Raw genomic sequence first — 72089 nt, 5'->3', positions numbered from 1 at the left:
GTGCCTGGATGGCCAGCTATGAATTTTAAATAGATCCCGTTGATTGCAGTAGAATGAAGCATAAATTGGAAGGCGAGTTGAGATACATGGAGGAGAGACCAGCTAGGAGACTTTCCAAGAGGCCAAGCTGGAATTAATGACAGGGTAGGGGCAGTGGTGAGAGAAGTGAAGGATGGCTCTAAGGATGTTGGGAGGTAAGATCAGCACTATTGATTTGATGTGGAGGATGAGAGAAAGTTCTTTGTTTCAAGCAATGCCTATGCAGTGCTTTTCCTTTTATTCATTCACTCATTCTTTCTTTTATTCATCCATTCATTGAAAAACATTTACTGAGCACTGAATGCATTGATGCTGTCTTCCAAGAACAGTGCAAGAGATCCCAAGAGATGTCTGCCCTCGGGGAAGTCAGTCCAGTGGTAGAACTTGGTCACAGGCTCAATCATGGGATAACGGTCACTATCTATGATGTGTTCACCCTTCTCAGCTGTGCCAGACACTTTACATATTCAGTATATGTAAAGTGTGTATTTGGCCTTTGCATGTGTGATTACTATATGTGGATTATTCCACAGCATGGAGCCATTTGTAACTCTCATGGAGGCACTGGGAGCTTGGTGTGTGGGAAAGAGTCCAACCCTGCACGCAGCATCTGCATCTCTACATGATTTGGGGCTTCTCTACCCATCACTGCCCACAGGAAAGCTCTAATTAAGGATCTACAAGTGCCCAAGAAATTTCCCAGTGATACTTCTTTTTGTGGGGGAACTATGTGTTAGAGTCCTCTCTGAACCTTAGGTCTCTGGTTGCAAGTATTCTGGGAGGCATAGATGTCCATCATCGTATCTCCAACTTTCCATTCTCCCCAAGAAAGAGACCCCAGCCCAGAAGATATGTGGAGTGTGACTGTGATTCACTGGGTGGGAGGAAGTGACTTCTTCCCCACTCTGTATCCCCAGAATACCCTGTAGATATTTCAGTGCTTGGAAAAAGAATGAGGAGGGATCATTCCCTCAAGCTCCTTGTGGATTTGAGACCACTGGTCTAGGTCTTCCAGCAACAATGGACTCCTTCTTTGGGGTCTGGACCCCAGTCAGCCCAGCTGCTAAGAGCTCTGATCATCCCATCTTTCTCCCAGCCTCTTTTCCCCTCTTCTCTCAATGTGCAGAAACTTCAATATTTAGAAAGTAAGTCTTTGTAATGAGGTTTGCTAACAGCCAGACTGAGGTGAAATCAACCCAGTGACCTCAAAGGGAAAGAATTTTTTTCTAAATGACTTTTTTTCTTTTAGGTTTTCAAAGGAACTGGTACTGTACTTTTCATTTCACACATCACAAATTTACATCTTCCAAAGCTGGAAAACGTCAACACCTCAGGAAAATATGGGGTAAAATAATGTGGACATCTGCTCACCTGGGGCAGCAGTAGTCACAGAGAAAATTCCAGTCTCCTGGACAAGGCCACATTAGGCTTTTGCACCCATGACCTGACTTAGGCCCATCTTCAACCTTCATTAGCTTTGTATCACATAAAAGCCCAGCCAGCACGTTCCCCGAATTAGGCCGCTTGTAAAACCACAAACTTGTTTCCCCAGCAAGTCGACAATGAAGCCGTTGTGTTTCACGGGAGGGAGACAGGCTTGGAGGAGCTCAGCTTCCCACTGTGGTGTAACACCTTCACTGGGGCCTTCCTCTCTGGCACAGGCCCGCTGAGATGGGCGTCAGCGCTCTGCAGGTATTTCCTGAGGGCCCCTCAGTTCCTTCTCAACGTGTGCATTCATGGCCAGGTCATTTATCCTGCCTGCCACCTTGGGCTGATGAAAATGTTACTTTGACTTATGGCTTGAGCACTTCCTCAGAAAGTTGGGGACCCCAAGTGAGTTCCACTCCTAACTTTCTTCATGGAAAGGCTTTCATTGTTTATAGTCTGTGAATTTTGGATGGCAGCCAATGTTGAAGCCAAAAGGAAGGCTTTCTCTGTGGGATTTGCCTATATCCACCACCATGATAAATATGCGGTGTTATTATCAGTATATTTGACTTTATATAAATGCTTTCTTTGTCTGAGAGGTATCTCTGTGGTTTGCAAGTTTGTACATTGTCCTCTGCTGTTCATTGGCAATCGTGTTTTCATTTAATTACTATGAGATTAATGTAACCTCTTTTTGAGCCCTAACACATCACGTGGTAAAGAAAAATCCAGACGTTTTTTGGATTGAGAAGAACTAGTCTTCCACCAGACCTCTCTTCTAATTCTTGGAAGATGAGCCAATTATATGAAGACTTAGCAGCACAGAAAAGGCAACCTTATCTGTGGGGTAAGGAATTGGTGGCAAATAATAGAGGAATTATTTTGCTTTGAGGACAGTTTTTTTGGATCCTAACTGAGAGCAGTGGTAAAACCTTCTCTGACAATATTTAGGGATAGAAGAAATAGCACTCCTGCTGTGGTTCAGGCTTTGCGTTGTTGTAATTAGGGAGATGCAATGATGTCCTCTAGGTACCCAGGTGTCATGTAGGGGGGATGGTGAGTGGCAGGCAGGGTTTCTCAAGAGCAACTCCTTAACTGGGTCACCACATTCTAGAGAAGTGTTTTTAAAAAAACTTGTTACTGGTTTATTACAAAGTATACAACTCAGGAGCAGACAGATGGAAAAGCTGCACAGGGCAAAGTTTTATAGGGGTGGGGGCAGCACGGAGCTTCCATGCCCTCTCCAGGCATGCCACCCTCCTGGCACCTTCACATGTTCACCAATGAGTCAGCTAGAAAAGTGGTTTTTAACCTTTGAGTCATGGACCACTTTGGGAATCTGAAAGAATCTATGGGTTACTTCATATCCTCACATGCTTATATGCACATATACACACATGGTGATACATATGGCTCCACGGAGTTCATTGAACTCCTAAACACCTATTCAAAAAGATCATGGACCCCAGGTTAAGAACTCCAGTTCCAGATTCTGCCTCTCAGACTTGAACTGTGTCAGGATATCAGAAATGAGCATATACTCATGCTAACTGAAACACCAGACAGTGATGTATAGAGCAAAAAGTGAAAGAACTTATAACTGGGCTTCCTTCTTCTCAGTAGCTAGAATGCTTTTGGCCTCCTTCTCTATATCTACGGACCTGGGAAGCAGAATCATGTAGCCAAATATTGCTTGGAGAAGTGGGTGGCCTGAGGGTAGGATTTTTTACTCCAGCCCCAAGGGAGCTCAGTAATCTCTGTCCCAGAGCAAAGATCATCTCTTTAATGACCATAGATCAAGGATTACTCTCCCTTAGATAATGCTGACTATATGTGACAACTTGTACTTATTTGAACTTGGTTTCCTATGCTGGTCAGTCCCCTTGATTGACACATTCTTTCTTTAGATTGTACCTGTTCCCTGGAGCCCTGGAACCTTGTCAGTCTCTTCCAATTGTAGAGTTCCCATAGTCTTAGCTTATAGCTCACAGGTATGGAGGGTCCATGAGAGCAGGGGCTGGATCTAATCCCTCATTTTTACTGCCTCCAGCTGTCCTAAGAATTCACAAGAAAACTGGAAGGAACTCGTGGAAATTTGATTTGGCTTGTGGAAGTCATGTTTCTTTTGTATCTACCCCAGCCCTGTGCTATAGCTTCACTTGAGACAGGAGAGGACAACAGTGGTCAAGGCTAAAAAATTCCCAGGTTTAAGCCCCTTGAGGGCCTTGTGTAGTCAAGGAGGCTGTGATTTACCATTTCCCCCAAATGACTGAGTCAGAGGCTATATATACATACATATTTCAATGTTGTGTGTTCATGCTACACACCATATTTCATGCTACCTTGCCAAAAATCCACCCATACAACATGCCCCACTGGCATCCATATTTGAAGATCCACAGTGGCCTGCAGAATGGCATAGTTGAGTACCACCTTTGGGGTTGGGGCCCATGGCGTCTTTGAAACATTGATATTTGGGGATTCTCCGATATCTACAAACATCCTCATTGACTCGTGTAATCTAAGATGGTAGAAGGACAACTTCCTAAGCCAATATGAAGATTCTGTTGGCTTTTCTTGAACCCTAATGGGATAGGGTTGTTTTGCAAAGGCACCTGGGAGAACTTGGGTAGTGATGCCTGGGAAGAGAGCCACCAGACCAGACTTTTATTCACTGGTAGGTGAGCTGGACATCTGGAAAGATGATAAGTATCTTAGAACAGTTATTACCTCCCTGTCAAAAGTTTGACAGTTGAGCTGAGGCCTAATATTTCTAACAATAAGAGCAAAATGTTGCAAACTAATGAATGGTCCTGGAGAGAAAGGAGTGTCCGTGGCACAGAGCATTCGTCCCTGGGGCACTGCCTTGTATTTTCATTCTTTAGACTAGCCTTACACCTCATAAATCTGTCAGTCATTTCAAATAAAATTTCTGTTTGTGTTGGGCAAACCATTTCCAGCATTTTATATGAACTATCTGGCAAGCTAGTGAGACAATGGAGACTGTATTCCACATTGAAATAAGGAGAGAAAATGAGTTTTTATCTTAACTGATCATTTCTTTGCTACCTTTAATGCTGCACACCTATTAAAAAGCTAGTGTCACATTTCCTTCAGTTTGGAGAATTGAAGTTGAATCCTCTCATTTGGGCTGCCATCTGGTGTGCTAGTAACAGTCTCAGAGAGTAAGAGGCCATCTGTTAATACTTTTTCCAGGAAGCTTTTTATAGAGCAGTGAAGTGGCAACTCTCAAAAACACATTGTAATGACTTACAAGAGCTTGGGTATATGTACAAGTTGAGGCTGATATTTTATTTCTACCCACAGTACTTTCTTCCATTGAGCAGAGGCAGAGAGATCAATAAATATGGCATATTTACATGCAAAAAATGCTTATCTCTGTGGGGAGCCACAAGATTAACAAGTTAGTGATCTTATGGCATTTCAAAAGGAAGATTGTAAATACATACTGAGAAGTACAGTAAAACCTTGGTTTGAGAGCGTAATTAGTTCTGGAAAAAGGCTTGTCATCCAAAGCACTTGTAGATCACAGTGGACTCAGGAACCATTGGCTCAGTTGTGATCATGTGGCATCATGAACTACTCATATTGCAAGACATCGCTAGTTTATCAAGTTAAAATTTGTTAGAAATGTTTGCTCATCTTGCGGAACACTCACAATCCCAGGTTTGACTGTAACAATAATGATGATGATGTTGATAGTCATTAAACACTTGCTGTCTTCTGGCCACTGTGCCAAGTGCTTTAAATCCATTTACAATAACCCTGAGAAATAGTCGCTGTTACTATGTGATTTGCAGATTAAAAAGAATTGGTATACAGAGAGGTCAGTGACTGGCCCATGGCACAGAGCTCATAGTAGCCAGAACTTGAACACACTTTTCTTATTTTTTTCCACACCCCAAAGCCTGTACAATAGCTATTTATGAGCTATTCTTTCTCACTGTTCCGTGAAAGTTAGACCGGTGTCCTTTTATTTATTTTTTTTTTTACTGGCTGGATACCAGCAACCAAACTTTCCATTACTAGAAATAAAGGTTTAGATAAATTTGATCCAGGACAGCTGATGGTCTGGATTAATAACAGTATGGGTCAGCATGGGTTAGGTCTTGATATAGTCACAAATAACCCTCAAATCTCAGTGGCTTAGCAGAAAACCATATTTATTGTCCATGCTACATGCTCACAGGAATTCTGCTCATTGTCTTCGTTCACACTGCTAGAACCTCCATCCTGATACAGGGTTCTATGACCACGATGGCACCAGTCCCTCCTTAACTTCTTTGGACATTTCATTGGCTCAGGCAAGAACTTGGTCAACCCAAGTGGGAAGATACAAGTTGAATTCTCCAAATGGGTTGAGGAATTTCAATCCTATCACGTGTGTACCCAGAAAAGAGGAAAACCACAATATTTGGAACTAGCTCTAGTTAACCACTGAAGCAACTTAACAGTAGTTGATTGAAAGCCTCCTGATTTCTGGCCCTTTGCTCACTGACCATTTTTCAATTTGAGATTACCATAAATGGTCCTAAACCTCTGCATTGACTGGACTATAATATATTTCCATTGTTTTGTTGTTGTTGTTGTTTTTCTGATGTCATTAATTGTTCTTTAGGGATCACACCTTGTCTGAACCAGCCTCTTTTCTATTCACTGTCTATCAGATTTCTCTTCTGAATCTACATCCTACAAATGTCAGAGGATACTGCTATCCACAAATCATCCCAGTATCTTTTTCATATAACTGGAGTTTACTCCAAAGATGATTTCGAATCATATACAGTTGACCCTTGAACAAGGCAAGGGTTAGGGATATCGACCCCTCACACTGGCAAAAAATCCACGTATAACTTCTGACTCCTGCAAAAGTTAGCTACTAATAGCCTCCTGTTGACTGGAAGCCTTGCCAGTAACATGAACAGTCAATTGAGACATATTTTGTATGTTGTGTATATTATATACTATATTCTTATAATAAAGTAAGCTAGAAAAAAGAAAATGTTATTAACAAAATCATAGGGAAGGGGCACCTGGGTGGCTCAGTTGGTTGAGTGTCCGACCTCAGCTCAGGTCATGATCTCACCGCTCATGGGTTCGAGCCCCACATCAGGCTCTGTGCTGACAGCTCAAACCTGGGGCCTGCTTCGGATTCTGTGACTCCATCTCTGTCTGCCCCTCCCCTGCTTGCACTCTGTCTCTCTCTCTCAAAAATAAGTGAACATTAAAAAAATTAAAAAAAAGAAAATCATAGGGAAGAGAAAATACATTTTAAGTACTGCACTTAAAAAAATCCACATATAAGCGAACTGCATAGTTCAAGTTTAAACCCGTGTTGTTCAAGGGTCAACTGTAATTGAATTCTTTTTTTTTGTTAATATCACAGCATTTCAATTTGACTCTTAAAGTTTTTGCTCTTAGTGGGTTTCCAGTATAGTCAAAGCAGACTTTCTTTTTGTATTTGCAGTCAGCCAATTACAGGGGTATTTATGTCATGACAAAGCTTAAAAGATGAGTTGAAAAGCAGTTTGGACAAGGCTATGTGTTCATCAGGACACTGCAGTGAGGCATATACAGGATGCCTTTGTTAGACAGTATGACTTTTGGAAGATTGGCAAACTAAGGAGTAATATTTAAACTATTTTATTCTATTTTTGTTATGTTTTTCTTTTACATTTACTGTTTGCTTCTTTAAAAAAAAACACCTTATTGAGGTCTGATTGACATACAAAAGGCTGTATACATTTAATGTAAAAAGCCTGATGAGTTTGGAGACAAGTATACACTGGTAAAACCATCACCATAATCTATGCTATAAACATATCCATTACCTCCAAAAGTTTTCCCACTACCCTCTTTATTTAGTATTTTTTATGATATGAACGCTTAACATGAGATTTACCCTCTTAGCAAATTTTTAAGTATGCAACACAGTGTTGTTAACTATAGGCCCTAGGCTGTACAACAGATCTTCGGGACTTACTCATCTTGCAGATCTGAAACTTTATACTCTTTGACTAATAACTCCCTGTTTCCCCTCACCCCAGCCCCTGGCAACCACCATCTAACCTTTGCTTCTATGAGTTTCACTATTTTAGATTCCTTATTATAAGTGGTATCATATAGTATTTGTCCTTTTGTGTCTGGTTTATTTCACTTAGCATCCTATCTGCCAGGTTCATTCATGTGGCTACAAATGGCAGGATTTTCTTCTTTTTAAGGGCTGAATTATATTTCACTGTATGTATATATCACTGTTGTGAACTGAAGGTCTGTGTCCCCCACCCCCCAAAAATTCATACTTTGAAACCTTAACCCCTAATGTGGTGCTATTAGGGGGTGAAGCCTTTGGGAGCTAATCAGGTCATGAGGGCTCTGAGTTGGGTCTGTGCCCTTATAAACGGGACCCCAAGAGAGTTATTTTGCTCTCTGTCTGACATGTGAGGATAGAAGTTGTTGGTTATCTGAGACCTGGAAGAGGGCCCTCACCAGAATCCAACCATGTTGGCATCCTGATCTCAGACTTCTGGCCTCCAGAAATGTGAGAAAGAAATTATTGTTTAAGCCCCCCCAGTTTATGGTACTTTGTCAGAGTATCCCCAGCTGATGACGACAATCACATTTTCTTTATCCATTCATCTGATGATGGACATTTAGGTTGTTTCCATACCTTGCCTATTGAGAATAATGCTGCAGTGAACATGGGGGCACAGAGATCTCTTTGAGATCCTGATTTCAATCCCTTTGGGTATATACCTAGAGGTGGGATGGATGGATCATATGATAGTTCTATTTAATTTATTGAGGAGCTTCCATACTGTTCTCCATAGTGAACATAGTGGCTGTACCAACTTATGTTCCCACCAACAGTATACAATGATTCCCTTTTCTCCACATCCTTGAAACCACTTTCTGTCTTTGTTTTTTTAATAATAGCCATCCTAACGGGTCTGAAGTGATATATCTCATTGTGTTTTTTTAAAAATGTTATTTATTGGGGCGCCTGGGTGGTTCAGTTGGCTAGGCATCCGACTTCGGTTCAGGTCACGATCTCACGGTTTGTGAGTTCGAGCCCCGCGTTAAGCTCTGTGCTGTCAGTTCAGAGCCTGGAGCTTGCTTCGGGTTCTGTGTCTCTCTGTCTCTCTGCCCCTCCCCCACTCCTGCTCTGTCTCTCTGTCTCTCTCTCAAAAAATGAATAAATGTTAAAAAATATAAATAAAAATGTTTATTTATTTTTTAGAGAGAGGGCGGGGAGGGGCAGAGAGAAGGGGAACAAAGGATCCAACGTGAGCTCCGTGCTGAGAGCAGACTGCCTGATACGGGGCTTGAACTCAAAAACCGCAAGATCACGACTGGAGCTGAAGTCAGAAGCTTAACCAACTGAGCCACCCAGGTGCCTGTTATTGTGATTTTGATTTGCGTTTCTCTGATGATTACTGACATTGAGCACATTTTCATATACCTGTTTATCACGCGTACATATTCTTTGGAGAAATGTCTATTTAAGTCCTTTGCCCAGTTTTTAATTATTTGCTTTTTTTGCTATTAAGTTTCAAGGGTTCCTTATATATTTTGGGTATTAGCTCCTTATCAAATATAGAGGTTACAAATATTTTCTCCCATTCTGTAGGTTGAAAATGTCTTTTAATTTTGAATTTTGTTGGTTATTTCCTTTGTGTGCAGAAGCTTTTTAGTTTGATGCAGTCTCACTTGTTTATTTTTGTTTTTGTTGCCAGTGCTTTTGGTGTCCTATCCAAGAAGTCAGTGCTGAACCCAAGGTCTTGCAAGCTTTTTCCCTATGTTTTCTTCTAGGAGATTTATAGACTCAGGCCTTAGGTTTAAGTGTTTAAACCATTTTGACTTACCTCTGTGTAGGGTGTGAGATAAGGGTCTAATTTCACTGTTTTGCACATGGATATCCAGTTTTCCCAACACCATTGATTGAAGATGGTGTCCTTTCCCCATTGTGTACTCTTGGCACCCCGTGGAAGGTCAGTTGACTGTATATGCGTGGGTTTTTTTCTGGGCTCTCAATTCTGTTCCACTGGTTTCGGTGTCTGTTTTTATGCCAGTATCATATTGTTTTGATTACTGTAGCTTGTAATATATTATGAAATCCAAAAGTGTGATACCTCCAGCTTTGTTCTTGCTCAAAATTGTTTTGGCTATGTGGAGTCTTTTGTAGTTCCATACAAATTTTAAGATTGTTTTTTCTATTTCTGTAAAAAATGCCATTGGGATCTTGATAGGGATTACACTGAATCTGTAGATTGCTTTGGGTAGTATGGCCATTGAAACAATATTAATTCTTCCAGTCAATGAACACGAGATGTCTTTCCATTTATGGGTGTCTGTTTTAGCTTTTGTTATCAGTGTCTTATAGTTTTTAGTGTACAAGCCTTTTACCTCCTTGGTGAAGTGTATTGCGAAGTGTTTTATTCTTTTTTGATTATAAAAGGAATACAAGTTCATTGCTGACATTTGGGAAAATATGGCAAAAGTGGTAACAAGGAAAGATCACTAATCATTGCTAAGGGTCCTATGAAAAGAAGAATCACTTTAGCATTTTAGAAACAACTTTTAGTTCTTTTGCTATGCTGTGCAAACCATGCTCACACGCCTAAAAAATCAGCCCTCTTGATGCACTGTAGTAGTCACTTGTAATATTTCTTCAAGGCACTTACTGAAATCTGTAGATATATATTTATTTGCACATTTATATGTTGGCTAAAACTGCCGCACGAGAATGTAAATGCCGGGAGGACAGGTCTGTGCCCTCGCTCACCATTGTGTCCCCAGAGCCTGCTAGACTTCCTGCCACATAATCGGTGCCTGATAAATATTTATTGAATAAATGGATTATATATATACACATATATGATTCCAAATCATATAATTGAATTTTCTTCGATTAAAACATCACAGCATTTCAATTTCCACTGTGTTTTCAAAGTTCTTGCTTTCAGAAGTTTCCCAGTGTATTCAAGACAGACTTTCTTATTACATTTGAAATAAGCGAAATGGTGGAGATGTTTATATATTGTGAACATATATGTTTAAATTGAGATTATATTTGGGGCGCCTGGGTGGCTCAGTTGGTTAAGTGTCCGATTTCAGCTCAGGCCATGATCTCACGGTTTGTGGGTCCCACCCCACGTCGGGCTCTGTGCTGACAGCTCAGAGCCTGGAGCCTGCTTCGGACTCTGTGTCTCTCTCTCTCTCTGTTTCTCCCCCCACTCACATTCTGTCTGTCTGTCTCTCTCTCTCAAAAATAAATCAAGCTTAAAAAAATGGAAAAAAATAAATTAAGATTATATTTTAATACTATTTTGTACCCTGTTTTTTATTACTTTACCCTGTATCGTATGTTACTTAACAATATGTAATATTTCATAAGTATTTTTCTTACAATCCCCACAGTTTTGTCAGATGATTTTTGATGGCTGCATGGTAGTTTTCCTTATAGATAAACAGGCCAAGGTTTCCTTACTGTGTCTTTGGTGTTGCCTATTTATACTGTTTTCAGCATCTTGCTCCTGTAAGTACCACTGTATGTTACGCATACTTTCTTGGAGACAGTTCCGATATGTCCACTGAATGATTGGAAGTTCTAGGTCAAAGCGAATGAATTTCTTTTAAGGTTCTTGTTATGTCACCACAGTGCACTTCAGAGAAATTGCACGAATTTACATCGTCATCCACAATACATTACGGGAGCGCACTTAACTCTGCATGCTCACAAACCTCACATAATTCTCTTTACTTTTGTCAATTTTGTAGATAAAAATATTGTAGACAAAAATATTGTTTGGTTTGCATTTCTTTGTTTACTAGCAAAGGCATACATTCTTTCTCTCCTTTCCTTCCCTCTGTTCTTTCCTCCATCCTTCTCTCCCTTTCTCTCTCTGCTCTCCTCCCTCCCTCTCCCTCTCTCTTGCTTTCTGTCTCTCCCTGTCTTTCTTTTGTCATTTCTGTCTGTGTCTCTTGCCAATTTGTTTCTTCTGTTGGGGTCCTTTTTCCTGTATATTTGTAAGAGCTCTTAACCTATTAAGGGTATTGACCCTGTCACATATATTAAATCTCCTAAATCTGGCATTTCTCTTTTGTTTTTCCGTATGCTCATGTTGAAATAAATAAATTTAAAACTTTTGTGTAGGCAAAACTAGGAGTCTTTTTCTTTACAGCTTTTACCTACTTATGCTTAAAGAACTATTCCTTCCCCTGAGATTAAGCATTCACCTAAATAGTGCCCAGCTTATTTTACCCCAGTGGTTAAGCATTTCACATTTAACTATTTAATTCACAGTTATGGGGTATTTCTAATGGTGTGGAGGAAGAAAAATAATTTTCCCTCTGCCCTTCTCGGTTCTTGGCTGAGAGCCCCCTGTAATAAAAGACAGATTCACAGGAGAAAATAAACAATTTTAATTACATGCATGCACATATGGGAGTCCCACAAAGATATGTGACTCAAAAGGTGGCCAGACTACTGAGGTAAATATACCATCCTGAGTTACGGAAAGGGATAGGGGCCTAGGGTTTCCAAAGTGTGGGGCAGAGACAACTCAAAGGAAGGTGAGAAGTGAAAATGTTTCCTAAAGAAAATTTGCCCTGCCATGCAGATAAGTCTCTAAGACGAAAAAGGGATCTCTGGTAATACCTCCCTTCTTGGTACAGGCCGCCTTTCTAATGTAAATTTCCTTTACAAAAGGATCCCTTCTACTGTTTTCAGAGCTCCTCCTGTGTCTGCAGTTTCTCAAAATAATTAGCTCAAAATAATCCTTATGCCAAAGTGGCGTATTTGGGGGTGGCATATTCTGCTCGCTTAAGAACGTATCGTACAAGATACTGATTCGTTTTTTTCCTCATTTTTAAACAATTCTACCAACTCTGTCCAAGCTCCTCACTCACTTGGACTTCATATCCCTCTGACTAAAGTGGAAGTTTCTTCCTAGCATTCTAGAGGTTTTATTGTGAATGGGATATTCTTTTAACATTGTATGTTCTAACTTGTTATTGCTGGCATACAGAATTACTATAAGTCCTGTACATTTATTTTGTAATCACCTAACTGAATTATCCTAGTAGTTCTTCGAGTTCATTCACTTGCATTCCTAAGTAGAAGTAGAATGTGATATATCTCCATTTAATATAGTGTGAGCATTTCCTCATTGGCACCCTATTACTTTAAGAAAACCCTAAGGTTAATGTTTGCATAAAATTCTGCTGTATGAGATACACTAGAGTTAAAACATTTTTTGGTTCTTTAAGTTTATTTCTTAATTTAACTCTTGATTTTGAAATGATTCCAGATTTGCAAAAATTTGCAAAATAGCACAAAGAATTCTCATGTACCTTTCGTCCAGCTTCCTTAAATGTTAACATCTTACATAATCACAGTACAAGGATGAAAGCCAGAGAAATAACATGATGCAATATTACAAACCAATCTGTAGACCTTATGCAGAATTTATCAATTGTTCCACTAATACCTTTTTTTTTTTTTTTGGCTCCAGGATCAAATCAAATGTCTCCTTTGTCTTTTATGATTTGGGACAGTACCTTAGTCTTTATTGTTACTGATTCTGAAACTTTTGAACAGAACTGGCCAATTATTTTGTAGAATGTTGCTCCATTTTGTTGTCTGAGGTTTCCTCGGTTAAATGCAGATTTGGCATTTTTGGCGAGGATACCACAGAAGTGATGCTGTGCCCTTCTTAGGGTCTCCTGTCAAGAGGTGCCTCATGTTGATATGTCCTGATACCAGTGATGTTAATTTTGATCGTTGTTTTCCAGGTTTCTTCACTGTGGAGTTACAATTTTTCCCTCAGTAATTATAAATATCTTGTGGTAATATGTTTTCAGACTATGTAAATATCCTGTTTCTCGTTATACTTTTATCCACTAATTTTAGCATCTGCTGATGATTTTTCTTGAAACAATTATTACCATGGTGTTTGCTAAATGATAATTTTCTGTGTCCATCATTCCTGCTATATTTATGAATTGAAAGAGCTCTCCTTTCTCTCTCATTTATTTATTCAATCATGTATTTATCTCTCAGTGTGGCCTCAGTGTGGATATTTATTTTATACCTTGCTATTTTTCAGGTTCATCTTGTACATTTGCTGTGCCTGCACATTTCTCCAAGGAGAATGGTATTTAGAAGTCAACATCTGGGCACTAGGTATGCTCATTGCTACTGGGGCCATTGACTCTAGGTCCTCTCAGTGCACAGAGCTGGGAAATATATGTATGTATACACAGATACACACACATATATGCATTCAGATGCATATTGTATGGCCCGCTAAGGCAATGTCTTTATAATCACATTGTACTAAGAATAGTTATTGGGGGGTGCCTGGCTGGCTCAGTTGGTGGAGTGTGCAACTGTTGATATTGGGGTCATGAGTTTGAGCCCCATGTTGGGTATTAGAGATTACTTAAAAACTAAAATCTTAAAAAAAATAATACTTATTAGGAACTCATGGATGTGGATTTTATTTTTTAAAAACGTTTATTGATTTATTTTGAGAGAGAGAGAGAGAGAGAGGGACTAAGCAAGGGAGGAAAGAGAGGGAGAGAATCCCAAGCAGGCTCCTCACTGTCAGTGCAGAGCCCAACGTAGGGCTTGATCCCATGAACTGCAAGATCATGACCTGAGCCAAAATCAAGAGTCCCATGCTCAACCGACTGAGCCACCCAGGCGACCCTGTATGTGAATTTTAAAAGATGACTTCCTGGGACACCTGGGTGGCTCAGTTGGTTAAGTGTCTGACTTCGACTCAAGTCATGATCTCATGGTTTGTGAGTTTGAGCCCCACATCGGGCTCCGTGCTGACAGGTCAGAGCCTGGAGCCTGCTTCAAGTTCTGTGTCTCCCTCTCTCTCTGCCCCTCCCCTGCTCATTCTTTCTCTCTCTGTCTCTCTGTCTCTCTCTCAAAAATAAACATTAAAAAATTTAAAAGATAACTTCCTGACACCTATCAAGATGGTCATATAGCTTTGATTGTGATGTGATGAATACTATTCACATGTTTTTCTAATTATCAAACACCTATGTACACCTAAAGGAAAACCTGCCAAGTCACAGTAAACTAGTCTTTTAGTGTGTATTATTCTTCAGGAATTGCTTTGCTAATACTTTATTTAGAATTTATGCTTCTATATTCACAAATTAGGTTTTTAGTTCTCGGTTTTGGTGCTTCATCAGGTTTGGATATCCGACTTAAGGTCGCTGTATTAGTTTCCTGTGGCTACTGTAGCAACGTTATGTATTCTCTGGTGGTTCTGAAGGCCAGAAGTCTGAAAGGAAGTTGTCGGTGTGGTGGCTTCCTTCTGGTAGCTCTGAGGGAGCACCTGTTCCCCGCCTCTCTCCTGCCTTCTCGTGCTTGTCGGTAATCCTCAGTGGTTCTTGACTTGTAACTGCATCACTCCAAGCTCTGCCTCTGTCTTCACATGGCCTTCTCCTGTGTGTCTCCCCATGTCCTCTCCTCTTCTCATAAGGATGCAAGTCACTGGATTTAGGACTCGCCCTAAATCCGGAATGATTCCATCTTGAGATCCTTAACTAATTACAATTGCGAAGATTCTCCTTCCAAATAAGATCACAGTCTGAGGTTCCAGGTGGAAATGAATGGGCGGGGGCACTAGCTAACCCACTATCATGGCTCAAACTAAGTGGATCAAACTTTTACTTTACTTTATTTTATTTTTTTACAATTTGGAACGAGTGTGAGGTCTTTACATACTACATTTCTGCCTTTAATTCACTGACACTTAGGTACCATATTCTCATTTTTGGTATTCCTGTATTGTTTAGGCTATTGAGCACCTCAACCATCTTTATAGTTTTTCCCTTGGCTAATTGTGTTTTCTCATATATAAATCTATAAATCACATGTAATCATATGATTCAAAAGTGTTTATATGTTAATCTATGCAGCAGGGTATGTTTGTGATATAGATGGATACGGTTATAAATATTGGCATCTGGCGATAAGCTGACATCTGGTGTGTAGTACTAACTTTTTATTAATTGATTTATGTTCACAATTGCTTTATGCAGACTACATAAATACCGCTCTCATTTTTATTTAAAAAATTAACCTTACATTTGTGATGGCTTTAATAGGGATTAAAGTGCTATAATCAGCTCTCATCATATTAAAGAGCTGCTATTTTCACTGTATACCATGGAAAAGCACCTCAGCTTTCACTCCTGATACCATCCCCAGAGGGGCCATTCGAGCTTGTAAGGATGAGGTGAATTTCAACAGGCACAGACGTCTTCCGCCAGACCTAGGAAATAACCTGAAGAACGCCAAGAAGATCAAAAAGCGGGAGTTTGGCAAAGCTCTGCAAGGAGCATGTGGGGCAGAAGGGGGAAACGGGAGGGATAGTCAGTGGACCAAGGCCAACTTGGAGGGTGGCCATTCTGTGAAGGGTTTGCAGAAGGGGAGTGTAAGCCCCTACCTTCTCTTGCACAGACCACTTGAATGTTCTAAATCTTTTCTGCCTTTGGTGTGGTCTATATCCAGCCTTGTTAGCAATGCTGGTGACGCTTCCCCCGCCCCAGAGGATTATGTCCAAGTTTATGGCCTTGAGCGCAGGAGACTAGAGGAGAGAACAAGGAAATACAGGAGACAAACCCACGACTCCTAGAGGCTCATGTAGCCAGGGAGGGTATTTAATTCAACCTACCTGAAATCCTCCTGAACACGAAGACCAGTCAAGGTTGAGAAACTGAGTCACATACTTTCTTGGAACATTCCTGCTCCACTTTTTAAAATAAATACGTGGCAGGTGCTCAATTTATGTTTGATGAGTAAATACTTCTTGACGTCCGCCACGGTACCCAGCACAAAGCTGCACACAGTAGTAACTGGCTACCATTTTCTTCAGCAACCCACTGGTTGCTTACCTGAGTTATCTCACATAATGCTCACAATAAAAGCAGGTGACACCAACCTCAGAAGCTACTGTGTGGCTAAAGTGATATAATCCATGTAAACCACTTACCATAGTGAGTAGCTATGATAAGACAGATTTTATAGAGGAGGAAGTAGAGGCCCGGAAAGGTTAACAAACAACTTGCCCCAAGTCATACAGTTAGGAAATAATAGCGCTGGGATTCCAGCCTGACTTTATCAGGCTCAAAGCCCATGCTTTCCCCAGTGTCCTATGCTAGAGGGAGATGGGTTAGCCAGTATGGAATAAAGAGACTCTTTAAAGGCTGTCTACCCCGGGAGTACATTAAGCCTCTTATTTGGCTGCACTATTTTGCTAATTAATTTGGTACTTGCTTAAAACCAATAAAAATGATTATGGTGAAGTTTTAAAGTTTCCAGAGGAGAGCTTGTTTACATCTGGCACACTGGAGCAAGCAAGGGAGAGGAAAAGAGCTAGAGGAGAAAGGAGGCAGAGACCTTCACTGTAGTGCCACGTGCCTGTTTTTCAAATTAGACATTCCAAAGTCTTCCATCGGAGCAGTTTGCTGTGTCCATCTAGGCAGTTTTCCACTGTGTGGAAAAGACACAAAAGCTTTTGTTCATCATGAAAGAATTTTCTCGTTCCCACCTACAGTAATTGCCAAGAATGAAATCTGTTACAGTCATTCCAAAGAAGAATGATTGTCTTTCTTTGCGTTAATGCCACGTAGTAGATTCAGGGCCAACTTGAGACGTTGCAAAGGCAGCAGCTTCCTGTGGGGGTCAGCGGCGCTGTGGTTTAAGAGCTTCCTTTTAGATCAGTTCTCTCTGGGGAGGGTCCAGGGTGTTTTAGCCACCATAAAGAACTGTGTGCTTTTGAACAGGGCCATACACCTTCCTTGCTTTTCAGATTTGAAGTCTGAAGCCCAGATAGAAGGGATTTGCTCTGTGTTCGTCACACAGCCAGTTAGTGGTAGACGCGGGACTTGAACCCAGATCTCTTCACTTCTGTGGGAAAACTGAATGGAATCCGACCTCACTGAGGAATGTTGAAGGATGTTAGGGGGAGCCGGAGGAGGAACCAGTAAAGAACTGTGAAGAACAGGAGCACCTGGGTGGTTCAGTCAGTTGAGCATCCGACTTCGGCTCAGGTCATGATCTCACGGTTCGTGGGTTCGAGCCCCGTGTCGGGCTCTGTGCTGACAGCTCGGAGCCTGGAGCCTGCTTTGGATTCTGTGTCTTCCTCTCTCTCTGTTCCTCCCCCACTTGTGCTCTGTCACTCTCTCTCTCAAACATAAATAAACATTAAAAATTTTTTACAAAGAACTGTGAAGAACAAAATGTCAACTAAGCCTGATAATTATGAAAGAGTATGTCAGAGGCAGTGCTGTCCAGGTAACTACTAATGTACATTGAATATCTGCTGCTTCCTCAAAGTGGGATGATGTAAAAACAACTGTAGCTTTCATTTCATATAAATAGAGCTGAAGATCCACTACGGCTTTGGAGCCACTTGCCCGCTGCAAAGTGTGTGCGTGCAGGGTATTTGCTCTGCTCAACAGCACAATCAGCTCGTTCTATACTTAGGGTTCTGTAGGCTCCTTTGGGTCTCAACTTTTGTTTTCCCTTTTCCTCCAACACGTCCAGGCTAGCTCATTGCACTGTGGATGGCCTTCTCACTAATTGCCTGTTTTCTGTTAAGGAGCCAAGAGATTTTTCAGGTAATGAGGCAGGGGTCCTTTTGAAACAAAACATAACCAAACACATCTTGCCCCAGTTTCCCAGCCTCTAGTGTCCCCTTGGTCATGTCATCTGTGAATTGGGAATAATATTACTGTTTTATTTTGGGGGGGGTGCCTACCATCCCTTGATGGATACTGAGGAGTCCTCACTCACTCAAGAATTTCTGGATGTTGGGACAAGTGACACATAGGCACCAACGTGTGTTGTGATAGGCTGAAAAAAATGTCTCCTCGAGACTTTGGGACCTAATCCCTGGAAACTGTGTTGCCTTATTGGAAGAAAAGGTCTTTGGAGATGTGATGAAGTGAAGGATCTTGAGGTGAGGACATTATCCTGGAGTATCTGGGTGGGCTCTAAACACAGTCACATGTATCCTTATAAGAGGGAGACAAAGGTGGTGCACACAGAGGAAGAAGGTGATGTGAGATACAAAGACGGAGCAGACAGAAACGTGAAGGCTCTAGTTTTGAGGATTGGAGCGATGGGGCCAGCAGCCAAAGAATGCCGGCAACCACTAGAGACTGAAAGAGGCTAAGAACAGCTTCCTCCCCAGAGGCTTCAGAGGCAGTGCGGCCCTGCTGACACCTTAATTTCAGACAAGTGACACCGATTCCAGACTCCGAAACTGTGAGAGCATAAATTTCTATTGTTTACGCCCCTGGATTCCTGGCAGTTTGTTACAGCAGCTGTAGGAAACTAAAACAGTTGGTTACTCACAAAGGAACCCGCAGCAGGAGTCCCAAGGAGAAGGGCTCAGGTTCCCGTTAGGGGGGAATGGCAGCTTCGGGTGCTTGTTGTCATGGGGAGTGGAGCTGGGGTGGGACTTTGTGCGTGGATGCAGGGCCTTTCGCGGTTTGAAATCTCTGCTGGGGGACAGAGCACCTGACTCACTCAGATATGGGGCAAAAGGGAAGGGAGGGATGGGGCTTGAAAGCTCTCAGCTGCCAAAAATCAAAATGTAGTTGGATGCTTCATTTCCCACAACCACACAATTGTGTGTCAAGTTAAAACAGTAAAGTTTTGAGAACAGGGCTTGGAGAGCAGGGCTCAGCACAAATTGATTGCTAATAAATATTACCCATTATCATGTTTACCATTTGAAATTTTTTTAATGTTTATTTATTTTTGAGAGAGAGAGAGCGAGAGAGAGCGCATGAGCGGGAGAGAGGCAGAGAGAGGGAGACACAGAATCTGAAGCAGGTTCCAGGCTCTGAGCTGTCAGCACAGAGCCCCATGCGGGGCTCAAATTGACGAACTGTGAGATGGTGACCTGAGCAGAAGTCGGACGCTCAACCGACTGAGCCGCCCAGGTGCCTCTCATGTTTACCATTTAAAAAAATCCCTTCTTTTTTTCCGTTTCCCAAGCCGGAATTGGAGTACTCACGAGTCCGGTTCTGAAATTCTGCGTGCCTGCGCTATACTTCCTCTCCAGGGTGATCTCATCAAACCCTGTGCCTTTCTTTTTTTTTTTTTTAATTTTTTTTCAACGTTTATTTATTTTTGGGACAGAGAGAGACAGAGCATGAATGGGGGAGGGGCAGAGAGAGAGGGAGACACAGAATCGGAAACAGGCTCCAGGCTCTGAGCCATCAGCCCAGAGCCCGACGCGGGGCTCGAACTCACGGACCGCGAGACCGTGACCTGGCTGAAGTCGGATGCTTAACCGACTGCGCCACCCAGGCGCCCCAATCCCTGTGCCTTTCAGCGTTATCCAAATTGACCTCTGCCTCGAACCTGTCCCCACGCTCCACACTGCAAGATCCAATTCCCTGCTCACTGTCTCTCCACGGACCTCTGACAGGCATTTCAGTGTCCACAGGTCTCCTAAACCGACCCCATGGCCTTTCCCTGCAAAGCCCCTGCCCTCAGGTCTCCCCACCTGATGCAATCACGCTGCCATCCTTCCTGTGTTCCAGTCAGGAACCCAGAAGTTACCCATGGTGCCCTACAACTACTCCAATCATCAGCAAGCTCAGCCGATTCCATCTCCTCTCCGTCCCCACCGACTACTTCATTTCAGCCCCTTCAAGTGCACCAGGCCTGGAAACTCCATCCAGAGCCCCCAGGGAGACCTCCACACCAACTCTGAATCTCTAGTTCAGTGGTCTTGGCTGTATTTTAGAATCACCTAAATTCTAGAGTCACCTAAATTATTCGTCCATGCCCCAGACAAAGGTGGTCAGAGTCTCTAAGGTGGGGCTCAGCCATCAGAAAATTTTAAATCTTAGGTGATTCCAAAATGCAGCCAAGGAGGAGGACCGCTGTGTTGGACTCGAGGTGAGAAGCTTTGTCTTTTCCTTCTTTCTTTCTTTCTTTTTGTAACTTAAAAAGTGCTTTATTTTATTTTTATTTTTTAAAATTGTGGTTAAAAAACAGAAAACATCAAATGTGCCATCAATCATTTTTTAGTGTATAGTTCAGTAGTATGAACAATATCATATTGTTGTTTAACAGATTTCTAGAATGTTTTCATCTTGCAAAATTGAAACTCTATACCCATCGAACTGCAATTCCCCATTCTACCCTCCCCACATCCTCTGACAACCACCATTCTACTTTCTGTCTCTGATTTTGACTACTCTAAGTAGAAAAATCACACAGTAGAAGTAGAATCACACAGTATTTATCTTTTTGTGACTGGCTTATTTCACTTAGCATAATGTCCTCAGGGTTTCATGTTGTAGCGTGGTTCAGAATTTCTTCCTTTTTGAAAAAATTGTTTTATGTTTATTTTTGAGAGAGACGGAGCACGAGTGGGGGAGTCGCAGAAAGAGAGGGAGACACAGAATCTGAAGCAGGCTCCAGGCTCTGAGCTGTCAGCACAGAGCCCAACGTGGGGCTCGAACTCACAGACTGCGAGATCATGACCTGAGCCAAAGTCGGACGCTCAACCGACTGAGCCACCCAGGTGCCCCTGGACGTATTTTCAACAGTCATACTATGGCCAGTGGCTATTGAGGAGTCTAATCCAGCATACTGATGAGTCAGATGCGAGTTGCAGATAATTCTCTATCTCTTCCATTCCTGAGTCGTTGTATCCACTTACGTCTCATTAGAAGTCACAGTCAAATTAGCTTTTGCAAGAAAATAGTCTTGTGAGTATGAACAACTGGCAGTTTTAATACTTAAACAGGGCATGCAAGCATTACACTTCAAAGAAGTTTTTATTAATGCATATTTTCTTTTCTCTTGCATCTCAAGAAAATAGAATAAAGAAACAAATGTTCCTCATGCACCTCCTTGTTATCATGCACTAAGCCATATTCGAGGGGTGCCTGGGTGGCTCAGTCGGTTAAGCGCCCGACTTCGGCTCAGGTCATGATCTCACGGTTTGTGAGTTCGAACCTCCAGGCTGGCTCTGTACGGAACAGCTCGCGAAGCCTGGAGCCTGCTTTGGATTCTGTGTCTCCCTCTCTGTCTGCCCCTCCCCTGCTTGCTCGCGCGCTCTCTCTCTCTCTCTCTCTCTCTCTCTCTCTCTCAAAAATAAATAAATAAACGTTTAAGAATTTCCTTCCTTTGTAATGCCGACTAATATTCCATTGTAGGTAAACTGACTGCCAACCAGTTGTTCAAAGTAGTTGTAACACTTTACACTCCTCCAGCGGAATATGAGAGTTACAGTTGCCACGGAGATATTCTCAAGGAGGTTAAGGTCAGTGAGTTCTCTGCAGTAAGTATAAAATGTTCTGTTTAGATCTATTTATTTTTTGTAAGTTTGTTTTCAGTTTCTTTATTTATTTTGAGAGAGAGAATCCCAAGCTCAGAGCTCAAGCCCATGAATGGTGAGCTCACGACCTGACCTGAAACCAAGAGTTGGATGCTTAACCGACTGAGCCACCCAGGCGCCCCTGTTCTGTTACATCTAATGAGTGAGTATATTCTGGATGATCTTGGGGACCCCACATAAGTGAACTGTGATACATGCCTTCCTTGTCTGTTTCAGCACTGCTTTTGGTGATTGTGATGCACAGAGATGGCAGCGTTTCTTAAACTTCAGACCAGGGGGCATATTCTCAAGAGTCCACAAATATATTCTTGGGGTCTTCATATTTTCACGTCTGAAAAATCACCATTTAATTTAACCCTTACAATCACCGTATAAGGTAGATCGTACTGTTAAGCATGTTTTACAGAAGAGGAAACTGAGAGCCAGAAAGGGGGAAATGATTCACCTAAGGCCACACAGCTTGTAGGTGGTAGAGTCAAGACTCAGAACCAGGTCTGATTGCAAAGTACTTTTTGATTATAAAGCACTAACTAGTAAACTACCTTTATGAGGACGGTTCTTGTTCATTGTTTTCTTTTAACAGCTTTATTGAGATATGATTCACCTACCATACAATCCACCTGTTTATAACGTCCCATTCGTTGTCTTAATACATGCACAGAGTTCTGCAGTCTTCATCTAAATCAATTTTAGAATATTTTCATGATGACCAAAAGAAGCTCTGCATGCCATAATCATCACCTTCCAATCTCCCTATTCCCTGACTAGCCTTATGCCACCACTAGTGCCTTTTGTGTTTATAGCTTTGCCTATTGTAGACATTTCATGTAAATGGAATCGTAATATGTAGTCCTTTGCAACTGGTTTCTTTCACTTAGCATGATGTTTTCAAGGCTCCCGCATGGTGTAGCATGTATTTGAATTCCATTTATTTTATGGCCAAAGAATATCCCACATTTTATGTATCCATTCACCAGTTGGTGGACATTTGAGTTGTTTCCACCTTTTGGCTATTGGGAATAATGCTGCCAGCAACATTCGTGTATGAGTTTTTGTGTGGACGTAGTTTTCATTTCTCATGGGTATGGACCTAGGAGCGGAGTTCCCATGAGAAATGAAAACCGCATCTGCACAAAACTTGTTTATGAATGTTCGTAGCAATGATACGCACATGGTCATGTGGTAACTCTATGTTTAGCTTTTTGGGGAACTGCACATTTTTTTCAAACTGCTGCACCATTTTACGTTCCCATAAGCAGGGTATGAGGGTTCCAATGTTTTACGATCTCATCAATACATGTTATTAGCTTACTTTTTACTTATCTATATCCTAGTGGGTGTGAAGTGGTATCTCATTTTGGTTTTGATTTGCATTTTTTTGGTGGCTAATAATGTTGAGTACCTTTTTATATGCTTATTGACCACTGGTGTATCTTCTTTGGAGAAGCATCTTACAGGTCTTTTGCCCACTTTTATTTATTTATTTATTTATACATTTATTATTTTTGTTATTTTATTTTATTTTTTTATCACTTTATTTATTTTTTTAGTTTACATCCAAGTTAGTTAGCATATAGTGCATCAATGATTTCAGGAGTAGATTTCTTTTTTTTCTTTAAAATTTTTTTTTAATGTTTATTTATTTTTGAGAGAGAGAAAGAGAGAGAGAGAGAGAGAGAGAGACAGAGTGTGAGCCGGGGAGGGGCAGAGAGAGAGGGAGACACAGAATCTGAAGCAGGTTCCAGGCTCTGAGCTCTGAGCTGTCAGCACAGAGCCTGACACGGGGCTTGAACCCACAAACCGTGAGATCATCACCTGAGTCGAAGTCGGACGCTTAACTGACTGAGCCACCCAGGCACCCCTTCAGGAGTAGATTTCTTAATGTCCCTTACCCATTTAGCCCATCCCCCCTCCCACAATCCCTTCAGTTACCCTCTGTTTGTTCTCCATATTTAAGAGTCTCTTATGTGTTGTCTCCCTCCCTGTTTTTATATTATTTTTGCTTCCCTTCCCTTATGTTCATCTGTTTTGTCTTTTAAAGTCCTCTTATGAGTGAAGTCATATGATATTTGTCTTTCTCTGGCTGACTAATTTTGCTTAGCATAATACCTTCTAGTTCTATCCACGTAGTTGCAAATGGCAAGATTTCATTCTTTTTGATGGCTGAGTAATACTCCATTGTATATATATGCCACTTCTTCTTTATCCATTCATCCATTGATGGACACTTGGGCTCTTTCCATACTTAGGTTATTGCTGATAGTGCTTCTATAGACATGGGGGTGCCTGTGTCCCTTCAAAACAGCACACTTCTATCCCTTGGATAAATGCCTAGTAGTGCAATTGCTGGATCATAGGGTAGTTCTATTTTTAGTTTTTTGAGGAACCTCCATACTGTTTTCCAGAGTGGCTGCACCAGCTTGCATTGCCACCAACAATGCAAAAGAGATACTCTTTCTCCACATCCTCGCCAACATCTGTTGTTGCCTGAGTTGTTAATGTTAGCCATTCTGACAGGTGCGAGGTGGCATCTCGTTGTGGTTTTGATTTCTATTTCCCTGATGATGAGTGATGTGGAGCAGTTTTTCACATGTCGGTTGGCCATCTGGATGTCTTCTTTGGAGAGATGTCTATTCATGTCTTTTGCCCATTTCTTCACTGGATTATTTGTTTTTTGGGTGTTGAGTTTGATAAGTTCTTTGTAGATTTTGGATACTAACCCTTTATCTGATATGTCATTTGCAAATATCTTCTCTCATTCTGTCGGTTGCCTTTTAGTTTTGTTGATTGTTTCCTTCGATGTGCAGAAGTTTTTATTTTGATGAGGTCCCAGTAGTTCATTTTTGCTTTTGTTTCCCTTGCCTTCAGAGACGTGTTGAGTAAGAAGTTCCTGCGGCCAAGATCAAAGAGGTTTTTGCCTGCTTTCTCGAGAATTTTGATGGCTTCCTGTCTTATGTTTAGGTCTTTCATCCATTTTGAGTTTATTTTTGTGTATGGAGTAAGAAAGTGGTCTAGGTTCATTCTTCTGCATGTCACTGTCCAGTTTTCCCAGGACCACTTGCTAAAAAGAGTGTCTTTATTCCATTGGATATTCTTTCCTGCTTTGTTAAAGATTAGTTGGCCATACATTTGTGGGTCCATTTCTGGATTCTCTATCCTGTTCCATTGATCTGAGTGTCTGTTCTTGTGCCAGTACCATACTGTCTTGATGATCACAGCTTTGTAGTATAGCTTGAAGTCTGGGATTGCGGTGCCTCCTGCTTTGGTTTTCTTTTTCAAGATTGCTTTTGGTATTTGGGGTATTTTCTGGTTCCATACAAATTTTAGGATTGTTTGTTCTAGCTCTGTGAAGAATGCTAGTGTTATTTTGATAGGGATTGCATTGAATACATAGATTGCTTTGTGTAGTATTGACATTTTAACAATATTTGTTCTTCCAATCCATGAGCATGGAATGTTTTTCCATTTCTTTGTGCCTTCTTTAATTTCTTTCATAAGTTTTCTATAGTTTTCAGTGTATAGATTTTTCACCTCTTTGGTTAGATTTATTCCTAGGTATTTTATGGTTTTTGGTGCTATTGTAAATGGGATCAATTCCTTGATTTCTCTTTCTGTTGCTTCATTGTTGGTGTATAGGAATGCAACTGATTTCTGTACATTGATTTTATATTCTGCCACTTTGCTGAATTCGTGGATCAGTTCTAGCAGTTTTTTGGTGGAATCTTTTGGGTTTTCCATATAGAGTATCATGTCATCTGTGAGGAGTGAAACTTTGACCTCCTCATTCTTTTTCCCACTTTTAAATTGGGTTGTCTTTTTATTATTGAGTTGAAAGAGTTCTTTATATTACCTGGATAAATTTTGGTTATGGATATATGACGTATAAAGTTTTTTCTCCTGTTCTGTGCATTCATTTCTGTCTCTTCACTTTCTTCATGAGGTCTGTTGAATCACAGGGTGTTTTGTTTTCCTGTTTGTTTAATTTTTTAATGTTTATTTATTTTTGAGAGAGAGAGAGGCAGTGCAAGTGGGGGAGGGGAAGAGAGAGAGGGAGACACAGAATCTGAAGCAGGCTTCAGGCTCTGAGCTGTCAACACAGAGCCTGACACAGGGCTCCCGAACCCATGAACCATGAGATCATGACCTGAGCCAAAGTTGGACACTTAACCAACTGAACCACCCAGGCACCCCTGAATCACAGGGTTTTAATTTTGATGTCAATTTATCAAATTTTCCTTCTACTGTTTTGGCTTTTATTGTCATACCTAAGAAACTATAGCCTATTCAAGTGTCATGAAGATTTTTGCCTGTGTTTCTTCTAAGAGTTTAACAGTTTTAGCTCTTATGTTTAGGTCTATGATCCATTTGGAGTATATGATGTGAGGTAGGGGTCCAAATTCATTCTTTTGTGTGTGGATATCCAGTTGTCAAAACACCATCTGTTGAAATAACTATTGTTTCCCATTGAATGTTCTTGACACTGTTCTCAATAACAAATATCTCTAGATATATGGGCTTATTTTTGGACTCTCACTTCTACTGGATTGATCTGTGGGTGTATCCTTATGCCAGTACCACACTGTTTTGACTGCTGACAAAGGCAGCAATTTCAGACTATAAAATAGAAAACTGAGGAGCTTGACAAAGACACTGGGAAAAGTTTCCTGGTAATAGCCAAGATGTGAATGGTCTTCAAGGTGCATAAAAGACAACTGTTGAAAAGAAGTGGGGTGATTAGCATCTCCATAGACAAAGATAGTCACATTATCTTGGAAGAATTTTAGGTAAGACATCCAAAATATTAGGCAACAGTGAAATATAGGCAAGAACAGAATGAAACAAAGAATGAGAGTGGCTAAAGGGCAGGGCTTGGAGGAAACACCCTCTGCCTGCCATGTGTGCAGATGATGAGAAAGAATGGTGGGTCAGTTCAGGAAAGCTCTTGAAAGGGTTGTTGAGAAAATTCCCACTCTCTCCAACCAGACTTTCTTGGTTTACCCAGCACCCCCACCCCCAGGGAGGAGCCAGGAGTGATTCTTTGTGATGTCTAAGCTCACACCCACCCACCCAGCATATCCCCTACTGGCTGGAGCAAGTGCCTAACTGAACAAACAAAGCCAAAGGTGTGGCTCCTCATTGTACCACTAAGGGGTATTTTACAGTCTGGTCAGGAGCTCTGGAGAAGACCATTGGGAGGTTTCAACACGGCTAAAGTTACCAGGAAGCCAGAGGGAGTGAGCACAGTTATGAAACAACCAACACTAAGCACAAGACAATTAACCCCAAACACAAAAAAGAAGAAGAGAAAGAACCACTATCAACCCAGATCCACAGGGACTGGCAAGGTGAGACCACCTCACCCAATTCCCTCCTCTTCTTTCCCTTTGATTCCCCTCCCCCAAGTCTCCCACCCTTTCCTTGCCTGGCACAAAACTCCACATTAACCTGTGCCCCTTCTCATGAAACCTTCCTTTCCATTCAGTCCCCACCTTCTTCCTCCAACCCATTGCCCTTCTGGAATCACCCTGTTGCCCTTCCAGGTAAACAAGATACAGAGGGGAATAAAAAGACTGCTTTGTGGAAAGTCAAGAAAAAAATCCTCTCATATTAGTACAACAATTCCAAGGAAGGTGAAGAGAGTGAAAAAAGCCAAGAAGTTTTGGCCTTTTACAAAAACTGAGTAGTAGCCTACACTCAGATCACTGAGTTCAGGCCCAGAAGACCCTGCCAAATTGCAATCCTACAAGGTCTAACACCATATGGAACAGAGATGATGATGATTAAAATAAAATCGACAACCTTTGAGAAGCCTCTTATTCCAGGAGGTAGGGGTGTGTGTGTGTGTGTGTGTGTGTGTGAGAGAGAGAGAGAGAGAGAAAGAGAGAGAGATAGAGGGTGCTATGATCATGAAGAAGAAGGGAAATAAGGGAAGAGAAGAGACAGGTTGTGAAAAGGGAGAAGGTGAGGTTCTGGAGAGTTGGGGGCCCACAGTGACAGGCCCACAAGTTAGCCAGACATTATGGATAAAGACTGGCTGAGAACTGAACACTGACGCAAAATTTTCATTCTTAACATTTAACCAATAAGCAAGGAGGAAAAAGGGCTTTGTGTGTGTGTGTGTGTGTGTGTGTGTGTGTGTGTGTGTATGTGTGTGTGACATCAGTGTTTAGATTGCCAGAAACTGAATGGGGAGAGGTGTGATATATGTTGGGTGAAAGGGTCACCCCCTAATAAAACATAGACAAAGAAACCACCTTTAGGCCACCTACTTCACAGCAGTGTTTCCTTTCCCCCATACTATGCAGGAAGCAACTAAATGCCCTCAGAAGAACCTTAATTCATCCTAATAAAAATTATTGACAGCATTCCCAAGGACTGTTTAGAAGGTGTTTAGATGCCACAAACCCACTATAAATTAGGTGACTTTCTAGCTAAGAAAATTTGGGATGGAGCAGTGTCCTATCAGGTTAAGGAAATCTTTCTCCAATCATCAGCTGATTGTTAAGCTAAAAGAAGAGAGACTTTAGTGGCTACACACAACAAAGAATATAGATTTACAGAATTAGTTCAGAAAAGTCACCAAACCACCAAACAACAACATATCCCAATAACTGGATATCTGCATGCAAAGAAGTTAATCTGAAACTCCTTCACACCATATACAAAAAATAAATCAAAGATCTATATATAAGAGCTAAAACTAATTCGTAGGAGAAAACATTTTGTAAATATTCATGACCTTGGACTAGGCAATGGTTTCTTTTTTGTTTAAAATTTTTTAATGTTTATTCATTTTTGAGAGAGACAGAGAGAGAGAGAGAGCGAGAGCTAGCAGGGATAGACAGAGAGAGAGGGAGACACAGAATCCAAACAAGCTCCAGGCTCTGTCTGAGCTGTCATCACAGAGTCTGATGTGTGGCTTGAACCCACAAACCGTAAGATCATGACCTGAGCTGAAGTCACACTTAACCCGATGAGCCACTCAGGTACCCCAAGGCAATGGTTTCTTATATATGACACCAAAAGCACAAGCAACCAAGGAAAAAATAAAGTAGATGTCATCATGATTAAAATCTCTGATGCACTGTAATTTAAATCTTCGGAGAAAATACTTGCAAATCATATATATCTGATAAGGATCTAGCATCCAGAATATATAAATAACTCTTTAAACTCAACAAAAAAAAAGAGAAGTCAATTAAAGAAGTGGGCAAAGGATTTGAATAGGTATTTCTCCAAAAAAGATAGAAAAAGGACAGTGAACTCATGAAAAGATGCTCAATATCACTGGGCATTAGGGAAATGAAATCAAAAGTACAGTTAGGTACCGCTTCTAGATGCTTCTAAACATAATTAGGTACTGACTAAGATGGCTGTAATTTTTTTTTTAATGGAAAATAACAACTGCTGGTGAGGATATAGAGAAATTGGAACCCTCATACATTGCTCTTTGTAATGTAAATTGGTGCAGCCAAGGTGCAAACCAGTTTGACAGTTTCTCACAATATTATACATAGAGTGGCTATATGGCCCAGCAAATCCAATCCTAGGTGTCTAACCAAGAGAATGGGAAACATATGACCACACAAAGACTTGTACACAAGCATTCATAGCAGCATTAGTCATAATAGTCAAAAAGTAACAACCCAAATGTCCATCAATTGAAGAACAAATAAACAAAATGTGATCTATCCATACAGTGGAATGTTATTAGGCCATTAAAAGCAATGATGTACTCATACATGTGACAACATGGATAACCCTCAAAAGTGTTAGAAAGTTAAGTGAAAGAAGCCAGACATGAAAGACCACTGATTATATGATGTCATTCAAGGTATATAGCCAGAAAAGGGAATCCTACAAAGGCAGAGAATAGATTAGTGTTCCTTAGGACTGGAGTGGGGGAGGGATGAAAGAGGGTAGAGGGAACGAGAGCTAAATGGTACAGGGTTTCTTTTTGAGGTGGTGAAAATATTCTGAAATCAACTGGAGTGACGGTTGCCCAGATCTGGATATATTAAAAACCATTGAATTGTCCACTTTAACAAGGTGAATTGTATGGGGTGTCAATTACATCTCAATAAAGCTGTTATAAAATCAACAGGAAAAAATCTCCAGCAAGAGCACACTCTATTAATTTAGCTTGGTCTTGTGCCAAGGGTCTGGTACATCCAGACTGATGGTCCCACTGGACTGTTCCCGATGGGGAAAGAAGACATTTCCAACGAGGAAATTGGGATGCTAGTACCAAAAGATGGAGGGATGGATGCATAAACCCCTCCCAAGAATTATAATTTTACTTGCAATAGAATCCTAACATACTACCATGGACTGCCAGGCCCTGGATGACCCGTTTCCACCTGCCTTTCCAATGTCATCTTCTACTATTCCTTCTTTTCCTCTTTCTCCTCCTTGCTGTTCCTCCGACAACCTAAGCTCCTTCCTGCTTCACAGCATTTTTATCAGTTGTTCCCTTCACCTATGATGCTTTCCCCCCAGGTCTTCGCAGGGCTTCCTCCTTCTCCCCATTCAGTTCTCAGCTCAAAGGTTATCTCGAGAGATGCTTTTTCTGACCACCCTCCTTCCAGTTGCTTGCCAATCTGCTATGTTGTCCTCATAGTCATCTGTCATTACTTGATGACATTTCTATTATGCTTCTGTGTTTATTTCTGTCTACCCTTCTCCCTTGATAGAATGCAGATGCCATGAGATCAGGGCCCATGTTTGTTCCATTCATCATGATAGTCCCAACATCCAGCATGGGGCTTAGCACATGGTAAACCTCAGGAAGTGTTCGTTAAATGCATAAATAATTTAAAGACCCAAAATTTACTAAAGTGAATTTTCTACACCATACGCCATCACAATTTTTGGACATGGGCAATGGAAAGGAAGATAGGTGGTGAACAGAACCCTGAAGAGAGAAAAAATTAGGATGTCCATAACTTGATCATAATTGTTTTATGGAGAGATAGTACCAGTATTTCCCCAAATCCATAAAGAATAGAAATCAGTGCTCTGAATGGGACCTGGGCAGTCATCTCTGGGATGCTGTGGCTCACCACGTTCTTTCCCTCTTTAGTTTCACACTGTCAGGTACAATCCTCTGTCTCTGTCTCTATAATATAGATGCATCTAATAGGGAGCTCATCGAAGCTCTGGCAGCTGTATGTTTCTTTGTTCCTGAAAGCACTCATCTGTTATCATTGTGCATGGGCCACCTCCAATTCCTCTTCCTTTTCAAAAATCTTTCCAGTTTGCCGGGTATCTGCATGTCCCAAGATTTGGTTGCCATCCCTCTCTTGGAGGCATCTGTCTTCTGTAAGCTTCTACCACAACAGAGTTATAGTGTCTAGGGCAGCCTTTGAAATGGTTACTTGCGCGTGTCTCAGAGGCTCCAGCCAAGCTGAGAAAGGCAATACAAGAAGGTGTGTGACAGATGACAGATTGCTGCTGCTGAGTTGGTCCTGAGTCCCCGGCCAGCCCTTGGTGCTGAGTGAATGAGTATCATATGTCCCACCTGCACCAAGGGAATTGCAACACATAAGCACACTAATTCATGGCCAGTCCAGAGCTGAATGTCGCCCCGCATTGCACTGCCTTCCTATCAGCAGCTTGCTCATGCATGAATAAACAGAGTTCCTGGCTCTGCTCAAACCAGGCAGCTCATTGTGAAGGTGGGAATGTGCTGGGGCTCTCTATTCTGAGAGGGACTTCAGGCCATCCAAACAACTAGAGGAATTGTGGCCTTGTTATGAATATATATTTTCATTCTGCTTTTTTATATTGTTACATAGGCATTTTCTATTACATATAATTTGTAAACCTATCATTGTCAAGGCTGTAGAATATTCCATCTAAGATAGTGGTTTTCAACCAGGGACAATATTGTGCCCCAGGGGACATAGGCAATGTTCAGAGAATTTTTTTTTAATGTTTATTTTTGAGAGAGAGAGTGTGAGAGGAGGAAGGGCAGAGAGAGAGGGAGACACAGAACCCGAAGCAGGCTCAAGGATCCGAGCTGTCAGCACAGAACCCGACACATGGCTCCAACTCACGGATGGTGAGATCCTGACCTGAGCCAAAGTCAGCTGCTGAACCTACTGAACCACCCAGGCGTCCCTGAGAATTTTTTTTTGGGGGGGGGTATAATTGACATATTATATTGGTTTCAGGCATACAACATAACGATCAATATTGTATATATTGTGAAATGGTCACCACAAATAAGTTTAGTGACCATTCATTACCATAGAAAATTACCAAAAAATTCTGCTCTTTTTTTTTTCCTTTGATGAGGACTTTTAAGTCTTAAAGGACAGGAAAGTGGTGGTATATAGTAGCCCAGGTTTGTAAGGTCTAAGACCAAATCATTCCCTCTGAGGGTTGCTTCCCCCACCCCTTTGCCTTGATAGAGATGGATTAATTTGGTCATCTTGCCCTAGCTGCCCATTTCTGTCTTCAGTGTTGGATAGGAGTCCACGGAGGAGCAAGGCTTCCTGTGGGCAAATTCCTGGGGCCACTGGCCATTAGTTCTCCTCTTTCTCCCCCCTGAGGATTTGGCAGCCACACTTAGACCCATACAAGAGGCCCACTCTGGTCCCTATACTTTAGAGGGCATCACTTTGAGGAAGAGACAGTGGAACCAAAGAGATGTGCCTGCACAGGGCCCCTGGCCTCCTTCTAGACCACACAATAGATACCTGGGAAGCTGAAATTCCCTGCCTAAACAGCCACAAGCCTGTTTCCAGAGTCTTCACAAGCTCCTTTCTGAGGCCTGCCTTTCTGGGGACACCTGCAATTGATGTGGGCACCTATGTGATTGAGGGGTGGCCGGGAGGCAGCTGTTTGCCATTTGGGGACAGTGGGGATGAAACTCACAAGCATGGGCTAGTAAGTCCACAGATGCAAGCGTGAGGCCCATCTCAGTGAGGGAGAGCCCAGAGTGAGGACTGAAGGGGGATATAGTTGGTGGGTCAGTTGCTGGAAGCTGGTATTCTCCATGTCACTACATTTAGGTGTAGAATTTTGAGTCCAAGAATTTTCCATTTGAGCCTGGCCTTCCATGTTGTTATGAAGGTATGTTTGTTGAGGCAGAAGGATAGGAGTTTGTTATCTGTAAAGACTTTAGTAGAAAAAATTGGAGAATATCTTTCTAACCTGGGATTAGGCGAAAATTGCTTAGAGACGATTTTTTACAAAGCACAATCAGTAAAAGAAGAAAAGATCATAAATTGGACTTCATTAAAATTAAAAACTTACATTCTTCCAGAAACATTATTAAGAAAGTAAGAAGATATCCTAGAGAATTGGAGACAGTATTTGCAAATAGGTTTGATGAGGAACTTGTATCCACAATCTAAATAAAACTCTTGCAATTCAATAATAAAAAGATAACCCAATTGACTCCATTAAAAATTTCAACGCAAAACATTTATGAATGGCTAGTAAGCCCGTGAAAAGCTCTTCGACATCACTTGCCAGTAGAGAAATGTAAATCCAAACATAAGGATATGCCACCTCACCCCTCCTAGAAAGGCTCTAGTTCTTAGAAAGGAGAAATAACATGCCAGTGAGGATGCGCAGAAAAGGGAACCCTCATACATTGCCAATGGGGATGCACAATGGCCCAGTCACTTCAGAAAACAGTTTGGCAGTTCCTCAAAAGGTTAGACCTAGAGTTACCATGATTTGGCAAGTCCACTCCAAGCACATACCCAAAAGAATTGAAAATATCTGTTCAAATGAAAACTCTTTCGCAAACATTTATAGCAGCATTGTTCATAGTAGACAAAACAACCCAAATGTCCATTGACTGATGAATGGATAGACAAAATGTGGTATAGCCATGATGAAGTTTTGGGGTGATGGTGGGGTGGTTTGTGGGGTCTGGAGGCAATGGCCAGGAAAGAATTCTTGAAGACGTCTTTGGTGCAAAAAAAAGTGATTTTATTGAAGCATGGGGACAGGATCCATGGGCAGGAAGAGCTGCACTGTAAGTGCTGGGGGTTGAGTCCGGGGAGAGGGAGTTTCCAAAGAGACTTCACACGGTCAAGACTTACTGGAGGCCTAGCTGTTGTCAAGCTAAGGTTGTCTTTCCCTCTAGCAAAACATTAACTTGAAGATAGTAGAGAGTTCCTGGACTTTAGGCTGTCGATGGGATTGCCTTTTCTGGTAAACGGGGGGAGACTTATCAGTTTAACCTTTTGTTTTTTGTCTTTTGTTTTGTTTTGGGGTAGCTGGGAGTGTCCAAGGAGTATCACACGTGTCCCACCTGGGAGGGGGCGGGGTGCTAGCTTGGGTTTTGCCCTCAGCCTGCCTCACGCTCCCTCATCAGCCACACGATTGGATACTATTCCACCATAAAAAGGAATGAAGTGCAGATGCGTGCTGTGCCATAGATGAACCTTGAAAACATGCCGAGGGAAAGAAGCCAATCCCCAAATACTTCATATTGCTGATTCCATTTACACGGTGTGTCCAGGTAAACCCATAGAGATGGCAAGTAAATCAGTGGCTGCCTAAGGCCTGGGGGAGGTTGGGGATGATACGTAGTGACCGAATGGGCACGAGAGATCTTGTGGTAGAAGGAATGGTCTAAAACTCGAGTGACGATGGTTGCACAAATACAAATTTGCTAAAAATCATTGACTTGTGCATTTAAAATCGGTGAATTTTATAGGATTTAAACGCTATGTCAATGAAGCTGTTAAAAACAAAAACAAGCCCTGAAGCCACCGGCCCTGAACAAAGTCCTGCGGTTGTGGCAAAATGGATGATCAGAGGCCTTGCTAATTCCAGTTCGTTTTTTTCCTCTGCTAATTGCTCATGATAACCTAGATTCCGTCCTGATCTGTGAAATCAGCCTGGGACGGCCTCAGCTGCTGAAGCTGTTACTTTTAAGAAAACCCATCCTCCCCCCGCCTCTTGGCCTCGTGAGAACCACACAAACCCCACACCTGTTCAGCCAAGACAGCTGAACTTCCAGCATAACGTGTAAGGGACAAGGTGCGCGGCCCCAGCTTGGCAGCGCTTTGTCTCAAACCTTGGTTTTGGTTTTTGCTTTCAGTAGGAGCTGGCAGTCCGCGAGTGGTCTGTGATAAAGCTCCATCTATCCCTTCCCTCCAGAATGCTTATTTCCCCCTACTACTCATCCAGCCAGGCAGTCTGTGGTGTCATCGTATTCTGCCACTGAGCTATCAGCGATACTATGGTGCAGACCTTGTAAATGCTTAATGTAGCCATTCGCTGTGCAGTATAGTAGAAATTCGTGGATATGGTAGAGGGCTGGGGAGAAACTATTTTTTAAACAGAGACAAATACCAGAACATCTGCAGCCCTCCACCAGGAGACCCTGCTTCCCTTTCTTCTTTAGGAGCTGGGAATGAACTCCAGAGAGCAGTTGAAAAATTCGAGTTGGACTGAACCATCCTCCTCCAGAAAGGCGGGGTGGTCGAGGCTTGGAGGAAATGCTCTCATCCAAGAGCACAAACGGCTGCTTCCCACAGCGGCAGCAGGCCCGGCAGGTGGGGGAGGGCCAGGGAGGACCGGAGCCTTTCTGCCGCCAACGTGGGGGAGCGCGGTAGCTCCGCACGGGCACCGTTGTTCTAAAGTAAAAATGCCTCCTGGCAAATGGGAGACTCCAACTTGTAGGAAGAGAAAAAGCTGGAGACAGAAGAAAGTAGTCCGGAGCCAAAAAAGAGCATTAAGCAATCTTTTCTTAGGAACGTGATTGTGTTTGTATAGAGCAGTGCTGTCCAACCTATCACTAGTCACTAGTCACATGTTGGTATTTAAATTTGAATTAATTAACTTTAATTAAATGAAAATTTCGCTTCTTCAGCCATACTAGCCACATTTCAAGTGCTCAGTAGCTTGTAGCTCTTTTGAACTGCACCATTTAATCTAGGAGAATATGGAAAGATATTCTGTCTGGGCCCACCTGTTTATGCTTGAAGTAGGGAAACACTGTTGAAGAAATATGGTTTTACAGATTAAACTTGGGCCAGTAGACCTTGTCGATAAGCAGATAGCCCCTGGCCTGCATCCAGTGGTTCTCAAACCTCACTGCACCTCAGAATCACCTGGAGGGCTTTGAAAACTCCCAGTGCTCAGGCCACAAAGCTGACCAATGAAATCAGAATCTCTGGTGAGTGGGATCGGGCATCAGGTTTCTTTTAAAAAATAAACTTTGAGAGTAGTTTGTATGGTACTCTTGTCACAATTAATAAACCAATATGGATACATTATGATTATGAAGGTCTACACTTCATTCAGATTTCCTTAGTGTTTACTTAATGTCCTTTTTCTGTTCCAGGATCCCATCTGGGACATATACTGATGAAATTTGAAGTGGGGTTCACGAACAAACGACTAAGAAAGAATTTTTGACATGTCTTCAGTGCGAACAGGTGATTTTATTAAAGTATGGGGACAGGACCCATGGGCAGGAAGAGCTGCACTGGGGTTGTGAGGAGCGACTGATGATATACTTTTAGATTTCGTGGGGCAGGGGGTGGAGGGGAGGAGTAGAGATAAAGTTAGTTTCCAAGGAATTTTTGGATGCTGAAAGCAGGGTCTCACAGGACCAGAAGATTTAGCTATTGTCAAGATAAGGTTGCTTTTAGTTTTTTAAGGCGTAAACATTAAGGCATTAAGGCAGCCATAAACGCCTTGGGGAGTGTTACCCGCAGCAGGTGTCCTGACATCTATCAGTAGGCCGCAGGCCATAAGGGAATTTAATTTAAACTACATCTTTCTTGCCTTTGTTTCCCTCACCACATACCACCTTACATTTAGTTGTCATGTCTCCTGGAGCTCCTCTGGAATATGACAGTTTCTGAGACTTTGTTCTTTATGATCTCGACAGTTTGGGGGGGGGGGTACCAGTCAAGTATTTTGTAGAATGATCTTCCATTGTGACTTGTCTGATGTTTTCCTCATGATTAGACCTAGATTATGGGTTGTTAAGAAGAAAACCACAGTCACAAGATGGAGTCACTTATTCTAGGCCAAGTCACCAAACTAGGGCTTAATATCTAACCTAACTGTAGTTTGCACCTCCCCCAGAAGGTACTCCTAACTGGTCAGTCAGGAATTTTCTGGTCAGTACCAGTGTGGTCATCTGTCACATGGGCCCTCTCTGCCTCCCAAAAGAAGAGGAGATAATCTGCATGGTAAGACCTCTTGCCATTCCCCCTAAGGGAAGCTGATCTTGCCAGAAACAATCCTTTTTTTTCCTTTTGCTGGTGACTTCCTAGTCCCACCCTCCTTCTTTAAAAAACCTCCCATTTTGTACACTCCTTTGAATATCTCTCTGATTTGCTAGATAGGATGCTGCCCAATTCATGAATTGCTTAATAAAGCCAATTAGGCCTGCAAATTTACCCAGTTGAATTTTGTCCTTTAATGGGGTTTTGGGAGATCACAGATAAAGTGCCGTTTTCATCACATGATGTCAAGGGTAAGTACAGGCTACCCATATGACTCCTCGCTGTTGATGCTGACCTGGATGAGAAAATGTTAGGATTATCTACCATAAAATCACTCCCATACCGTCCGTACTCTCTGGAAGGAAGGCTCTATGCCCAGCCCATATTTAAGGCATGGGGATTGACACTCCACCACTTTGAGGGGGGAATGTTTACATAAATTATTTGGAATTCTACTACATGGGAGATTGGTTTCTTCCCTCCCATTTATTTATTCATTCACTCATATGATTATATAATATGGACTCATGTGCATTTATATTATACTTCAGGTTATAATCCAATATGTTATTTTGTTGTTCCCATTGTTCCTCCTGTGGCTGAGAGCTCTTTCAGTCTGTGTATGTATCCCCTTGACATAATTCCAGCAATGTAGGAGGTTTTCTTTTGAGCACTTGCTTACTGTACAAGATGTTCTAGGATCACCTTATATATATCCTTAACCCTTCCTAGAATCAGCCATTTCTCCAAGGAGCCCTGGTTCCTTTTATTGGAGAATGGTTAGACTAAGACCAAGTATTAAGCGTGCTCACTGCTATTGGGGTTCTTGCTTCTAGGTCCTCAACGGACAGAGCAAAGAAACGTATATATGTGCATGTACTAACCTGAATATATACACATGAACACACATCTATAAATATTTCTATATGTAGCCATCTGCATATATATTAAAGTTAACATGGGTTCATACTGATGTAGCCAACTCTCTATTACCACATCAATCATTCTAGCCTTCTCCCCTTGCTTAGCTGTACTTCCCATTCTGACAGTGAGAAAGCTGGTTCCCACCATTGCCATCCATTTACTTGATTGTTCAATTCCAGTATACATGTATAGTGATATCAGGCTTGCTAACCTGCAACCATCACCACAGTCAACTTTAGATTATGTTCATTACATGAAGAAAAAAACACACCTCTATCTCTTAGCTATCATCCTTCTACACCCTGTCCCCTACCTCCCCCCAGCACTAAGCAACCACTAGTATACTTTCTGTCTATGGATCCCTAGTCTGGACTTCCATATGAATGTTATCTTCATCTTTATTCCTCTATACATACTGTCCTCCCCCCAGCCCCTGTCTCTGTGTCTCTCTCTTTATATATAATACACTTGTATATTTCTTCTTTTTATATATACTTTACTGCCTTATTGCAATGGCTAGGATCTCCAGTACAATGTTAAATAGAAGTGGTAGGAGTAGACATCTTTGCTTGGCAGGAAAACAATCTTTCACTATTAAGTATGTTAGTTATAGTGTTTTTTAAAGCATGTTCTTTATTAGATTGAGGAAGTTTCCTTCTATTCCAAGTTTGTTGACAGATTTAATCTTGATGGATGTTGGAATTTTTAAATAACTTTTTCTCTTTCTATTGAGATGGTCACATGTATTTTCTTTATTCTTGTGCAGTGGTAAATTACATTAATTAATATTTGAATGTTAAACCTACTTTGCATTCCTGGTATAAACTGCATTTGGTTATGATGTACCATCTTTTTTTTCGTGCTTTTGGATTGGATTGAATAACTTTTTTAGAGTTTTTATAGCTATATTCAGGAAGGATATCTACCTGTAGTTTTCTTTTTTTAAAAAAATCTTTATCTGGTTTGGCTTCATAGAATGAATTGGGAGGTCGACCCTCCTGTTTAATTTTCTGGAAGTGTTTGAATAGAATTTTTAAAACATATTTGCTAGAATTCACCTCTGAAGGATATCTGGACCTGAGGTTTTCTTTGTGGGAGGTTTTTAACAAGTATTCAATTTCCTTAATATGCTCAACACTTGTCATTACATATTTCCTCTTGGATGTGCCTTGGTAGTCTGTCTTTTAAGAAATTTATTCACTTCATCCAAGTTGTCATATTTATTGGCATAAAGTTATTCATAATATCATCTTCTTTCATTTTTTAATTGATGTAAAATATATGTAATATACAATTTATCATTTTAGACATTTATAATTGTCCAGGTCAACAGCATTAAGTACATTCACACTGCTGTGCAGCCATCACCACCATCCATCCCTAGAACTCTTTATCTTGCACAACAGAAACTTTGTCCCTATTAAATAACAGCTTCCCTTCACTTCCTCTCCACAGTCCCTGAAGCCACCATTGCCCTTCCGGGCTCTGTAAATATGACAACTCTATTAACTAATATAACTCAGATTATACAATATTTGTCCATTGTGACTGTCTTATTTCACCTAACATAATGCCTTCAAGGCTTATCTACACTGTACCATATATCAGAATATCTGTCCTTTCCTTTCCTTTTGGAGGCTAAGATCTCACTATAGGTATATTTCACTTTTTAATTTATCCATTCATCTGGAGATGTCCACTTGGATTGCTTCCAATTTTTGGCTAATGAGAGTAACGTGGCTGTGAACATAGATCTACAAATACCTGTTAATACTTGTTCAAGTCTCTGCTTTCAATTCTTTCAGGTATATACCCAGAATTCGAAATACTGGATCATGCTGTAATTCTGTTTTTAATTCTTTGAGGAACCACCATACTGTTTTCCACAATACTTCCTTGTTGTACGTTTCCCACCAGCAAAGCCCCAGAATTCCGGTTTCTCCATCTCCTTGCCAACACGTCTTTTCTGTATCATTCTCCTTCCTCTGACTACTTTTAAGATTTTCTTTTTATCACTGGTTTCAAGCAATTTGATTATGAGATGTGTTAGTGCAGCTTTCCTCATGTTTCTTGTTTTTGGGTTTGTTGAGTTTCCTGGCTCTGCTGGTCCATAGTTGTCATTAACTTTTGAAAAGTCTTGGCCATTATTTCTTCAAATAGCTTTTGAATTTCCCCCCTCCCCTCTGTCTTCTGGAAACTTCAACTGTATATATATATATATATATATTTGGTTGCTTGAAGTTGTGCCATTTCACTGATGCTCTGTTTACTTATTTATGTTTTGAGTTTGTTTTCACTCTGTGTTTCATTTTAGATGGTATGTATGGCCATGTCTTCATAGTCTTTTCATCTGCAATGTGTCATCTGTCATTAAATCCCATCCAGTATATTTTTCATCTTAGACATTGTAGAAGTTGGTTTGGATCATTTCATATGTCCCATTTCTCTACTCAGCATGTCCAATCTTTCCTCTAGCTTCTTGAACAAATGGAATACAATTATATAATTGTTTTAATGTCCTTTTCTATTAACTTATTCTCTATTTAATTTCTTTGTCAATTTTAATAGATCTTTGTCCTCGTTACAGATTGTATTTTTCTTCTTCTTTGCCTGTCTGGCAAATTTTTATTGGATGTCAAGTATTGTCAGTTTCACCTTATTAGATACTGAATATTTTGACACTTCTATAAATATTCTTTTTTTAAAGTTTATTTACTTTGAGAGAGAGAGAGAGAGAGAACAAGTGGGGGGCCAGCGAGAGCGGGACAGAGGACCTGAAGTGGGTTCCACGCTGATAGCAAAGAGCCTAATGTGGGGTTTGAACTCATGAGCCATGAGAGCATTACCTGAGCCGAAATCAAGAGTCAGACGCTTAACCTACGGAGGCAACTAGGAGCCCCCTCCTATAAATATTCTTGAGCTTTGTTCTGGGATGCAGTTATGTGGAAATAGTTTGATCTTTTCCGGTCTTGCATGAGCGAAAGTTTTGTTAGTTGGGGCAAGAACATGGTTTTAGTCCAGAGTTAATTTTTGATTACCCCTGAGGCAAGATCCTTTTTATTATTTAAACCTAGGATTTGTCAACTTCTGTACTATTGACATTTTGGGACAGATAATTTCTTAGAGTGGGGGGCTGTTTGTGCATTGTAGGATGTTCAACAATATCCCTGACCTTTACATACTAGATAGCATGCACCTGATTGGGAAACCAAAAATGTCTCCAGATATTGCCAAACATTCCCTTGGGGACAAAATTGCCTTCCATTGGGAATCACAGCTTTAACCGGTGCTCCCTGAGTTATGAGATTTCTCACACTAACTGGACAACAGATAGTATTTCTGCCTGTGTATGATCTCTGGGCACTGCTCCCTATAATGCTTTTTGGTGATTGTTTTCCTGGTTTTGGGTAGTTTCATCATTTGCACTGATCAGTATTTTCCCGAATATTTTAGAGAGACCCCCTGAAGATCTCTGGACTTCTCTCTCTCTCTTTGCAGCTTTTCCCCCTCTGAAACTCTGTTATATGAATCTAGTCACCTCTGTTTCTTCAGGCTCCCACCTTCGTGTACTTAATTCAGAAAGGCTGCTTAGGCTCCCCCTCCCTGTGCTGAACCCTGGAAACTTTCTTCCGGTAGTAATCTGGGGCAATATTAAGGCTCGCTTCATTCATTTTTCCATATTTCAGGGATAACTCTTTTTTGTTGCCTGATGTCCATTGTCTTAAGTGACATATTTTGTGTATTTTGTCTAGTTTTTTTTTTTTTTAGCTATTTCAAGTACCTTCCATAATACTTTGAATACTTACCAAGGGTAAGTACCTTCCATGATACTTTGTCTTGACTAGAAACAAAAGTAACATTTAGTAGTGTGCCTTTTTTAACTCTTAAATATTTGGAGCTTTTCCAGATATTTTTCTTTCTTTCTAATTCAGTTCCACTCTGGCTATAGAAAAGTCTCTATATGATTTCAATTATTTTAAATATATCAAGACGTGTTTTATGGCCCAACATATGGTATATCCTGGTGAAATGTCCAATGCGAACTCAAAAAGAATGTCCTTTGTGCTGTGAGTGGATGGAATGTTTTATAAATGTTGTGTAGGTAAAATTGGTTAATGATGTCATTCTATTCTTTATATCCTTACTGATTTTTTTTTAGTATACTTGTGTCAATTACTGAAGGCAGAATATTGAAGTCTCTCAATGTAATTGTGGATTTGCCCATTTTTCATTTTGTTTCTGTCCATTGTTGTTTCATGTATTTTGACGTGCTGTTATTGATTTCATACATATCTAGAATTATTATGTCTTTTTGATGAATTGACCCCTTTATAATCATAAAATGTAAATGTCCCACACTAGCTTGGGTGATATTCCTTGTTCCGAAGTCTTCTTTGTCTGGTGTTAATATAGCTAATCAGCTTTCTTATGATTAGTGCTTTTGTGCTCCAGATTTTTCCATCCTTTTATTTGTGTCTTCATATTTAAAGTGGATTTCTTATATAAATTTACATTTAATGTAATTACCAACTTGTTTGTATTTAAATGTAACATATTACTATTTGCTTTCTGTTTTCCCCACACGTTCTTTGTTCATTTGTTCTTCCTTTCCTGACTTTTTTGATATTATTAGACTATTTTATTAGCATTCCATTTAATCTCCTCTCTTGGCTTATTAGCTCTACCTCTTTGGGTTTTTTTTTAATGTTTATTTTATTTTTGAGAGAGAGAGAGAGAGAGAGAGAGAGAGTGAGAGAGAGAAAGCATGAGTAGGGGATGGTCAGAGAGAGAGAGACACACACAGGATCCGAAGCAGGCTCCAGGCTCTGAGCTGGTGGCACAGAGCCTGATGCGGGGCTTGAACTCACAAACAGCGAGATCATACTGAGCTGAAATTGGCACTTAACTGACTGGGCCACCCAGGTGCCCCTATTTGTCTATCTTCAAATGATATTATACCCCGTTAATACACCCTAAGAACCTCACAACAATATTCTTCCATTTTCCTTCCTATCCTTCATGGTATCATTTTCATACATTTTCCTTCTGCATATGTTATAGCACAACAATGCATAATTATTGCTGCTTCAAACAGTCACTTAGCTTTTAAAGAAATTTAAAAGAATGTGAAGAAATCATTTAAATATTTACCCACATAGTTAGCCTTCCCAGTTCTGTCGATTTCTGTGTATAGATCCACGTTTTCGTCTGGTATCATTTTCTTCCTGCTTGAATAGATTTCTTTAACGTTTCTTGTAGTGCGTGTCTGATGGCAAGGAGTCATGGCAGATTTTGTTTGTCTGGAAAATTCTTCATTTCACTTTTGTTTCTGCAAGCTCTTTCCCCTGAGTATAAAATCCTCAGTTGACAGTTACTTTAGCACATTAGAGTTGTTGTGCAGTTGTTTTCTGGTTTGCATAGCTTCTGGTGAGAAGTTTGTTATCACTCCAAAGTATATTCATGTCTCTCTCTCTTGTTCCTCTTTTACATTTCTGTGACTCCAATTATGTGTGTGTTAAATCACTTGACATTGTCTCACAGGTTGCCAGAAACTTTCTTTAAACGATGTCAGGCTTTGTCCTGTCCCATTAGGCAGGAGAGTCTTGAGCAGCTCTAGGGGCTGTGGGACCCCAGTGTTCAGATGGGATCCTTCTTGCTGATTGCTTCTCTTCCACTGTAATATTAGCCTCTCAATAATCATGACAGCATCTTTATTATAATTATTTTATTACATTTTTTTAATGTTTATTTATTTTTTTTGAGAGAGAGAGGGAGACAGAGCATGAGTGAGGGAGGGACAGAGAGAGGGAGACACAGAATCCGAAGCAGGCTCCAGGCTCTGAGGTGTCAGCACAGAGCCTGATGCAGGGCTCAAACTCACAAACCACAAGATCATGACCTGAGCCGAAGTCAGCAGCTTAACTGACTGAGCCACCCAGGTGCCCGTATTATCATTATTTTAGAGCCAGGAATTTTCCTGACTTTTCTTTCCCTTCAGTGTGTCTTACTGAAGTAACGTTAAGGTGTTAAGCAAGTTAAACATGTTTGCAATTGGTCACTTCCCCATCTGCCAACACATTTGTTTTACTGATATTTGGGTGTTTGTATGTGTTTGGATATAGATGTATTTCTAATAACATAAAAGTTATGGTAGTAATCAATATTAACACTAGAAATTTCAAAAATACAGAAAAAGGGAAAAAAAGGAAAAAATAGAAATTATCCATATCTCCCACTCGCAGATAGAGATAATTGCTGCAAACCACTTGATATGCATATTTCTTATACATCCTTCTATCATAACTGTTACTTTTTAAATTAAAAATTGGGAGTATGTTGGGCATCTATTGTGCAACCTACTCTTTTTGCATAATATATTATGGATGACTTTGCATTGATTAAGTATTCTATTTTATTTACTCAACAGAGTACTTACTATATTTCAGGCACTGTTATAAGCACTTTATAAACATTAACTCGTTTACTCCTCATGACATCACTACTGGTAGATATTAACAACATCCCCCATTTCATAGAAGAGGACACTGAGGCATAGAGAGGTTTAGTAATTTGCCCAAGATCCTCTAGTTAACCTTGTAAATCATGGGGCCATATTCAAGCTCAAGCAATCCAAAATATCATTTTATTTCTGTTTTTATGTAATCTAGTTTCTGGTATGTTTTTACTAAGGATCCTGACACACCAGTAAGGCCCAGTTGAAGTAGTCTCCATTGCACCATGAGTGGCTCATTCCCTCCACTGCCTACCATCCATTTCCTTTCCTCATAGTTCCCTAATTTCTTCTTAGGGACTTTTCTTCCACTGGGTTCATGCTTGGTTGATGATAAATCTGGATTCCTGCCCTCCTCCTTCTCACTGCCCTGGCAAACCTGAGGGCATATATATGACCTAAGCATGACTAATCGTAAGCTGTTCCCTAGGACTTCGATTTTTGGGTGTTTTAAATTCATTTGTTTCACTATAATGTCAGCTTCACATGGACAGGGATTCTTATTGGTTTTGTTCCTGGCTGTATTTCCAGTACTTAGGACAGTTCTTGGCATGACTTAGCACAGTGCTAGTCACAGAGTAGATGTAAATTGGAGCTATCACCACCACCATCATGATCATCATCATCATCTATCTCCCTCTACTGGAATGGAAACCTCATGAGAGTGGGGGTGTTGTCTGTTTTGCTTACTGCTGTATCCCTAGCATGTAGAACTATGCCTGGCACATGGTAAGTACTTGTAAATATGTATTTGATGAGTGAATGGATTCCAGTGGTGGTATATGCTTGGGTGAAGCTGCTGAGTGGTTCCAGACCCTCTGGAGCACCCTGGTTCTTGGCTCTTTCAAGTTTGGTTCTTTAGCTTTCTTATGATCTCTTGAACTTTTCTATAGGCTTCCAGTACATTTCCATTTGTGTGTGTGTGTGTGTGTGTGTGTGTGTGTGTGTGTGTAAGTTATCCAGAATCTTTTTTGGTTGCTTACAATCAAAGACCTCTAGCTGAAAACCAACTTATAGGAATGTCTCTCTCTCTCAAATCTGGGGCATTACGTTGTCAATATCAGTGGAGAACCAAGGACACGTGGTCTGATATATGATCTTTGTGAGTTGTTAAAGTTGGTATTGCTATGATTACTGACTTGACTGTCACTATTTGCTGAAATATTGGCACTTGAAGGGCTAGAAGGACAATTAAAGGGTTTGTGGGGATACTATCCAGTAGGGTATTTAAAGTCAAGATAGTCCTGGGAAAAAGGGAGCCAGATGCTGACATTCTTTCTCATGTACCTGGCTGCTGTCTGTCTCTAGAGTGATTGCACATTTGTTAAAGGTAGTCGTTATCTTGTCTTGAGGGCAGAGATCCATGACTTTTATTTTGGATGTGTAGTAGATAATAAAACTTAGCATCAGAAGACCTCAGCGTGAATCTATTCCTCCTACTTTTTGGCTTGAGCAGTGTGAAGTCCATTCTTCAAGTAGCTCTGGTGATACAGCACCAGTGATATGAAGGAAAATGCCAAGTCCTTTCTGTGAGTGCCTCACACTCTTTTCATGATACCATTCCTGAAGAAGTCAAAAAGTGTTTCACTTGCAGATCAACGTTAATTTAATAAGCACCACCCCTTTATTTTCTATGGTTGCTTAAATAGCTCAAAGGGGCCAACTACAGGCTCTTAGATGATTTGTAACTAGGCAAGGAGGCTGCTTCATCAAAGGCTCCTTAGTGGGAAAGTAGTTGCTAAAAATCCACAAAAAATTGATTCTTTCTTTCCATCTAGGTGTATACCCCAGCAGGATCTGTAAGTCCCTCTTCATCATTATTATTCAGCTTAATCTGAAGTCATTTACTAGCTCCCTTCCTTCGGATTACGGCCATCTGGGCTGTTAGCATTTCCTCCAAAAGATTAGTAATCAATTAGTGTGCAGAAAGGATTTATAAATATGTAAGGACTGTGTTTCCCTGGGCTAAGTGGGTGACATTATGTTCCTGTGCCTCATCTTTTTGTGCTTCTAGACACATCATCATTTCCCAAAATAAAGCAAGTAAGTGCAAACTCAGTGAGCAAATAAAATCTTTCTTTGGTGGTTTTCTAGGACTAGTGTAGGAGGCAAAACCAGATTTCCTGGTAGATGAGTTTGGGAGAATGCTGTCATAATGCCTTGAATAGAAGGCTTGAGGCCAAGTATGTAATCGAGCAAAACTCACTCTAACATTACTGTATTAGTAGGAGCCCATAGTCCCTTCTGTGGGAGTTTACAGTTGCAAGGCTATTAGCAGGCCATAGTTCCTCTAATTGCAATGGGACATGCAAGACCACATCTTAGCCACTTTGGGGACAGTTATGCCAGGAACATTGCTGTCCACTCACCATCACACTGACCATCTTCTCGGACAATGCTGCCCGTCTTAGGAAGCAGCTGGCTTAGAAGTTGTTCTTGTGTGACTTGTTAGCTACCAACTTGATGACCTTGCTGCCAATCATTACAAACCCAAACATTTAGTTTGTGTCACCTCCAGCTCAAGGTTTCTTAGATTCTCTCTGGCAGAACACAGATGCTATTCCCTTTCACACTTTCAATGCAGAGACTGGGAGCTGGACAAATTCAGACTGTATCACAGACCTGTGATTTTCCCAAGCACTTCTTTTCCACCCCAGGAACTCATCTGCTCCAGAGCTTGACATCTGGAGTGGAGATCTTTAGAAGAAGCTAGGTGGTGAATTACTGTGCACTCTTGTTTGAGCTTCATGGGATGGGAGGGATCTTTGGAGGAGCCCAGAGAAGGCTTGGGCTTGCACTCAGCAAAGTGGTAAGTAAAAGATTTGGTCTCTAACATTATCACACTTCCTCTTGTCTCTACCCTTCCGATTGTACAGATACCTGGTCTTCCATTTCATTCAGTAAAGAAAGGTACCACACTGGCTATAAAGCAGCAAAGTGAAGGAAGAAAGGAAACATGCGTGTGAAAATCTCAGGAAACTTGGAGTCCTGACATGTTTCTTTTGGTTGTAGGTGACAGAAAGAGGATGATGATTGAGTTTATGAGCCCTCTGAAGATCTGGAAACAATGAATTATGAAGTCAACTTGAAGAAGCTAGGGACAATTCATGTAGAAGAGGGAAGGCTCAGGTAGGGGTGATTAAGGTGGTGTGGGGACATGAGAACCATCTTCATATGATGAACAAGAGGAACTAGATTTACGGGCTGCTGTGGAGGTGGAATTAATAGCAATGCAGGGGCAAGGGAAGGAGTATCACATAGTGGAAAGTTCATTGGTCTCAGAATCAGGAGACCTAGACTCTGGTACTGGTTTTGTCTCTATCTGAATCTCCTCCTCGTTAGGGGTGGTGAAGCCATGGTTTGGATTGGCTGGGCAATGACTCAGATAAGATTACTGGGATTGTGGGTTGGAGACAGTGGATCCAAAGGTATGGGCCAGGGTGAGGAGGCAAGTCTAAGTTCTTTACAGAGAGCTAGTGATGAAATCCAAGCCTCAGTTTGAAGGTCCAGAGGTAGGCAAGAGTCACGAGGATATTAGAGCAGGAGCAGGTCAGGAATAAGCTGGGGCAGGTGGGTTTTGGAGAATGGTAAAAACATGAGTAGGTGCTTTCTGCTTGCCTCTAGGTATGTGAGGAGCCTGGTGGGGTGTACCAGTTTAGAGGGCTAGTGCAAGTCATTATCTAGCCATGAGACTTGGGCTGACTGTCCTCCCATATCTGGGCCTCAGGTATCTCTGGTGTGAAGTAAGGGGGCTGCAGTCATGTCCCCCTCTGGTTTTATGAGTTACAGGAAAGAAATCTTGGGTGTTCTATTAGAACAAGGTTTTCTGCCAATTAGAGCAGTCCACTTATGGATCTGGCAACCTTGGCAAGTAGAGGGAATTCCAGATCTATTAGCAAGATGAGGAGGCCCAAATTCTGTTCTTCCACCTCTTTAAGGTAATAGCTCTTCTAGAACGGGTGAGAACACGCCCTGCAGGTACTGTCTTTCAGTAGCATCTGCCCCTTCATGTTTGGCTGGCTTCTCCCAGTCAGTAGAGCTCTCACAGAAATCGGATGTTCTCTATTTTGCCACAGTAGAAAGCAATATAAACACTCTTCAGCTATTCACTGGTGTGAGTGTTTTTTGTTGTTGTTGTTTTTGTCTTCTTTTTGGAAAATCTCCATGGCTGCGCCATTTGGCTATCTGAAGCTTCTGCATGCATCGCAAACACCATCTGTTATAACCCGAGACACACATACTGCATGTAATTAGTAATATAAGCCAGCTTTGCAGCTGTACATGGCAGGGGAAATTGACACAAGCACAACTTCCTCTGTAGGACTGATATGGTGAATGGGGCATTTGTGGTTTGTCTGAGCTTTGGTGTTCATCAATTAAAGATTTCTTTTGGCTGCTGTGGAGATACTGCTTATTTGATTAGAAAACTTGCCTCGAAGAAAACGACTAGCTTCTTCTTAGAGCTGTTGAATACACATTGAGGAGGAAGTCCAACCTGGGGGCTATTTCAGGAGGCCTCACGAGAATTCCTCGGCCAGGGTAAGCATAGGTGTAGGTGCAGAAGGTGTGACTCTCTCTTTTCATCTCTGCCATTGACATCCTCCAGAGGGGTCCCACGAGGTCACTGAGCTGGCATACTCCTCTCCCCAGCTTACTGTAATGACCTCTCAGCCTTCCTGTTGCACCCTTACCTTTTGTGCACATGACTACTGAAGCCTCCCAAGAGGCAGGGGAGAGTCTAATTTACTACTATTTGGGACAAAACCTAAGCTCAGGAATGACCCAGCCAGTATCATAAGAGGCACCATTGAGACAGGAACCCAGACTTTAGGCTCTTGCCCTCTGTCCCCTACCCCCATCTTTCCTTTACTCTCGCTCTGCTGCACCAGCCCTTTCAGCCCTTGGCTTGTGGGAGGTTCAAAGGGCATCCCAAGGAATAGGTTATGAGGGCTTTATAAAGCAGACAAAATCCCACAGGTGCCAGCCATGAGCGTGTGCCTTGGGGGTGGTGGAATAAACCTTCCCACAGATGGATGTCCATTTGTGAACTCTGGCTCCCGGCTGCCTCTCTAACATTAGAGAATTTTGCTCCTAGTTCTTGCTGAAACAGCTGTGCAGAGAGACAGCCATGGGCACTCCTTAAAGGCGCAGATGTGTGTTTCTTTGTTCCTGTACCCCAAGGGCCCAGCTCAAGGCCCAGCTGCCCATGTGACCAAGAGGGCACTGAGTATCAAACAGTCAATGGCATAGAGGAGTGCCTACTCTGTGCCAGACCCTTTGCTAGCTGGGGGACTAAGGATACAACCAAGCAAGACTGAGACACAGTCCACCCCTCATGGAGTGAACAGTCTAGCTGAGGGGCTCAACTATAAATAAGTGAACAAAGACATGACTACAGGCCATGATGAGTTCTTGGAATGAAACGAATTTGCACAGCTATAGAGAGCCGTGGAGCAGTTACTCAGTGCTGGGTGCTCTTGCCTCTTGGCATTGAAGTTGAGAATAAGGCACACGAAGGAGGGAACCATTCCAAAAACTGGGGAAAAATACTTCAGATAAAGGAACAGCATGGGTTATACCCCACTACTATGCTCAGAAATATTCCTGTTGGAGAGAGATGTGACAAGAGGGTAGAAAGATATGCCCTTGACTTTCAGGGGGAGGCTAGAATCCATGGTACCAAATGCTTAGTAGCCTTTGGGCATGGATGTTGTGAGCTTTCAGTAGTGCCTCACCACATGCTGCTTCATATGTACATTGCCCGGTGGTCAACGAGGTCTCAACTCAAATGACGCCAAGGTCATCCATATGGACAGCTGTATCCCATTAATAATCCAAACAGGATTGCATTTGGTGTTCCTCAAGGGCCCTCATAGCCCTAAGATCTTTAAGGACTTCAAGTGTCCCTTGAGCTCACTCGGTTCTGCTGCCCTTGATAATATCTCCACACTGATTCATGGTAGAGCAAAAGTCATCTGGCCAACAAATTTGGCAACGCATATCAATAACCACAGAATATCCAGGAATTTCACTTTTGGAAAATATATTCTGAGGAAAAGAATTCAAACTATTTACATGCGCATTGCAGTGTTGTCCAAATGGGAAATTTGGAAGCTATGCAGTGGCTAACAATAAAAGATTGGATAATTAAAAAATGCTAGTAAAAATAACATCAGCTAACGTGTACTAAGGAGTTACCACTGGCACTGTGCTAAGTGTTTTATAGAATTAACTCGTTACGCCTCAGAACAACCCTGGTGATGGGAACCAGGCTATTGTCGTTCCTGGTTTGTAGAGGAGAGCACTGAGGCTCACAGGTTGAGTCACTTGTGCAAAAGCAAGGAGCCAGTGAGCAGTCAAGTTGCAATTTGAACCCAGCTCCATCTGATCCCAAAGCCCAGGCCTTTTAATACAGTTTATTTATTTATTTTTGAAAAAGAGAGAGAGAACAAGTGAGCGAGAGCCCATGTGTATGTGCACGAGTAGGGGAGGGGCAGAGAGAATCCCAAGCAGGTTCCTTACTGTCAGGCCAATGAGGGGCTCGAACCCACCAACCATGAGGCCAAGTTGGACGCTTAACCGACTGAGCCACCCAGGCACCCCCCTCCAAATCTCAGGCTTTTAAGTACCATATATGGTGAACTTTCTGTCTGAAGATGCTCATAATTATATGTGAGAAAGGCGAGATATGAAAATGTAGATCTGATTTGATTACAACCATGTAAAACAAGCAGCACTGATTTATAACCAAACAGGCGGAAGGAAATATGTCAGTGTTAACATTGGTCATTTCAGGATGGAAACTCAACTGTCTTTTTCCACTTCTCTGTCTTTTCCAGATTTTTCTATAATGAGTACTTATTACTCATATAATAGCAATTCTGCTAATGAACTTATCATTGAACATGGGAACTGCAAAGGAAACCTCCTTCATCTTTTCCCACCAAAGCAGCCTCTCTTCCATTTTATTTGCCTTTGGCCCACAGACCATAAACCTCATCTGTGTATAGTGGATGTGGACCTGAAAGAAAAATGAAGGATGTGCTACAGGTGTTGGCCTTCAAGTTCTTGCAAGAGGAAGTGACACATAGTCAGATGGGGGAGGTATCAGTGTTCCCTTTGCTTTGCTTCCTCCTCTTTTCTCCAGCTGAAGAGTTGAGAGCTTAGTTTAAGCCACATCATTTACATTGGGCAGATTAAGTCATGTGACCCTAGACCTTGCTGGAAAAGAAAGTTTCCTTTGATTAGTGGCAGAAAACCCTCAGTCCTTCACCTGTGCAAGATTTATGGAACGAAAATGAAAGTCAGGTGGGCAGTTTCTTCGGCTCCTTTGATGGCTCTTGTGTAAACACCTAATACCCATTTCAGAGCTCTTACCACTCACTTTCTAGGTCTCAATGGTCTCTTTGGATCCCTGTGAATCCGAAATGAGCAGGCACGTGGCTGGTCATGATTGGAGTGACCGTATTTACTTTGATTAAATGTTTGCCTTTCATATTGGGTTTCTTATTAAATTATAATCCAGAAACTGCTATACGGTATCCCTATTTATAAGTTTTCTAGTTGATTTTCAATGTTAGAACGTGTGTGCGCACATGCGTGCACGCGTGTGTTTACCTATATGTTAGTTAAGAGGACTCTTTCTGTTTAGGAAGTAACATCATTCTATTGTCTCATCTGAGACTTCTTCCCATTGCAAATGGTATTTTCAGCCAGATTGACAAATTACTTTAAAGGTTCGAACAGTCCTGGTCCTGAAAATAGAAGGGCAATTTCTTGTCTGGAGCAAAAGGAAGGTGAGTTCAGGATATTGAGTCATCTAGGACCAGACTGTCAAGATATGACTTGGTGGAGTGCCCGGATTTTGGTATTTGAAAGCTTTTTGTTTGAAATACCATCTCACATGCAGAAGCTGTCTCTGTGAAATGGATCTTCTTGATGATTGCAGAAACAGCTTTTTCCTAATTATGAGATGCTGACAGGCTGTCTGTGGGGATGACAGAGTAGGCCTGCATCAGCCAGGACATTAGTGTCAGGGGAGGCAGGGGTGGCTTTGGGTCACTTGGATAATGAGTACTTTGCTCAAGGCTAATCGAGTGTCTCTAAGGCCAGGACTGGATTTAGAAGTTTCTGGTCATGCCCACAGCAAGTGCAGGGCAACTTGTGTTGAATACTTGCTGAATTCTTTTCTCGGAGCATGCGTCCCCAATTTTACCCGGTGCAGGCAAGAAGAGGGGGCTCTTCCTGTGTTCCCACAGCCCCTGACCTTGCTTTAGCCACGTCATGACCAGACTGGAAGGTCCCTATGAGATCACCTGCTGTAGCCCCTCTGTGCAGACACCAAAGCCGGAAAGGGGCTGGATTTGCCCAAGAAAGAACACACAGAGTCTGCAGGAGAGCTGAGATGGAGCCTCCTAAACTCGTTTCCATTCTAGATGTTTGCACTGCACCTAACATAAGAAATGTGTAAGGGGGAGCCTGGGTGGCTCAGTCGGTTAAGCGTCTGACTTCAGCTCAGGTCATGATCTCACCATTCGTGAGTTCGAGCCCTGCGTCGGGCTCTGTGCCCACAGCTCCGAGCCTGGAGCCTGCTTCGGATTCTGTGTCTCCCTCTCTCGCTGTCCCTCCCCTACTTGCGCTCTCTCTCTCTTTCTCTCTCTCTCTCAAAAATAAATAAACATTAAAAGAAAAGAAATGTGTAAGTGTGCATTGGGGGTGGTCAGCGGCTCCTGGAGTCTCTGGAGAGCTAGCACTTGTGCTCGGTGAGTTGTTTTCTTCCTGGGGCCCCTATACCATGACGACTGAGGAGGGTGAGCGGATGGGCTTCAAGAGCACGCTCCTTTCTCTCTCATCTTTTGTCCCAGGGGTGGGGTTTTGGGGTCCCTGTGAAGAGCAAAGGACTCGCTCCCCTTCCTGCCTTGCGCTATCTGCCCACCACCCCCGCCCCCAACAGCCCCGCGATGACGGCCCTCCTGCCTGCCCTGGACTTGCCTCACTCCACATCCTCAGGGCATGGTGGGGGCTCCCATGTGAATGCTGTATTTCTCTCTTGCCGACTTATTCCAGCCTCCAGTTATAGTGTTCAGGACAGAGGTGGAAGGGGCCTCAAGAATTGCTTTAATCACAGGAAAACTGCCCACTACATGGTCTCCTCCTTCGGCAGCAGATTTTACCTTGGTTCTTCTTTTTTACTTTTTTTTGGGGGGGGGGGGAGGGCACACTTTCCAATAAATCCAGACTTCTCTGGTAATAGATAAAGGTCAGTGCAGGATTTAAATTTCTCCTTTCAGGCTCTCCCTGTCTGGGCATTTTGGTGTTTTTGGTTTGGTTTGGTTTTTGATTGTTTTTTGCGGGGGGGATGGGTGTTTATTCAGGCACAGTGCTCTCGGCCCTGATTTTTGCCAGTAAATATTTTGGATATGAAGAATTTCAAGTGGTTGGTTGGTTGTGTGAGGACTGAACATGCAAAGCAATCGGTGATGCCTGAGTCATGATTGACATATTTTTCCCTTTACTAATTTTAAACTCGCGTTTTCAGATTGACAGTGTTAATATTCTTCTGTCTGCTCCCTTCTTCCCTTGTATGAATTGGCTGTGAGGCTGTGTGATGTCTTGTCTGGGCTGGGGATTAGGGGACCCAGGTTTTTATCTCGAATGTTTTCCTTATGTTTACGGACCGCAGCGGCTTCTGGAGGAAGCAAGTATGAGCTGCAGAATGATTGAGAGAGTAAAAGAGAAACCCAAATGGTTGTCACCTGATTAAAAATAATCTTCCTTTCAAGTGAAGATTCTGTCATCAGAGGGCCTAGCTGTGAGGGCAGATTCGCGGTACCAAGGGGGATGATTTCACAGCTCTGGAAGGATCCAGAGCAGATCGTTCAGGCAACAAATACTTCCAGGTATCTCATGCGCAGCTAGGTGTCATTCCAGGGATGGCACGCAGAGAGGAACAGACACCCTTCAGTCCAATGCCATCTCTTGGCAGACAGACATCTTAGTTTCTCCAAAGAGAGGAGGGGATCTGCTTAAGGTCACACAGCAAGTCCATGGCAGGGCGAGGCTGGAATTCAGGACCCCCGGCATCCAGGCAGCTGCCGGTTGTGTCTTAATTCTGCTTCTCCTCCTGATTGCGCTGTAGCCACGGTGGCACAGATTCCCCCAAGCGACTTGAGCAAATGGCCCCAGCTGTCTGGTCTTCCATCCCAAAAAATCCAAGTTCCATGCCAGGCAGGTAGGTGGCTCTGGGTATCAGTCACCTGGAAGGTCTGCTCACGTGTGTGTATTTGAGTCTGGAGTTCTTCAAATGAGGAGGTTCATGTCTTGAAAGGAGAGAATAGAAAACGGCCCTGCCGGGATGAGGGTTACACAGCTCAGTGACAGTCAATGAGACGCTTTTTCTGTGATCTCACTGACTCCAGCCCAGCTCAGCGGCCAGGTCCCTCGGAAGCACCTGGCTTGCTCACCTCCAGAGTTCCCGGGGCCTCGCACAAGGAAACGCTCAGTATGTGTGGGCAGAGTTGGGCCGAGTTAGCGAGAGGGGCAATGCAGAGAGGAAGACAATGGTGTCAATGAATGAAAAGAGCTGGGTAAGGACCTTCTGGACCGTGCACTTCTGCCCCGTTGGCAGGTGGCTTCTGTGGCCTGGCTCCAGAAAGCTGTCGCTTGTGTCCCCCCGCCGCCCCACCTTTGCCGAGTTGTCCCGAGAAGAGATCTGCCCTGTCACATCAGGCAGTGAGCTGAACGCTGCGGGGATTATGAAGCCTGCCACATTAGCACATCTTTCTCTTTTCAGAGATGAGAGTGCCAGTCACTGTGATGGGCAGCAAGACACTGTTCATTGTTAATTAATTATTAGTTGTCAACTCCGAGACTTTGTGGAACTGAGAAGATTCAGGCGGGTTGTAGAATTCCTCCTTTAAAGGCACCACAACAACATTGTTTAGAGGAAACGGAACACCCTTAATTATCAAAGTCTGCTGAGAGCCTGTCATGCTCGCCTCTGCTGGAGGCACGGGCTTGCTGAGCATTCACATTGTGGTGCCCTTACCTTCTGGCTTGCTCCTTGCACATTTCTGAAACATTTCAAAGCTTATATGTGTTTTCTAAATAAAAAAGACCTGCGGAGGGGTGACTGTCTACTTCCAGTTTGGAAGGGTGACCTCTAGAAGTCAGAAAACAGCTTTATCGAGAAGGTGTCAGTCCTCACCTGCACACGTACTGGCTAAGGAAACTCTGACTATTACAGGGACACTCTTGTGAGCCTGGACACTCACAGCTTCCACCGATGTACCTGTTTTGTCGAGTTGACGTTTCCTAAGTCTCTAAGGAGGTCACATGGAGAGCAACTTCCTGGTTATTCACTGATTTCAAAACTCATGTAAACAGGCTTTGGCGACAAGATGTGTAGCGTCTCAGTGGAATTTAGTGTTGGGTGGAGGTCTTCATACAGCCCCACAGTCCCTCTGGCCTATTGTCTGGGGCCATCTCAGCAACTTGTGGGTTAAAGAAGTAGGCTATGCAGGTGCTCGATTAGCAGCTCAAAGGGAGAGATTATTTGGGACTTCACTCTTAGGCCCAGTTTCACACGGAGCAAACATCAGAGACTTGCCGGAGGGAGATGGGAGGAAGCGTTGAATGGCCATAAATGTAGGGATGTGGAAGTGATGGCTTTTCTATTAGCTTCTTCCCTCTGTCATTTCCTAGGAAGGCTGGGAAAATCATGCTCATTTCTCGGCCATGATGGCTTTTGGTGAATGATACCCCTGGCCGGTGGACCAGACAGAGTACGTATGCTACAAGTCTTCTTGCTTCTAAGGTAGAAGAACGCCAATTATAGTGTCTATCCTCTGGGAAATACAAAACTCTGGAGCCGTGCCATTCTACCAGTGTGGTCTGGAGATCACAGAATCAACATCCTCCAGGAGCTTGCCAGAAATGCAGAATCTCGGGCCCCATCCCAGATCCACTGAGTCAGGATCCACATTGTAACAAGATCCTCTAGCACCCTTCTTGGGAAGTTCTAATTTAGTGATTACAAGTATGGGCCTTTGGCCTTGGGCAAGCTTGGGTTCAAATTTGGGATCGACCACTTATTTAATGACGTGACTTTGAGTGCATGAATTAACTGCTCTAAGCCTCATCTGTGAAATTGAAATGGGGGTGGGTAATAACAGTCCCTGCCCAGTGAGACTGAGGTGATGTTTGCATGCTTAATTACCTGGAAAACACCGAGCACCGGGCCCGGTATAGTGTGAGCCCCGAAACAGGGCAGTGACATGGGGCCGGAGCTGTGGTTTAAGAAAGATACACTGGGGTGAGGCAGGAGACTGGTCCTGTTCTCTCGGGATGTTTGCTTTTTAGAAATGGACGATGCCCTATGGAGCCTCTGGTTCCTCTAGTCCAGGAGGAGGTAGTAGACCTTCTCTTTCCGCCAAAAACACAGGAAAGGAAGTTTCAAAGCACTGGGCAAGGAAAATACCTCTTGACTCCTCCACTGGTGAGGCATGGGCTGCAGCACTGAGGGAAGAGAAGTTCTACAAAAGGTAAGCAAGAGCCTGGGTTGTTTCCCGGGGCCAGACCCAACAAGACCCTGAACTTCTTGTTAAGCCGGAAGTTAGGGCCCTGGCTTCAGACCTGGCTGCTTTGAGATGACTCCTGACCTTGGAGGGACAAGATGCCACTTTGGCCTGGATCCTTTTAAGTCCTGGTGGTACTACCCTGGGGGCGCAGCCAGTCCACAGACGTGGGCTGCGGAGAGAGAAAGGCCCTGTCAAGCCAAGGGCTCTGTGGTCAGTGGTGCCATCATGTCTGCTGAGCAAAGCTTACTGTTTTGATTGTACTGCCTTCTGTGACTTTTCCTGTCTCTTTCTTCCTACCTGCTTGACCTCATTCTCCCTGCTCATCCCTTACACCAGTCAGGAACCCTACTGGGAGGCATGACAACTGTAAACTGGGCCTGCGTGCGCCCCCCAGAAGCGGCTTTCTTTTGTGTTTTCTTGCCTTCCTTACCCTTCCTCGCCTTCCCTCCCTCTCTATTTTATATCAAATATTTGCTTGGCTTACAACTCATAAAATATCATTTCATTAAATCATGTTTTCGTTTAAGTAAGATGGCTGTCAGGCTGAAGCTATTTGATTGTATTAGGAGTCAGGAAAATATAAAGAAAAATCCATTTGGAGAATGGAATAACACAACACATTTTAGTTCAGTTTCCTTGGTTTTTCTTTTAATGGCATTATAGATCTCCAAGTATAATATTGTTCCTGACAATTCAGAACCAATTGCTTCGAAGGGGTTCTTGGGCCCCTTTGCCTGTGAGCTGACACCCCCTCCCTCTGGTAACGCCCTTGGGCTGTCTGATCTTGCTCTTTTCCATTTACTCCACCCAGCTGCCAAGTGTTCACAATCCAACAGTTGAAAAACTGATTCAATGCCCATTATGGACTGCCTTCCATGGGTTCTGGGAATCCTGAGATCATTGAGATGTGGTTCCTGCCTTCTGAGGACTCCTGACCTGTCTGCAGGGATGACAGGCCTGAGCAGCCCATTATACTACAATGTCTCCTACTCTCTGGTGGGGGTGTGAGGCAATCCTGCGGGAGCACAGAGGAGTTTCTCCTTCTACCCTGGCAGGAGCTAGTCCGCCAAGTACAGCTGTGCAACACACATATTGCACAAAGATGCTAAATTTAAGTAGAAAGCGTTCACACTGCAAGCATTTGAATGTAGATATTGATCAGGACAGTTTTCTAGCAGATAAAAGAACAAATCTTGAGGAAGGGGCACGTTTTTCCAATTTCCACGAAGACACTGTCTGGGTTAGCAGGTGGCCCTGGGTGGGCATGTGGTTGGAAGGACTGTGGACAGGAGATGCGTTTCATTTGGGCTGTGCTAGAGCCCAGAAGAGTTGAGCAGCCAGGCAGAGGGCATTCTAAGCACAGGGAGCATAAAGTGTGCCAGAGGTGGGAGATCACAATGCTGTACCTGGGGAATGAAGGAGGGCTGGGTGCGGCGCCTGCAGAGTGCACATGGTGGAGTGTGGCGGCTATGGCCTGGAAACATCGTTGGGAGGTACATCATGAAGGGTCTGGGATAAAGTCCAAACTCTAGTAAAACATTCCAGACCCTTCATGATCTACCAGCAGTTAGGTTCCAAAAGAAAGTGATGTAAGGTAGAAGATAAATACATGAGCCTCGTTCCACACAGTGGAAGTAAAAATCTGCTGAAGGCAAGGGTTGGCAAAGGTCTACAGAGACCAGACAGAGCATGAGTGCAGGTAGTGAGTGAAGGGGGTTTTAGACAAGAGAGGGTGACCTGGAGAGCACAGGCCCCACAGAAATGTCGGCCTCACTCAGCTTCGGCTGACTGTTGTCAGGAAGGCCTGGAGGCCAGGTGTGACCAGGTCTCCCAAGTTTTCATGAGAAGCTGGAAACTTGCATATTGATGTACAAATCCCCTAAGTTCTAAGTGTTGGCAAGTAACTCAGAGTTTTTAAAACACCACCTGCCATACAAGGCAGGTCTGCGGACCAGGGTCGGCCAGCAATCTCTGACAATGAGGGAAGGAGGAGAAAATTCTCAGAACCTCAGATGAGATGGTAATGAGAATTGAGTTCATCTTTGGGCTTCATCGCAGGGAAGACAAACATGGACACTGATTCTGTTCCCGGTGACGGGAAAAGAAATGGAGGCCAAGTGTAGCAGGTGATATATGGTCTCTGTGGATATGGAAAAATGAGCTGACATTAAATAAAATGGCTGATGAGCAGGACTCATGCTGGTCCTTTCGTGGCAAAGTTCTTCCCATAAGAATATTTCCCTAATGACCCTTGGGTTGGTTGTGGCAGGACTGTCTACTAGCTGGAGCCTGAATCAGGGTCAAGTGTGTGCTGATGCTCCAGTGCACAGCTTTTCTGAGCCTTAGCCCTTACACGTGGCTGTGACGGGCTGACTGCTACATCTAAGAGTGTCTGTAGTTCCTGGATTCTGACTATGTCTCTGATATGTCTACTCTGATATGTCTAATGCCTGTCTCACCTTCAGCCCCAGCTCGACGGGTCGTTCTTGGTCAAACACAGTCAGTACAACTCGAGTATCCTCGGCTGTAGCCAATGGGACCAGGATGGGCGCTCGTAAGGGTAGCTAACCCACAAAATGATCTACAGGCTTCAGTAGGATTGCCTGTCTCACGTGCCTTTCCTGAGCCTCTCTCCTTGCTCCCCTCAATGCTGCTATGTTCCGATCTGGCCCTCTGGGCCATTGTTGTTTGGTTCACGGGTGGAGACATTATCCCAAGCTGGAACAAACTCTCTTCTCTAGGATTTTTGAAATTGACCTCAAAAGAGTCAGACCTGAAGCTACACCACATTGTAAAGTTTTAAACACACACACACACACACACACACACACACACACACACAGAATTCTTGAGTGAAAGTGCACATGCTCATGGGTAAACTAGCTGATGGTATTTGAACCCCTACTTCCTGCTGTTTCTGAGGCTCTTGCCTTTTACAGGCCTTGGATTTTTTATCTAAAACGTGGGTTTTTGGGCTGAGGCCTAGGCTAGATTGAGTTTGGGTTCTGTCACTTGTAACCACAAGATTCCTAAGTAATGGAGACGGGTGAGGATCTGTTCTGTGGCTTGTGGAAAATGCCAGAAGAGTGAAGCAGGGAACTGAATAGCTGCAACTGAAAGGATACCTGCTAGGAATGGTCAGTGCACCAGCGTCCAGCGCTCCCCAGGGAAACCTTTTCTCACTCCTTCAGCGAAGGCATTAGGTGGACAGGCACTATGTGTTGTAGGAACTCAGACTCCAGGAAATGCTAGGTTTCTGCACGTCAAAATGATAAGCTGTATTTCCTATGGTGCCTCTCGCTAGTTTCCTCAGAAAGGGCGACGCATCATGATGTGTGAGGCCCAGCTCTGCCCCTTCCTGGTCATCTGACCCCTGGGAAGCCACGCTCTCTCCGAGCTTTGGTTTCCTCATCTGTCCAGCGAACACCTCCCTCACGGGGGCATTCTGCAGCTGAAATGAGGGGGCACGCAGGACAGCAGCTAGCAGTGTGCCCTCAGCTCTCTAGAAACTCAGCGAGTATTGATTTCCTTCCATCCGTTATTTCCCTGATTGAATGCCATCAAGGAGCCTGTATTGACTCTTCTCAAAGAGCCCACGATGGGGCTGTTTATCTACAGAGGCATACTTCCAGATTCAATCCACTCAGCCATTTCCTCTGTTTCCACCATTTTCCCTGTGCTTCATCACAAAGAATTTCTGATCGTGCGTGCGTTCCTTTTCGACCTGGAAAAAAGCATGATGTGGGAGTTATTTTTATGTTGCAGTCTTGCCTCTCCTCGCCGGAGTGATCTTAGAAACATGACCTTAGTGGTAATGACGTGGATTAAAAGCATGTGTCCTGTAAGGGGAGGGGCGGGGGACATAGGCATTCTCTGCTCTGGAAGCTGGGCTCCCTCCTCAAAGCGTCTGCACGAATGTTTCTCCATCCCAGAGATAAAGGCTACAAAAAGAAAAAACAAAAAGCCATCAGGCATTTTGGTTTTACCACGTTGCTGTAGTTTGATAGTAGTTTTATTACCTCAATGTGTTGAGATAGGAGAATTCCGAGAGGGCTGTGAAACACATTCTAGAGCTTCAGGGGCGGGAGCACGTTCTGAGCTGGCTGCTTGGTGTGTGTCTCGGGAGAGGGAGATTCGTGTGCCAGGCTGCAGAGTGTGATAGAGGCACTTTGCCTCTGACAGTCCCGCTCTCTGAAGGGGACGCTACAGGAGGAGACAGTGGAAAACATTGCAGGGGACCGACAGGGCTCTGCCTTGCTTATAAGAAGGTGCTTCCAACTCCTTTTCTTGCTCTTAAAGCAACCTGTAAGCCAAGAAGGCCGCATAAAATGAGGGAAAAGGAAATGAAGTCCGTTAATCTCCCAAGCCGGACATTTATTATCCGAAAGCCAAGTGACAGCTTCGAACTGTGGCCTCAGTTCTGCAGAGAAAAAGGCTCATGCTTCGGGAATGGCAGGAGCCCTGGAGCTTCTCTCTGACCGGGGACACGCACTGGCCTCTTGAAAGAAGACTGGCCCTGGCCAAGTGTCATCTCCATGAGTACCAGCCCAAAGTTCCAGTTGCTGAAGTAGCTATCGATCAAAGAATCATGATAAATGAGGGCATTGCTGTGTGTAAGATCAATGCTGTGGACCTCAGAATCCAGTCTCTCGTGAGACTTCCCAGGAGCACCAAGCACTGCCTCTGTGAGAGGCAATGCCAAGTACGGGGGAGACACTGGATATGGAGTCCAAGCCTATTAGCCACCTGTAAATCAGAGACAGTGAAAACTGCCTCCGTTCCTCAGCATAGCATGGCGGTTACATGTCTGGATTCTGGAGCTAGGTTAGCAGGGTTCAGCTGGAGCTAGGTTAGCAGGGTTCAGATCCCACCTCTGCTGCTCACCAGCTATGTGACCTTGGGCAGGTTACTTAACCTCTCTGTGCCTTAGTGTTTTGTATAACAATGGTATCTACCTCAAAGGATTGCGATGCACGTCAAATGAGTTAATGCCGGTAAAGGGTCTAGGACAGAGTCCTGGTAGGCACATTGTAAATGCCGTGTTTTTTGTCAATTAAATTATTTGTCAATTACATTCCTCCCTTAGCATCTTGTTTTGTTTTGTTTTTCACACCAAGTCTGTTCACACCATATTGCAGCCGGAGACACAGGTTTAGAGGGATAAAAGGAGTTGTCCGAGATCATCTGCCTAATCAAGGTCAGCCTGAGTTCTGAAGCCCCGCCCTTTGACCCCCCCCCCCCCCCTCTGCTGTGCCCTTCCAGCTGCAGCCTTCCACCCTGCGGTCCTCTGTTACCCGGTGCCTGTGGGAAAAGTGCTCCTGAGCCAGGTCACTTGATTCAAATGTATGGGTCTATTCGGGCTATGTACTTACCGCCTGTGTGCCCTTTCAGAGGTTTGGGTTATTGGAGAAGACGACTCTATTTGGGATGGAAGTTCCAAGAAAATGTTTCATTTTTTCTCCCCGCCAAAAGCGGCAGCAATAGACTCTAAGGCAGTACGGGGTGGATTTGGCACTGAGGGCTGTTTTACATTGTCATTACCGCACAGGGGATGTGGAGGCCCAGGGGTAAGAAGTGTGAAAAGCAGGTTGCTGAGTGAGGCCTGTATGCAAAGCCTTGTTGGCCAGGTGGCAATGACTGCATCGGTGGGAAGGCAGAGACATGAGGACTGACAGCGTGGCAAGCAGCAAGATGCCGAAGGGGGAGAAGACGCGGGCAGGCGTCCAGTTTAGAGGAAGAGAAGAGCTCTCTTGGGATACGCTTTGAGACCCTGATGAGGACTCGCGGTGGGTCTCTGCATTTGAAGGGCCGAATGGGAGATCCAAGCCTGCCTGGGGCAACTGCCCCACGTACCCAGGGAGGCACCGAAGCCCCCAGGGGTGTGGCTTGTACAAGGACCCACAGCCACGCTTCCGTGTTCCTCAGGCGACTTCCTCACGGCCAGTTGGCTTCCCAGGGACCCAGTGATGAGAGGGGCTAGGCGCCTCAGCAGTTTTCTTTCTCGTTGTAATCCAGTAAAGGGTCTCTTCGTTCCCCTCCCTAGGACCTTGGCAGCTCTCAGGGCGTGGGTGAGCTCTCCCATATCTAGTCAGCCCTGAGATAACGACCACATCAGCATACAAGCTTCGGAATGCAGACTGCCAGCTGGCAGGCCGGTCCCGGGGATGTGTCTCAGTGTTCCTCTGAGCTACATCTTTTCTTTTCAGATATCGCCCCTCTGCCTTTCCTACTGTGTTTGAGGCCAGGTAATAACCCCAAGAGTGACGGATACTAACAATGGTTCTGTGTGATTTCGGAAAGTTCCGTCTCCTCCCTAGTCTGGGCAGAGGCCAGTTAGAAGGAGCTCTAGTCCCAGAGCCCAGGTGGCTGGGCGACGATTGGGAAAGCAGCCTGGAAGTTGTTAGAAGGCAGCCTGTGGTTGAGGTTGGGCCTCCCTCCCCTCTGGCCTGCTGTGCAGTGTGGGTGCTTCGCGGGGACACGCGACTGGGCTTGCAAAAAGCCAGCAACTGGGCACAAAGTAGGTTTCAGGAAGGCCAAAATATTAGATCCAATGGCTATCTCTGCCTCCTTGGTCACTCTTCCCCAGAATCCCTGTCACCCCTCTGCACAGGGGTTTGCACTTAGTAGGTACTCAAAGATGTTCTTGGAAGACAGAGCATGTAATAAGTGGGCTTGACCCCATTCTGTCTTACAGCTGGAAGGCCCGTGGAGGGGGGCCCAAACTGCTCCTTCTCCAGCAAGTGGATGCCCACGGAGGGAAGGGGCTTGCCCAGGCTCACAACTTCTTGGACATCAGAGGGTTACACACTTTTCAACTTGGCCGTATTGGCCTACCCCGGCATGTATACTTTCTAATAGATGGGGTCCACCACGGAGGAGAGAAGAACAAAATAAATTTTGCTCAGGCTTCGGCCTGTGCTTAGCGCTCTCATGTCTATTTTATTCACGGACAGAAGGAGCAGACTTTTACAAATAATAAGGCCCAGTGATGCTGAGAAGCATGCAGCGGAGAGTGGGGCCTCCCTTTAGGCCACTCTTCCAGGCTTCGGTTCTCTCTGGCCGAACCCTGGTCCTACAAGCACGTGGGCCGGGGTGCGAGGGCCTGGCAGGAGCTTGCTGAGGGAAAGTCTTGGGGAAGGGCGAGGTGGGGAGGGGCTCAGCGAGGGGCCACTGGGATGAGCAACAGGCAAGCAGTGTCATAAGAACCAGCGCGTGGAAGGGAGGGGAATACGGCGCCCTTCCCTGACTGGTCAGAGGACTTTGGGGGTACTGAATCCAAATCTGGGTTTCGTACTAGGGCAACCCAATAACAGTGCATTCCATGGGTCTACATCCTCAATCTGCTATTTACTGTGTGATCCTGGGGAAATTACTTAGCCTCTGTGTGCCTCAGTTTCCTGCTCTGTGGAATGGGTTGTTGTGAGGAATAAGCGAAGTAATCCATGGACCATCCCCAGCACAGAGCATGCAGTACATTCTAGATGCTGCCCCTCGTGTTGTGACTCACATACTGCTCGTGTTATGAGTATAGATGTCTCTGTGCTGTTTGTCTCCCCACCTAGACGCTAAGTCCTGAGAGAGCAGAGGTCACGTTTGCAATATTCACTGCTCAGTGCTGTCCCTTAGTCGGGCAGGCACTCAAGGAGAAAAGAAGGCAGGAAGGAATGGAGGGAGGAGGGAAGCCAGGGGGGCCTTATTTGGATGAGGAAGGGAGTGGAAATCCTGTCCTATGAAGAATGAAGGATCTCAGGATTGCCTGCCAGGACAGAGATGAGGTTTCTTTGTCATCCAAAAAAGCAAGGAGACCAAAAAACCAAAAACGAAACCAAACCAAAAAACCACAAAAAACGAAACAGAACAAAACAACACGGAGGACCCGGAGGGGAGAGGACCAGTGACTGAAAGCAGAGAAGGACTTACTGAGTGGTGCAAGGAGGGAACAGGCTGCCTCAGGGAGAAGTGAGTTTCCTGACATCGGAGGAACGCAAGCAGGGCAGGCAGGAGCCCTTGATGCCGCCACCGAGGAAGGATTCAGTCACCAGAGGGGACTGCGCTGCCTGATCTGAACGCTGTCTCCCGTCACCTGCCTCACCCCTTTCTCCAGGGCTTTACGTCACTGCTCATTGGGTGGCTGGTGTTCTTGGGAGTGCAAATGATGTGTGAAGTAACTTCTGATCTTTTCTGGCACAGTGCAAAGTTGTGCAGGGCTTAGGGAAATACTTAGCTACCCTGAGCCAGCCTTTCCCAAGTCAGTATTGGGGAAAAAAAATAACTCCATTAGAAGTGCTAAATGAGGATCGTAATGAGATATCCAAAGTCTCGCCAAGTGAATTTAATCGCTTTCTGATCCCAACAGCCACACAATTCAACTCTTTCTTAGCATAATTAAGCAAGTGACAATGAGGACACTATTCTAAGACATGGTAATGAGGTGCTGAGGGGCCTGAATTCAGCTGGAGGGGAATTCCTATTAAATATTTATTAGATATGCAAGTTCTTTAATAGCCAGAAAAAATAGAAGGGGAAATTTAGTTAAGTGAGGTCCATTTCCTTTGAAATTAAACTGTTAAAAACAGAAGCTGCCAGGTCTTCATTTTTGTGGCCGGAGGGCTTGGCCATACTCTGTGACCATAAAACTCCTTAGGTGAGCAGGAGCCGCAGAAAAAAGAGGCTAAATCAGGGCACGGTGGAGATTGTGGGCTCAGTAGTAAAGAAGAAAGGAAGGAAGGGATACAAAGTAGTGGCGTGGGGTAGAAGGAATGTGGAGTGTGGAGTCCCGATTCAGGTTGGAATTTGAGCTTCAGAATCACTAGGGGGTAGAGAGGGGTGGGCGGGGAGACCTCCAATGACTCACCTTACCTCTCTGAGCCCCGGGTCTCCTGCTCTGTAAAGTGGGTGCCTGCATCATTACCCCTCCAGGGCTGCTCAGAGGACTAAAAGGGATCCTGGCTGTGGAAGTGCCTTAGAAACTGGCAAGCAGAACACACACCAAAGGGGCTGGGGTCACGGACTCCGAGTCCCTGCACGAGATTTGCCTACGGTGCTGGCAAGCTCTTCTTGCACAGCTCAGGCCACTTCTCTGGCTGTAGCTCCAGGGGGAAAGCAGACGGTGTGGGCTGGAAGACTGAAATGCTGCTGCTCGTTGAATTTTTTTCTTGCCGGCAAAGGATACCCTGCACACCGACAAGGATCAAAACCGCACGTTTCTCCCACTGATGTTCATCAGTATGCAGATAAGATGTAGGCTCCCGGCCTGGCCGCCAGGAAGGGGAGTTCAACCTCTGCTGGGGCTCCTGTGGGGACGGTTTGAACAATTATGAGGCTCACCTGTGCGAGCTGCAGACCGGGGTGGGGCTCTGCTCAGGCCTCCGGCGAGCCCTGGGAGGCCTGTGTGAGCATGCGTGGATGTGTGCGCCCGTGTCCTGGGGGAGAGGCAGAAGCCCAGCAATCTGTCCTCCAGAGACTCACAGATGGCCTCCCTTTCTAGACCTTTCCCTGACTAGCTCTACCACAACGGAGAGTGATAGCAGTTAATTATTTTTGCTTCTTGAGTGCCCACTTGTGCTGGGCGCCATGGAACCCCGGTAACAACCTGCCGGGTAAGTATTATTACCATCTTTGGGCCACTGTGCAGGGAGGGATACTTGACCCCAGAGATGGGAAATGGTTTGTCCACGGTCACAAAACTGAGCCCAGGTGTCTCCGACTCCCGAGTCCCTGAGGTTTTCCCTCTTCCCTGGAGAGGTTCAGACTGAATGATCTGCGAGGAACCACTCCCTGTGCCTGTGGGCACCTGGGGAGGCCAGCTTCCTAGGGCTTTTTGGGCCGCAGAGGACGGACTGCCCCTCGGCACCGTGGGGGCGGGGCGGGAGTTGTGCGGCAGAGCCGCGGCCTGTTGCTGAGGACACGTGGGAGGCGCAGAATCAGGCTTTCTGGGGAGCCCGTTTTGGCCTGACATCTAGAGCTGATGGCCTCCAGCCAAGGCTGGCCGGTATTTTATCGTTGGTTCTGGGAGCCCCAGGGGTGTCCTGAGCTCCCCCATAGGGAGCTTTACTTTCAGTCCGCAAAGAGCGTGGATAATCTTCAGGGCGGGGAGTTAGCTGGAAGTGCCAGGACCGCAGGCGGAATGCTCGCAGGGGAGTGGCCTCTGGCGAGCCCCGCTTCCTTTGTCCCTGTGCCATCCTAGTGCCGTCAGAGCCACTGGATGATTTGGCCCTCAACCAGCTAAGCAAATGGCTCGGAGTGTAAATTTTTTTACACGTGCCCTCTTGGTGTGAAGAGCTTAGCTGATGCGGGTCACGGATGTCAGTGCCACGCTTGGAACCCTGGAGATCATTCCCGGCTCAGTTGGAGAGGTCCTTGAGTCTTTCTTATTCCTCTCAGCTCATCAGCCCTTCTGATTCTTCATGAGATTTCACTGCCATTGGATCCCTCCCATGCCGCTTATCAGCACAGGCACATATTAGCTCCTTTCCGTTGCCTTGGGTGATTATAGCGGTCTCCTGACTCTTAGCCCAGCTGCCCTCTTCCTCAAAAAGCACTCTGAGCAGGTGTACAGAACTGTAGACCAGGCCAGATCCCCGGCAGGTATAGCCAAGTTGGGGAGATAAACATGAACTTGTGACACGTGAAATGACAGGGCGAGATTCAAGCAATAGTTCAAACAGATAATATGAAAGAAGATAGGTCACAAGGCAGGGTGTGTGATTAATTTCCCAGGGTTCTACTGATAATAGTTCCAGGGGCCCGGAGGTGAGAGGAAGGGGCCATAGGAGACTTGGGGTGAGAAGAAGCCTTGATCTAGGAGGTAGGCCCTGATCTGTGTCTGCCAGAATGAGGATAGTTCAGATGGAGAAACACGCTGTAGAGATCATTCCTATTTATTCTAGAGCGGTCAGCTGGATGTCCTCTGTGTTTGCTGTAGCTGATACTGGGAATAAGGGACCACGGCCTTGTGCTGCTCACAGACACAGCTTGACACAAGCAGGAAATTACAGGATGCACACAAGGAGCCGAGAGGCTGTTTGGTTTCCTGTCCCCTGTAGGATACAGATTCCTTGAGAAGCATTCAAGGCCCTCCACCATGTGGGTCCTTCTACATCTCTGGCTTCATCGTGTTCTAGAAGTTGTCCTTTATGAATTTTGATGTCGGATTGTTTGGCGTGTTTAGGTTCATCACTATTATTACTTATTTAAAATCTCTCTGTGTTCTGCTTAATTCTGTTGCCTTGAACTCTACTTTGATAGTCATAATACCAATGCTGTTTACTTTGCATCTGTGGGTGTATCTTTGACCTTCTGTTTTATGCCTTCTGGCATCATTTTTTCTGAGGTGTCTTGGAGCTCCAAGGCAGGCCAGAGGTGCTCCACCACCAGCCTGGAAAGTGACTGGGTTGAGGATCCCGCAGAGCAGAGGCAATCGGAACTGAATGCCAAATGACTAACAGTGAAATTCGGAGGCAGAAGTCAGAACACGTCTTCAGTCCAAGCAACTTCGAAGAAGCTAGCTAGGATATTTATTTGTTTGTTTTTTTAAAGTTTATTTATTTACAAGACAGAGAGAGACAGAGCATAAGTGGGAGAGGCAGAGAGGGGGGACACAGAATTCAAAGCAGGCTCCAGGCTCTGAGCTGTCAGCCCAGAGCATGATGCGGGGGGCTCAAACTCACAAACCGTTGAGATCATGACCTGAGCCGAAGTTGGATGCTTAACTGACTGAGCCACCCAGGCGCCCCTGCTAGCTAGGATATTTAAATGTTTTTGCAATCTACTCTGTCAACAGAGAGAGGTTCTCTAAACAACCCTCTAAACAAGCCTCTATTGGACCTGCTCCTCCTGGCTTCCTTGAACTTTGCCCAATCCCACCAGTGCTATAACTTTTGCCACCCTTTGGCTACTTCTCTTACCAGCTATTTGCTCACACTGGGCCTCGTCCAATTTTACCTATAATCCCATCTGCCAATGACTCTGGCTGTGACTCATGTATAGATCTTGTTGCTTAGACACCTTCCCAGTCTGGGGTGAAATTGACAAGAGTCAGAAGCCTAGAAAGTAGCAGCATCCCTGTTGTAAGAGCCAATCTCTCTAAAAATTAGGGGAAGAACCACATATCTATGATCCATACAAGGTCAAATTCTAATAAAGGTAAAGTTTCAAGCAGATAAAACTAAGTGTATTTGAAACGTAGGTAGTTCCAAATCACCATCCAAGATGAGAGAGCCTGCTGTCAGATGCTGTCACCAATGCCTGTAAGTGGCTGGCTGCAGGGGGCCATTTATTGACTGCTGTCATCTGTCTGGAGTATAGGGTGTGGTGGCACTCAGGGAGGCTCGGAAGTGGAGGCTGAACACAACTTGGAGGGGGAAGTGCCATGGAGCACATTCCAGTTCATTCTGCTGTGGTAAGTGTGTGCCAAGGGTCCTCTGTGGCCGGAACTGTGGGTACGTATGTGGTGTCTCCCTTGTGTTGCTCACAGACACTGCAGACACAAGCAGGCTCTAAGAAATAAGGGGAAGGGAGGGGCGGGGTGCCTGGGTGGCCCAGTTGGTTAAGTGTCAAGCTCTTGCTTTCAGCTCAGGTCGTGATCTCAGGGTTTGTGAGACTGAGCCCCACAAGGGCTCTGCACTGACAGTGTGGAGCCTGCTTGGGATTTTCTCTCTCCCTCTCTCCCTGCCCCTCCCCCACTGTATGCACACGCGTGTATGTGTGTGAGTGAGCGCGTGCGTGCACACTCTCTCTCTCTCTCGCTCTCTTTCAAAATAAATAAATAAACTTAAAAAAAGAAAGAAAGAAGGGGAAGAGAAGTCTGCCTTTGAAGATGATGAAAATTCGGTAGGCCTCCATGAATTAAATAGCTAGTGATTGGGCTTTTCACATTATTGCATATTTTCTCACTTGTATAAGTGAGTGTGTATCTTTTATCTGTGCCTTACATTTTACAGTTTAGAAGGTATGTTCACGTATTATTCACTTTGAGTCTCAAAACACCCATTTCAGTCAGGCACATCATCTCCCTGTTACAAACAAGGAAACCTAGGCTCACCTTGGTCAAGATACTTGCTGAGGCTAAACCAGTGAGTCATGAAATGTAAACCCCGGTGTTCCGATATCTAGTTCAAGGTTCCTTCCACAAAACTGCCACCGCTGTCACCTCCCAGTGTGAGCTATGACAAATAACTGTAATTGGGACGTTCTCTGTAAAGTATTAAAACGCTATGGAAATATGGCTACGAGAACATCGGGGGTTTACAATTGTGCCTTGTGCTTAAAGTCTTAGGCCAGAAGCATACGAAAACCATTCACTACAACATTGAGATCAATTGACGGCCACAATAATTAAAAACTCATAGTAGCGTTAAGCTGTGTTTCAGATTAGCCTTCTGAGTAGAGAGGCTTTTTTAGAAAAAATCGTCCTCACTGGTTTAGGAATAAGGGCTTGTGCTGAGATGGTCATTGAGGACAGGAGTCACAGAGGCAGGGTTCTCGTGTCCCTGAGGACCAAAGACTAGGAGGTCCCAGAAGACTGATCTTGCTAAAGGTGGCAGCTTCCTCCCGTTCGGGAGCGGTCAGTCCTGAGAGGACCTCCACCTGTCCTCCTCCCTCTCTGCCACTTCTCATGGCTTGACCTCTAGCTTAAAAATAATAGAAAATGAAAAATAGACAAAGTTGAGACGACAGCTTGATAAGCCATCACATACCTATCACCTAGTTTCAATGGTGGTCAGTTCAGGGCCGGTTCTCGGTCCTCCCACGTTATTTTAGAGCAATTCCAGATTTGTAGTGAGCCATCTGTGAATATCGCAGGATGTATCTCTAAAAGATGTGGGGGCGCCTGGGGGGCTCAGTCGGTTGAGCCACTTCGGCTCAGGTCATGATCTCGCAGTTCGTGAGTACCAGCCCCACACCAGGCTCTGTGCTGTCAGCGCAGAGCCCACTTTGGATCCTTTGTCTCCTTCTCTCTGCCCTCTCCCACTCATGCTCTCTCTCAAAAATAGATGAAAACATTAAACACACACACATATATATCATTTTTAAAAAGACGTGAAATATTTTTTATAACTTAACCACGATACTATTATTAAATATAAACGGCAATCTCTTAATGTAATCAAATATATGTTCAGTGTTCAAATTCCTACTCTCTCTCTCTCTCTCTCTCTCTCTCTCTCTCTCTCTCACACACACACACACACACACACACACACACACAGTTCATTTAATTCAGGATCTAAATAAAGTCCCTATATTACAATTGGTGAATATGTCTTTCAGGACTTTTTAAAATTATAGGAATCCTCTCCATCTCCTTTTTCCCCTTTGTAATTTATTTGCTGAATAAACCAAGATGTTTTCATGTAGTTTCTCACAATCTGAATTTTGCTGATGTGTCCCCATGGTCCAGGTTAAGATGTTCCTCTGCCCTTTGTACTTCTTATGAATTGATAGTTGTATCCGGAGGCCTGATGTGATTTAAATTTAATCTGGGAGGGAGCAAGAATAATGTCATAGGTGGTGTTGGTGGCCTCATTCAGAAGGCACATCCTGTCTGGGTGTGTCCCTTTTCTGGGATGTGCCTTCTGAATGAGGCCACCAACACCACCTATGACATATTATTCTTGCTCCCTCCCAGATTAAATCTAAATCACATGAAGCCTCTGGATGTTGCTCAATGCCTGGACCCACTACTTTATTAGTAATATGCTAACTTGAATTACTTCTCCATTTATTCAGTACATTCTTTTTTATTCACTTATATTCACTTGTTCAGTATATTCATATATATTCATGCTTCATTTATACAGTACTTCTATAAAGAGAAATTTCCCTCATCTACTGTTTGGTTATCCAGTAGTATAGTCCATACAGAAATGTAGGATTCATACCAATTCTTTCCTTTTAATTACAGATTTCCACAATAATGAATTGGCTCTCTCTCATTGTGCTAAAGTGATTAGATTTTTATAATGAAATTATG

The 72089-nt window shown here is 43.6% G+C and overlaps 1 long non-coding RNA gene across 2 annotated transcripts; it reads left to right on the top strand.

Annotated features, from left to right (window-relative positions):
• Positions 1 to 13435: 13435 nt before the first annotated feature.
• LOC109496640 lies at positions 13436 to 63725 on the top strand. 2 transcript variants are annotated; one of them, XR_006593097.1, is made up of 6 exons: positions 13436 to 13675; positions 21709 to 22032; positions 34228 to 34374; positions 36208 to 36301; positions 56241 to 56320; positions 56980 to 63725. It is a non-coding gene; the product is annotated as an uncharacterized LOC109496640 (long non-coding RNA). The 2 variants fall into 2 exon arrangements; XR_002739880.2 differs by lacking the exons at positions 56241 to 56320; positions 56980 to 63725 and adding an exon at positions 47550 to 48642.
• Positions 63726 to 72089: the final 8364 nt, after the last annotated feature.

This window comes from Felis catus, chromosome X (genome assembly GCF_018350175.1).
Source record: "Felis catus isolate Fca126 chromosome X, F.catus_Fca126_mat1.0, whole genome shotgun sequence".
NCBI classification, from domain to species: domain Eukaryota; kingdom Metazoa; phylum Chordata; class Mammalia; order Carnivora; family Felidae; genus Felis; species Felis catus.
Note: the sequence above shows the minus strand (reverse complement) of the source record. Positions and strands in the feature narration are given on the sequence as shown.